This window comes from Dama dama, chromosome 15, assembly GCF_033118175.1.
Source record: "Dama dama isolate Ldn47 chromosome 15, ASM3311817v1, whole genome shotgun sequence".
Classification (NCBI taxonomy): domain Eukaryota; kingdom Metazoa; phylum Chordata; class Mammalia; order Artiodactyla; family Cervidae; genus Dama; species Dama dama.
The window spans coordinates 80,406,310-80,467,257 of record NC_083695.1 but is presented as its reverse complement, the minus strand read 5'-3'; the positions used below and the strand labels follow the sequence as shown (position 1 = coordinate 80,467,257).

The 60,948-nt window shown below is 38.6% G+C and overlaps 1 protein-coding gene across 1 annotated transcript; it reads left to right on the top strand.

The window, feature by feature from the left end:
- The first annotated feature begins 3,100 nt into the window (after window positions 1–3,100).
- Window positions 3,101–43,671, top strand: CCDC186 (coiled-coil domain containing 186). Its single transcript, XM_061162723.1, has 16 exons — window positions 3,101–3,301; window positions 13,553–14,245; window positions 18,233–18,359; window positions 21,063–21,191; window positions 21,959–22,171; window positions 23,363–23,482; window positions 28,091–28,195; window positions 28,679–28,777; window positions 28,942–29,028; window positions 29,884–30,026; window positions 32,736–32,991; window positions 33,620–33,809; window positions 34,949–35,029; window positions 37,263–37,473; window positions 38,982–39,201; window positions 39,895–43,671. The coding sequence occupies exons 2-16, from the start codon at window positions 13,611–13,613 to the stop codon at window positions 39,997–39,999; spliced, it is 2,721 nt and encodes a 906-aa protein (XP_061018706.1). The 5' UTR covers window positions 3,101–3,301; window positions 13,553–13,610; the 3' UTR covers window positions 40,000–43,671.
- Window positions 43,672–60,948: the final 17,277 nt, after the last annotated feature.

The window sequence follows — 60,948 nt, the reverse complement described above, 5'->3', positions numbered from 1 at the left end:
TGCTTCGTTCAGCCCGGCGTTTCTCATGATGTACTCTGCATATAAGTTAAATAAGCAGGGTGACAATGTACAGCCTTGACATACTCCTTTCCTGATTTGGAACCAGTCTGTTGTTCCATGTCCAGTTCTAACTGTTGCTTCTTGACCGGTATACAGATTTTTCAGTAAGGTGGTCTGGTATTCCCATCTCTAGGAATTTTCCACAGTTTGTTGTGATCCACATAGTCAAAGCCTTGGCATAGTCAATAAAGCAGAAACAGATGATTCAATCATATTCAATCATACATACATCAATAGAGACTCAGATCTTCACTTTATGCTCTGGGTTATAATCCAACACTCGTTTATTTCCTTGCTCAAATTGTTCCAACTTTGGCTACTGTCTACTCTTTCAGTTATGTTTTGTTCTTCTTTGACATACCCCCATCAATGTGGGACTGTTTTCATTTTTTGAAGCATGTTCTTTCTTTCTGGTATATTGTATCTTTACATCCATGTATATTTAAGTATGTATCTTTAAAAGATTTTAACTTCTGAAAAACATCACCTAAATTTATCCCATCTTTAAAAATAATTTCATAATATCATAAAGTTAGTATTTAAAATTTCTGAGATAGTCTCGAATGACTTTTAATAGGTATGGTCAAATCAGATCCTATATTTGTATTCAGTGATGTATTTTAAAAAGAGATTTCTCTTTTAATCTTTTCATCTTCTTGCAACTTATATATTGAAGGAATGACAGTTTTCTCACAATTCTGTTGATTACATTCTCTCTGGCAAGAATACCTCCCAGGTATTGTTGTGTTCCTCTGTTGTGTTCCTCTATTGCTTCACTCCGAAGACACTTAATATCTAATCATTTCTCTTTGGGCGATATACACTCTAACGTTTCCAGTCAGCTTTCCATAGGATTCTGGATTCACTGGTGATCATTATCTAGATACATTATTTCATTGGAAGTGAAAGTATTAGTCACTCAGTGTCCCACTCTTTGTGACCCCATGGACCGTAGCCCCCCAGGCTCATCTGCCCATGCAATTTTCCAGGCAAGAACACTAGAATGGGTTGCCATTCCCATCTCCAGGGGATCTTCCTGATCCAGGGATTGAACCCAGGTCTCCTGCATTGCAGGCAGATTCTTTACCCTTTGAGTTACCAAGGAAGTGTTTCCAAAATGATGATAATCTTTTTCTCTGCATTTGTTACCTGAAAGTCCATAAAGAAGAACTTTCTCACATCAACTATTTGAGATTCAGTTTGTAACACAAAAGGCGGATGTTTGATTCTTTTATTAGTTTTCAAAATGTGATGATTTATTGGCATCCTCCAAAGGTGACCAATACCATTAAAAAAAAAATCAACACACTCATTAATTTTTAAACTGGTAGATTTGTGTCATTTGCTATTACCTTTAAATGCTAAAATTGTCTTCTCTCTATGGGGAACACCTTTAAATTGGCTCAAATTTTTTTTGACACAACTCCTTTGATCTTTACTTTCTAGTACAACCAAAATATCCTAAATTTTCTTGTACATTTCTTGCCTTGTAGATTTAGCCCTTGAGTTCCAAGAGGAACCTAGGTTACTTTTAGTGGGAAATTACATTTAGAGATGAGTAGACAATAGGGGTGTCCATTGGGTTGATCATTATTCTAGGCCTTTTCAGTAGACAGGCTTTTTTTCTTTTTAACGGAAATGAAATGTATCATGAGTTCATGCCAATATTTCTAATTTCAAATTTGGTAATTCATACTGATGTTTCTAAATTCAAATATGGGATTGCAGTGTTTTTATACTTAATTTCTTTGATTTTTATATTTGTATTTCCTTTCCCCAATACTGAAAATCTTGGTTCCAAGGATTACATATGTGCTTTATACTAATATAGTTCAGAAATAACACTGTCAATATTACTGCCAATAAACATACTGAAAAAGCTTAAAGTTTCTTTTATATTTTTCCCCTTGGAATAACATCTCAATAGGAATGCTTGGTGAAACACTCCAGTACTCTTGCTGGGAAATCCCATGGACAGAGAAGCCTGCTGGGCTTGGGCCGCAGTCCATGGGATCACAGAGTCGGACGCGACTGAGTGACTAAACAACAGGAATGCTTGGTAAATTTATTGCTTAAAAGTCATTTCTTTACTGTCACACTTTAACTGCATAATGTGTTTTAGCCAGTATCTTCATTTAAGGAGGGAGGTGCCATTTCCTGTTGGAAAGAGGAATAGAGTTACACAGTGTTGAATGTTTTTCAAGTGATACTTTTTGTTTGTTTTGGGGGTTTTGTTCTTTCAGTCATGAGTTGTGCAGTAAGAAGCCTTAAATCAAAGAGCAACACTAAAGTGGGCAGAGTAAGTCTGCAATACCTCCAGACGCGATTAGGCAACTGTATTCAGTACACGTTTCCGCCCCAGTACACTATATATATGTATATATATACAGCTAATTATTGAGCAGCACTGGCGTGCCAAACCCCCTTTGCATGCTGGGGTGATGACACTTCCCGTGCTCAAGGCTCACAGTCGGGTACTGGAGGGGAACGCACCCACAGTTTATTATTAAACAATGGCAGTAGGTGCCAAGCGGTGGGCATGAATGCGGTGTTATGGAAACCCCCACAGCCTCTCCCAGAGATGAACTGTCTGAGGGGCAGGTAGGCAGCTCCTGCTGACTCCGCCCACGTCAGGTGCAAGACTAATGCATCAGAGCTGGGAGGTCACAATTTCAAATTCTCTTTATGTCCCTGAGTAAGATGACTAGGGGCCAAAGGGTGAAAAAGGATCAGCTCCAACGAGCGCGTCCTACAGGAAGCAATAACCTACTTGGGTCGGGGAGGGGTGTGAGAGGTAGAGCCGGACTAGCGAGGTAGGACAGCCGGCTAGCCAGGGTGGCCAAAGGGTGTGGAGCTCCGAAGACGAAGCGCCCGGGCCGGACGCTCGCCGAGCTGGAGACAGCGGAGCGTCGGCCCCGCCCACTGCAGGCAGGTTCCCTAGGCCCAAGGTGCGTTGCGTCACGACGCCTTCGTCTCGTTGATTGGCTCCTCCGGGGAGCCCCGCCCCCTCAGCTGTAGCCGGGCCGGCTTCGGCGTCGCCGCCATCTTTGTTGATGTGTCAGCTCCGCGGCGGCTAGGGGCAGCCGCGGAGGAGGTAGTGTGCTGTTGGCCCTGTTCCCACCGCTGTCCCCACCGCCCCCGCACTTCCAGGTCTGCGGGGCCCCTCTATGAAGAAGTTGATCCTTGAGCGGTAGTTCCAGCCGCTTCTTTAGGGGTGTGGCCTGAGGCTTGGATCAGTGGGGTAAGTACCGTAAAGGGGCGCCTGGGGAGGACCGGGGAGTCGCGGTGGCGGCGCGGCGGGCTTCCCACCTCCTCCGCCGTCCTGCACGTCCAGGGGCGGCTCCCCGGCCTGGCTTCTGGAGAGAGTTAGGTGAGCGATGGAGGAAGGAGTTCCCTCCTCTCTGCCTCCCGGCCGTCAGTCCCGGGCCACCCGGGCAGGAGGCGGCGGAGGGGTCGCCGGGGGCCGCGCCGCCTGAGAGGTCCCTAGAGAGCGGCAGCACTTAGGCCGCCGACAGGGTCTCCCCGTGTGAACAGCAGCTAAGCCCCACTTGCTCTGCCACCGCTCACAGACTCAGTCGCCTCTTTCTTCTTTCCTCTCCAAGTTGACTGTGTTGGTGTTTCATGTTTACTGTAGTTACTTTTTAAACCCTCTTCTAAACACTTCCATTACTGTGATTTTAAGTAATTTTAGAGACGATTCTTTGGGATCGTGGTTATGAGCGAAATCCTTCTTGGTATTTATATTGCCCCCCCGCCCCCCAGGACATCAAGGCATTTGATAAATCTTGGTTGCTAAGGATCAGATTTCAAATTTATGTGTCTGTCAAACCTGTAAAATGGTAAATCCCCTTCCACATGTCCCCTCGTAGCAATCTTGGGAAACAGTGCAGGTATAATTGTTGATCGCCTGTTAACAATGGAAGAACTTTAGCTAATTTTTACATCTTGATTTTGTTTAGAGGAAAGAGGCCTGGATTTGAAACATCTGGATTATCTTCGACTTGATAATCTTGTTACCTCGGAGAATTATGTAGTATGGTAATGCCGGGCAGCCCCAGGCATTTGGCAGTTTTCTCTGTGTGTACCTGTGTAATCTACCTTTCGTGCCTACCTTTTTAAATTTCTTCTAAAATGATAGGTTGGGAGTTTTTCTGAGGACAGTATGTGACAAATCAGTGAAAGTGTTTCAAGAGGTATGCTGGTAGTCGCTCAAAAACAAACAAACACACCAAAAACCTGTAAGTGTTTAGGTATGCTTGTTGTGGGTGTAGCCTTCCGGATTGCTAACTACACCTTCATATTTGCAGAGTGTGGGAAAGATTAAGGTGCGAGAGATGTTGATAGTAAAACCGACCATCTGCTTGTGTATCTTCTCTATTCAGCTACTTTCAAATTCTTTATCCATCATTGCACAAATAGAAAACAGTGATGATTGGCTTTTCCTTTTTCTCTTTTTTCCGTCCTTTTTGGTCCTTTCCTATTATTTTAAATTCAGCGGAAGATACTGAGTGATTCACAAACTTAGCAGTAAAAAAAAATTAAAACCCCTTGTTACATTGTAATAGCCGGGCATGTTGAATCACTAAAGATTCTACCTGGAAATGCCTGGCTTGCACTTATATTGGTTTTATTCTTTTTAAGACCTTTTCTTATTCATAATACCTGCATATAAACTCAGAGGTTCCTTTTAAACAGTGGAGATTCCATAGAGTATCTTTGGTATTTCACAGTCTTGTTTATTGCTAACAGGAAAGGAGTGGTGGAACACAGTAACCGCCTTTAACCTTTTAGTCCCTTCAACCATAAACTAAAGAGTTGTTCTTTGATGCTATTCAGTGACAGAGCTAATGAGGATTGCTTAGTATATTCTCCTTAAAACCATCTATTTACAAATACATACTAACTTCCTAGAAGTCTACTCTTTAGAAGAGATGATAGGTTGATGCAGCCTTTATTTAGAGATTTAGAAAAATCATATTTTCCTTTGAAGAATGACTGATAATCTGTACTAGTTTTTCAAATTCATGTAACAGTTTCACGTTAAAGACTCCTTAACCTGAAGTTATGTTTCTTTCACAAAGTTTAGATTTTTCTTTTACCTCTTAGCTCTAGTTTTAAATAATTAAAGCTGATTCTTGAATTTCTTACAAACATGTCACTGGGCTTACTGTGTTGGGAATATTATGTTCAGTGTCATTTTGGGGCAACTTTGGGAGTTTCAGTTCAGTTCAGTTGCGTCGTGTCCAACTCCTTGCGACCCCATGAACTGCGGCACTCCAGGCTTCCCTGTCCATCACTAACTACCGGAGCTTACTCAAACTCATGTCCATTGAGTCGGTGATGTCTTCCAACCATGTTGCCCTCTGTCGTCCCCTTCTCCCACCTTCAGTCTTTCCCAGCATCAGGGTCTTTGCAAATGAGTAAGTTCTTTGCATCAGGTGGCCAAAGTATTGGAATTTCAGCTTCAGCATCCGTTCTTCCAATGAATATTCAGGACTGATTTCCTTTAGGATGGGAGCATAGATAATTTAAATTTGCAAGTAACCCTGTAATCTTATCATATTATTTCAGAAGCCACCTTTGAACTTTATTTCTCAGCTACTGAGATTTTAAAAATCTATTTGGGCTAAGAAATAAACAAAAGAAAAAGTACTGGCATGAAGGGGCAATAGATAGAAAGTACAAATCAGACCCAGCAAAGTATCAATTGGATTGTGAGTATAGTTGCCTGTCATTAAGAAACATGAACTATTCACTTACTTCAGAGATGATCATGTCATAGCTAATGAATAATTTAATTTTTTTTATAAACTGCACTGTACCAAATTAACCAAGCGCAGGCCAAAGGTGGCTTCAAAATATAAACATTAACCAGAACTTGTTAATATAAGGCAGACTTAAAACTTATCTTTTATTGTTTATGATATTAGCTGGTTCCATTTTGAAAAGGAAACTGTAGGTCAATCCTGCCCTCCTGGTTTTTGGTTTGTTTTTTTTTTTTAGATTTTTGTGGGGAAATTAGCTGAAAATATTTTCCATGTTTTTGTAGACTCCTTAAAGTTTGTTTAGTGAGCTCTATACAAGGAAATTCAAAATGAGATTTCTATGCTAATAACTTTTCTGATTTAAAAGTTACTGTAAGAGATATATAAAATTCCATGGATCTAAAATACCAAACTGATAATATGACATATAACTTGTAATGTGATATACGATGTGGCTACTTACCATCTTTTTCCTGGAGTCTTGATGGACCGTAATTTCTCTTGTTACCGTATCACAGGTTTTGGTACTATTTGTGGGGGTGAGTGTCCTGCTGCATCTATTGCCCTGAGTCTTTCCACCGTCTTTTTCTGTGTGTGTTACAGTATACATACTGTAAAATTCTGAATGCCCTGACCCCTGGGTGTAAAGCTAAACAAACCCCTACGGGGATAATTGACCTTGGCCTCATATGATACACTCTTTAAACTAACGGACAAAGAGCTAGTGATCTGTTTCACATAACGGAAATGCAGTGTATTCAAGTTGAATTTTACCCAAAAGCTCGTTTACAGTGCGACTACTTTACAAATAAATCTTCCTTTTGATAGAACTAGTCTAGAGTTCTTTGAAATAACCAGCTCAGGTTTTAATCTTTTAAGAGTAGAATTTGATTCGCCGTGTATAAACGACAGTTTCAGATATTTTCATTATGTGAAACGAAGTTTTTATGTCTCTTGTATGGGTTCTTTTCTGTTCATTATTCTGTGTTTTAAAACTTTATCCAGGAAAGTATTTATATTTTGTAGTTCATATCTATCAAAAGTCAGACACTTGGGGTTTGTGATCAGTTTATGTTGGACTGTGGATGATGATTTTGATTGCTTCTGATTTTAATTTTTTTATTAGAACATTATTAGAACTGATCAGAAAGAGAAGTTATCATTTTGTTTATTCTGCTTTCAAAGTGTATTTGGGGAATACAAAGACCCTTTGATGTACTTACTCTTTTTTCAAAGGACAGTAAACTATTATATTGAAAAACAGGAGTGCCATCACAAGCTCAACTTGCTTATCTTAATGGACATTACTTGAGAAGCTACACTTGCTATTATTTGAGACTCAAATGGTACAATTTGTAAGTTTAAAATTTGTAGTTTGTTATAGATAACATTTATGCTGAACTGAGTCACATGTTTCTGTTGGAGTTAAACACTTGTATCTTATGTAGCTTCTCATGGAACACTGACCTTCCAGTTAAAATACTGTAAACAAAGAGTAAAAGATTTAACACAGATTTTGTGTGTTAGTTCACTACACCAGAAGGTAAACTCCGGAAGAGATGTCTATTTTATTCACTGCTTTGTTCCCAACACATAGGACAGTGCTGAACATAATATGTATTCAATACATATGTGGTGAATAAATGAATTAATATCTAGTTTAGAAATGTATTTCTGGTTTGGCACTTTTGTATGAGGTTTGTATGTTTGATAGTCTATTACCAGATGTCTGTGGATTTGAATTAGCTTGTATTTGCATTTATTGAATAAGCCTAAGTTCTTTTGTTGTTTGTTTATACTGCTAATTAATTTTTTTTCCCTTATCAGTAAAAAGAGCTTTTAATCATCTTTAGGTGATGAATATAATATACTAAATAAATGTTACAACAATTAATGTAAAGGTATTACATTTCTTTAAGACAAAACTTGATAGATTTTATGCTATCTATAAGAGAAACTTTCAAAACAAAGTGAAACAGGAATTAAAAAAGCAAGTGGAATCCAGCAAATCCTTGGTGTGTATCTAAAAGCTGAAAGCAAGAACTAAGACTTGTGTGCCAGTGTTCACAACAGTGGACACTGGATGGGAACAACCCAAGTGTCCATCAACAGATGAATGAATAAACACCATGTGGTGTATAAATACAAAAGAATATTAGCCCTACTATAAAAAGGAATGAAGTTCTGATATATGCTACAACATGGATGGGGCTTGAATTCATTATGTTAATTGGAAGAAGCCAGACATAGAAGAACAAACACTGTGTGAGTCCATTTACATGCGTTTCCTAGAATAAATTCATAGAGACCGGAGGTAGTTTAGAGGCTGGCCAGGAGATTTGGCTTTTGGTGGTGCCTTTAAGCTGGTTCCTGTGCCTCCATTATTCTTTGAATACTTCCTTACTTTCAAGCATGACAAAGTTCCAGGCTCATTTGTACTTTCCCTTTCTAAACCCCGGACATTTCTCCAAGGCGTCCGTGTTCCTTTCAGGGGAGGCTAGTATTAAGAAGTCAAGCTGTGAGTTCTAGGTGTGCTCATTGCTATAGGAGTATTGCAGCTCCCACTGCCTTCACTGGAAGTAGGGAATCAGCCTGGCCTCTCCACAGTGGGGTCCCGATGGCTCTCGCTTGGTTGAATGTGCTAGAAAAGGGGGGACATACACCAAAGGAGCTTTTTTCTCAACTTCTCTCTATAAATGGAATAATTCTGACAAAAGCTTCCATTTGAGTCCCCCCCCCCCCCCCCTCACCCAGGAGAAGACTAAAACCTCCTAGATCACCGTTGGCTATTGACAACACCACTTACCTATCCTACACCCCTTAAGCTCCATCAGGGGCCTTACACTTGCCTTGCCTAAACTCTTTTCTAGTTGATGTTCACAGAGCTAAGGAACAGCAGGACCCAGGCCTCTTCCCAGAAGGAGTGGGAGGTGGGGCTATACTGCTAATTCCTGGCAAACAAGAAATAGTATTAAAAGTTGTTAAAAACAGAGTTTTTGTTTATAAGGTTCTTACATAGAAATAATTTTGTACAGTTGCTGATTCTATAAGAAATAAAATCTATGGTGGATAATGATTGGCTTTAAGGCAAGTGAAGAGTGTTTCTTGACCAGTTGCCTACAGCTGATGAGCTCCAGTAAGAGCGAAACCACTTCTCACTCTGCTGAAACAGTTTTGAAGTGCGAATTGGTCCTGTAGTACTGTGTCAGAAACAGAAACAACCCTGGTGGGGGAAAAAAGCCCTTGAATTAAGAGGAATTTTGTGACTTGGCTAAATTTAAGTATAGTGTCTTCCCCTAATGAGTAAGAATTGCTAAAAAGTCAGATAACCTGTGCTTTTTCTTACCTTAGCAATAGAGATTGTAATTAGTAATTGTAGTCACTATGTCTGTATATGAGTGTGAAATTGATTTATACAAGCACTTCTTAATTAAAGCAAGCTTATGTACAAATGTATAGTTTTGCATCCTACCCCTTTAATATACTCTTAGGCTACTCCATCGTTGGTAGCTTTAATGATATCTGCTCCTTTACCCCCACCCCCAAGAAAAAGTTTGTACCGCAGCCAGATTGGCCTGCATCAGCATTGCCAGCTGGAGGCCCACAGGGGGACTCAGCTGACTGTTTTTTCCTCTGCTTAGCTGTGGACAGTCTAGCACATGATGGCGGCCCCTCCCTGCATCTTTCTTGTGTAGTTCCTTACTCTTGGTGATGGCTTTTTACATATAGACACACAAATCTTCTTTAATGCTTTTCCTTTTGCCCCCATCAGTATTCATTTGAACATTAAAAAACTGAGTTTGCAGACTAAGTGGTTATCAGATGCCAGTTTATATGGATACTTTTCCCAAAGATCATGGGCATATTTCTGAGAAACAATATAGAAAGTACTTGTCTTTTGACATTGAACTATGTTTGTGTTAGTCGCGTAGTCATGTCCGACTCTTTGTGACCCCATGTATTATAGCCTGCCAGGCTCCTCTGTCCATGGAATTCTCCAAGCAAGAATATTGGAGTGGGTTGCTATTTCCTTCTCCAGGGGATCTTCCTGACCCAGGGATTGAACCCAGGTCTCCTGTATTGCAGGCAGATTCTTGACTGTCTGAGCTACAGCCTTCTTTAATATGCAGAAGGATGATATGTAAAACAGAATCTAAGCTGAGGTATTTATAGTGACAGGTGTGTGTTTGTTCATTTATTACCTAGATGAATAACCAGCAGAATGAGACATTTTTGTTGTTCTGTGCTGTCTTGCACACAGCAAGTCTTCTTACAACCTGGTTTCCACCCTCTAAATGCCTTCAGCACCCCCAGCTCATTATGTAAACTCAGTTCCACCCTCACTGAGAACCATTGAACAGCGTTTGCAAGAATGACTGTAAATGTAGTAGAGAATGTATTTGTTGGATTTGTTTATCTGTTTACTATTACTGTTATATTGCTTGAGATTTAAGAAGTTTGATTCAGTTCAGAGTGAGATTCCTCTTCCTTGTGAGTACAGAGATCATTTAAAAGGCTGTTGAGAAATGTCACAAGGAAGGCTATGACTGTGTACCTGATGAGTATAAATACAGTATGTTTTCATTTACATGAGAGGTTATTTTTTGTGCTTGCCATTAGGGAAAATTCGGAGGAGACATGACCTTAGAGTCTGTCCTTTAAGTATAATTAGGGTCTGGATAGGCTGAAGGGAGGGCCTGCCTTGGTAGCTCAGCAATAAAAAATCTTCCTGCAATGCAGGAGAAGCGATTCAGTCCCTGGGTGGGAAAGATCCCCTGGAGAAGAAAGTAGCAACCGGCTCTAGAACTCTTGCTTGTGGAATCCCATGGACAAAGGAGCTTGGTGGGCTACAGTCCATGGGGTCACAAGAATTGGACACAACTTAGGGACTAAACTACTGCCACTAGACTGAAGGGCAGACCAGTCTAGAAGAGAGCAAAGCCATGAAAATGTTAATGTGCACATTGTTTGGAGGAATCTAAAGTAGTCTGGGCAAGGGCTGGTAAGGTACTATAGTGAAGTACTAGGATTTTAAGATTGTGTTGAGAGAGAAGATTGGAAAAATAGTACAGCTGTAACTCTGAGGTATAAACATGAAATGCTCACATCCCCTCCACTTCCCTCTGAGGTACAGTCCTTTAATAATGTCTTGCTTTGGTGTCAAAACTCTTCTGCCACTTTTGATGACTAGAAAAAAAACTTATTCCAGGAATTAAGACAGGTTTCACTTGCTTACAAAAGCAGGCAACAAAAACATGTTAATCATAAACTCTTTCTTCTCTGTGAAGAAATGTTGAAACTGGTAGTTCCCAGCTGCTTGGATTAAAGAAGAGATGTAATTTGGCTCTAAAATTTGTCCCCTCTCCTTCTGCTTAACTAGCCCTTTCGGAGCTGGGGGAATACCAGCCAGTGGAGGCAGAGTTCGCACTATCTGAAACTTGGAAGGGGGAAGCAGTAGCTCTGCCTTTACTCTGATTGATCTGGTTGTGTTCGATGGTGATCTCTCTGGAGGTGGTGTGTGTGGTATTTTGGGGAGAAGGGGCAGTTTTGTAACTCCCTTGACCCTGTGCCATTGAGGACTCACTTTGTAGTGCAGCTCCTGTTCCTCTGTGGCAGAGCCAACGTGGTGTACACTTAACGCCTTCTCTGGGTGGGATGACGCTTACCTGGTGCTGTCTCAGGTCATCCGCCCTTATACCAGCCTCCTTGCTCCTTGACTTGGAGTTTCAGGAAGGAGAACTGGAGGGAGGATGGAGTGAGACTGAGAAGCCAACAACTCAAATGTTCCAGGTAGGAAGTTATCAGGCCTGGGTTGAGTTGCAGGTAGGGGACAGTGACAGTAGAAATGAGGGTTTAATTGCAGGAAACATGAAATCAGTAAAAGAATATGAGGCTAAAGGAAAGAAAGAGTTATGACTAAGAAAAATGGTAGCAATGACAAATAAAAGATTAGGGGTTCTCAATCTTAGAAGCTGCTGTTGTGATTCTAGATTTAGCCATTTTTTTAATTGACCCATTGGAAATGCCACTATTCATTTGAGATTATTATAGAGTGAAAACAAAGAGATAATTTGTTATCTATAATTCAAGAGCACAGGAATGAAAACAAAGTGGGCATCAACTATGAGTTTGTGGTTTCAGTAATCATATTGGATGAATTCTAGGAGGGAATATAAAGTTGTGGACTGAATCCTGGGGAATGTGAAAGCTGGATAAGAAGATAACCATTGTTTGCATAATGCTTTTCTGTTGACAAAGCATGGCTCGCAGACAAGAGCCATAGAGCTATCAAATGAAAGTTTCTTCTGGTCAATCTATGCTGGAGAGTCACAATGCCTTCATAGACTCATTCTCTTTTAAATAGATTCTTTATCTTCTGTCCATTACATCTGGTCAGCTCTGAGTTCGACTTCAATAGATATCACATAACATTGACTAGTTGTGACTAGTTATGATGTTTGAAAGCACTTTTTAGATTGATTTCCAAATTAAGATTTCAAATTCAGCAGCAACACATTTATAAGTTATATCTTAAAATTAATTATTTTGAGGAAGGTAGTGGCTTCCTTCCAAATGAGGAAGCCACATAACACTAATGTCCGTGTTTGAGAATTATTTTACTTTGTCCTTGATTTGGAATACACCTTACTCATAAGGCTTTTTATTAACTTACTGCATTTATTTATATTGCCTAAACCAAACCTTTATTGCTAGTGTGGACTTTGTCTTAGTTGTAACATACATGCAGCAAGATAATAATGATAATTTGTTTGGTTGTTGGGAAGTATGTTGTACAAGTAGGTAATTTATAGTATTAAGGCTAATGTCTAATTACTTGATGCCAGGATATTTAACAGGCAGTTTCGTCTTCTTTTCCTTTCTTAGAATTCTTCATTAAGATTGTTGGGATGTTCTGTACTTTTCTGTCTCAGGATAAGTTGAAGTTGACTAATTTTCAGAAAATAGCTAGCTTAGTAACCCTCATAAACAGCTTAAAAACTAACTTAAGCTAACATTGTTGAATTAGGTTTGTAAATGTTTCTTTAATGAGCGATGCAGTGCATGTGGGGTCCATTTGAGTTGTGCTGAACATTATGTGTTCTTGATGAGAATGTTTGGAAATCACTATGATACTTCTTGTATCCCAGGGTGAAACATGAATTCCTGTCAGGAATCCTTTACACCTTGACTTCTTTCAGCTCAGCTATATGTGTCTAGGCATGTAGGTAGCTGTGTTTTATTGTCTAGTTTTCCTTTTGCAGTAAATATCATTGTTAATGTACATTGTTTTATTACCTTGATTTGTAATTTCTTGCCTAGTGTTTTCATTGCTGTCTGATTTCTGCAATAGTTTGTTATGAGTTCTTTACATAGTCTTTTTTTCCCCTTGTGGAGCTGAAGGAATTCTATTAATAATTCTTGGGCACTAATCTCATTATTAGTTTCATTCTGTACCCAACATCTTATGAGGTCAAACTGCAGCTGAAGTGAAGTGATAGGATCGAAGGAGAAGAGAGTGAACCTGTGTGCTACCTGACCTGTGGTGACTCATTTGGATCAACTGTTTTATTCTTTTTTTTTTCCCCCTCCAAGGAAGGAATTTTTAAAGAATTATTACTGGTAAAATGTGTAACCTTAGTTTTTCCACATCATGAAATGTATGCAACTATATATGGGGTCTTGGTTTTAAAAAACCTTTTTTAAAATGTGTGTTTTGACTTTCTTAGATGTAAAACGAAGATCAGGAACGGATTTGAAGTACACAGTGAATCGGCGCCAATCAGCATGTCAGAGACAGAGCACATAGCCTCCATTTCCTCTGATCAAGATATTGAGAAAACATCGGAAACAAAGGAAGACTCATGCAACTCCTTTTCTGGTGATGAAAGCAGCAGCTTAGAAATTGAGTCCAAACTGTTGTCATTAAACTTTGATAAAACTTTATGTCAGCCTAATGAACACAGTAATCAAATTGAAACACAGGAAAATTATATTCCAGATCATGGTGGGGGTAAGGATTCCTGTGCTAAAACAGACACAGGCCCAGAAAATTCTGAACAAATAACTAGTTTTCCTGGTGGAGATTTTACACAGCAAGTTTTGAAAACAAGTGAAGCAGAACAAGCAGTGACACAAATATTGGCGGAATTAAGGTCATCTACATTTATAGAAGCAGGTAATCAAAAGACTTATTCAGAAAGTCCTTATGATACAGACTGCACCAAGAAACTTATTTCAAAAATAAAGAATGTTTCAACATCAGAGGATTTGTTGGAAGAAATAGAATCTGAGCTCTTATCTACTGAGTTTGCAAAAGATCACCGAGTACCAAATGGAATGAATAAGGGAGAAAATGCATTAATTATGTTTGAAAAGTGTGTGCAAGATAAGTATTTGCAACAGGAGCACACCATAAAAAAGTAAGTTTTTTATTCTTCCAGGTTATTTTTTTACATGAGGCTTAAAGATTAAATTCTTTAAAGTATCATTTTATTTACTTTTATTTCCACAGTAGAGCCATGCACATAAGTAAAGTTATTGAGCAAATGTCAAGTTTGCCTAGTTAATATGTAACTTTTTTTTTAGGATGTGATATTTTCATTATTTTAGAAATAATAGGTAAATAGTGTTTTTATGAGTGTTATATATAATATACCTATGTTAAATATGTTAGCATATATATAAATATATATATCTATAAAGGCACTGTTTTGAATATGATTCAAAATTTGTTTTACATAGAAGTCTTCTTATGTTAAGTTAAAGAAAATAAATATTAAAGTGTAAGTTCATTAAAGATCTAGAAATGTTTGTAAAGACAGCTCAAATTTTTCAGTTTTAAGAGAATGTAAAGCATTACATTGTCAGAACTAAGATAAATTCAAAAGGAATGAGATGTCATGAAACTAAAAAATTTTTCTTAAAATCCCCACTGTAAATTTATTGGTTTAAAAAATTAAAATTTAGAGAACAGAAGAATTGGTGTATTATCGTTCAGTAAATAAGAATATAGTTAATTTTTGACTTTTCTTCAATTTGTGGAGTTAATTTCTATTTTAATAACTGTATTATCATTCAGTAAATAAGAATATAGTTAATTTTTGACTTCTCTTCAATTTGTGGAGTTAATTTCTATTTTAATTAATTTCTAAATAATAATTTAATAGTTAATTTATATTTCCATTTTAAATTTCATTTTATCTTTTCCTGGTGTTATAGCACCCCGTGTTTTTATTTTATATTTATATGTGTAAGTGGTGCGTATATTTAGATACTCTTATAACCCTTATAAAGGACAATAAAACTTGCTAGCCTTCATTAATATCGACTGATTCTCTTTTTTAAAAAGTGACACTTTAAAAGTTTTTTGGAATGGGAGGGGCATGTGTAGAGAAAGGGGAGGAGGCAATTGGTTTATCCAGTGAATTTTAATACCAGCATCCAGAGCCTTTTTTTTCTATTTTTCATTTTTAAATTGTGATAAAATACACATAACATTTGCCACCTTAACCATTTTTAAATGTGAAGTTTGGTAGTATTAAATATATTCACAGAGTATACAACCAGCACCATAGCTTTTCATTTTACTGATTTGAAGCTCTCTATATCCATCAAACAACTCCCTATTTCCCCCGCCCTAGACCCTGGTGACCACCACTATTGTGCTTTCTGTTTCTAAGAGTTTGACTGCTCTTGATGCTTCACGTAAATGAAATTGTACAGTATTTGCCTTTTTGTGACTGGCTTGTTTCACTTAGCGAATGTCCTCAAGGTTCATCCAAACTGTAGTATGTGATAGAGTTTCTTTCCTTTTTAGGGTTGAATAATATTCCACTGTATGTATGTTGTTTATTGTTTATCTGTTCATCCATCAGTGGACGTTTGGGTTGCTTCTACCTTTTGACTGTCATGAATAATGCTGCTGTGAACCTGAGTGTACAAATATCTGCTGAGACTCCAGATATCTCTTGATACTTTCTTAACACTGCCTGAAAACTAATGGCAGCTACTGCTGCTGATAACTTGACTGGAATGCTGCTGTTATGAAAAAAACTATGATTTTATGCTTGGACCATCCGTTTTTCTGCCATTCTTGCCTTTCTGGGTAACTTCCTTATTTCCTGCTATCTATACTTTAATCTTTTACACTTTCCCTTTGAGATTATTCCTGATACTTCTTTCTACTTTCCTTAGATTTTGAGTCTTGACCACTTTCATGTTTCTCTTGTAAATGATAAGATGTTATAGATTTGATAATAATAGCCAGAAGACTTCGTGTGCCTGGCACTTTCCATGTATTAATGCATGGAATCCTCACAGAACAACCCTATGCGGTATGAACAGTTATTATTCCCATCTTACAGATAAGGTACCTGAAGCACAGAGAAGTTAAGTAACTAACTTGCTCAGGGTCACAAGTTACTAAGTGCCAAGTTAAAATCTGAACCCATTTAGTCTGGCTTAAGTGGATTTTTTTTTAATGTGCTTATCAGAAATGAACAGGTTACATGTTATTAAATTTATCTAAAAACATTGGGAATACAGTAGAAAGTTAACTTCTTTTGTGCTCTATCATGTCAGGACAGGGGCAGCGTGGTAGACTGGGGTAATGAGAAAGTTGGAAGGTCCCCACTGCCACTTGCAGGCTTTGTTTCCTTAATTAAATCAATGTCTCTGAGACAGATTTTTCATCTGTATGAAGGGGACAATACTTACCTGATAGGATTGTTTTGAGGACATTAAAGGGTTAAAATATTATTATTTTAAATCCCAAGTTTTTATTGTGCAGGTAATATTTTAAATTTCAAGTAAAATGCTTTATGATTAAGTTAGCTCTAAAATAATTCGTCTTTTTTTCTTTCACTTTCATTCAATTTCCTGTAAAGAAAACTACCTTTTAGTTGCTTTGGCTTAAATTTTCATGAATGAATCTATTTGCAAATGTCTTTGTTTAATACATCCATTCCCCCCCCCCCCCTTTTTTTCATTCCCCTGTTTTCTAACATCAGTATTATTATCCAATGTCCCAACCAGATTTCTAATTAGGAACAATTACTTGTGTATAGGATGTGCACTTGGCATATAAGAATAATAATTTCAGGGCTTGCTGTTCTTTACTTCTGTCTCCCTAAAATGTTTACTTTATAAACTATAGTCAGGATTCTCATGTTTCTAGTTGTTTCCTGCAACAAATTGAGTGTTCATCTTTATCATATAATCTGAGTTAAATCACTGTGCCAAAAACAAACAAACAAACAAAAAAAATCACTGTGCCATAAAAGGCTTGAAGAAGCTTGTATGCTACACAGTCTTCTGTTCCCAAACATTTTCACAATGTACCTGCTCACTGCATTCCTGTTCTATCAGAGAGGTCTGTCCTGATTACCTGAAGTATAGTCATAGTTCAAGTCATTTTCCCTGTCCTCTTGCCCTTTTTTAGTTTTCTTAATAGAACTTAACCACAACTTGACATTTCATTATATATCTATCTATTGTTTAATTTCTCTCTTAGAATGTGAGCATCACGAGTTCAAAGACAGTTCACTGACGTACCCCCAACATAGACTAGTATAGGTACATAGTAGGTACTCAGTCAGCATTTGTTGAGTAACTGAGGGATCTTCAAAGTAGAAGATGGCAAGGAATTAGACCTGCGTCCAAATCTAATCTTCACCCACTTACTAACTGTGTGTGTTAGTTGCTCAGTCGTGTCCGACTCTTTGCGAGCCTATGGACTGCAGCACGCCAGGCTTCCCTGTCCATCACCGGCTCCTGGAGCTTGCTCAAACTCATGTCCATCAACTTGATGATGCCATCCAACCATCTCATCCTCTGTTGCCCCCTTCTCCTCCTGCCCTCAGTCATTCCTAGCATCAGGGTCTTTTCCGGTGAGTTGGCTCTTCACATCAGGTGGCCAAAGTATTAGAGCTTCAGCATCAGCCCTTCCAATGAATATTCAGGGTTGATTTCCTTTAGGATTGATTGGTTTAACCTCCTTGCTCTCCAAGGGACTGTCAAGAGTCTTCTCCAGCAGCACAGTTTGAAAGCATCAATTTTTTGGTTCTCAGCATTCTTTATGGCCCAACTCTCAGAACCATACATGACTACTGGAAAAACCATAGCTTTGAGTATATGGACCTTTGTCGGCAAAGTGATATCTCTGCTTTTTAATAGGCTGTCTAGGTTTGTCATAGCTTTTCTTCCAAGGAGCAAGTGTCTTAAATTTCTTGGCCGTAGTCACCATCTGCAGTGATTTTGGAGTCCAAGAAAAGTAGAATATATCATTACAAAAGAATTACTTGGAAATATTTGTTTATTAATCATAAGTATCTCCACCTCAGTCTGCAAACAGATTATTTTCCACATTTTTAATTATGTTTTACTTATACTGGCCTTTTTATATTTAGGTTAATTAAAGAAAATAAGAAGCATCAGGAACTCATCTTAGACATTTGTTCAGAAAAAGACAATTTAAGAGAAGAACTTAAAAAAAGAACCGAAACAGAGAAGCAGCATATGAACACAATTAAACAGGTAAAAAGACAAAAATCTTGGAAGTCTGTTCTTAAATACATCCCTGAAAATTTGTATATAAGTTGAAGTTCTATAGATGACATCATACTTTAAATGCAGAAGATTGCTTGGTATGTGAAGCATTCTCTTATGAAATGGGAATCCTAGCCTTATCTTTTTGTTTTATGTAAATTAATATTTTTATATGATATGTGTGGCAGTATTCTACGTATAATAGATATCTGAGAAGGAAAGACAGTTTGTTTGGCAGCCAAATAGATTGTTTGAGAAGAAGCAGTATATCCCTAAACGTTTGTGTCTGGCTTTAGCGGGCTTTACAGCTTATGCGTACATGCGTGCGAAGTTGCTTCAGTCGTGTCCCACTCTGTGTGACTCCACATAGTGTAGCCCACCAGGCTCCGCTGTCCGTGGGATTCTTGAGGCAAGAGTACTGGAGTGGGTTGCCATTTCCTCCTCCAGTGGATCTTCCCGACACAGAGATCGAATCTGCGTCTCTTGTTTCTCCCGCATTGGCAAGCAAATTCTTTGCCACTAGTGCCACCTGGGAAGCCCTTTTAAACTTACAGTTTAATGCAGTTCTGTTCTTAGTATTTTGTAAACTATACTGAAGGCTGACTCTTTTATTTCAGATTTTATCTGGTTAGCTAGTTTCCCCAAGCCTTTCCTTTCCTTTCTTTTTTAAAAATGTACTATGATGCTTGGATCAGCAAGGTGCATATTCTAGACTGGTAGCTTAGCTGCTCTTTATCTTTTTGAGCTGCTTTTTTTTTTTTATTTCCCTAGTAGCTCAGCTGGTAAAGAATTGTCTGCAATGAAGGAGACCCCAGTTCAATTTCTGGGTTAGGAAGATCCGCTGGAGAAGGGATAGGCTACCTACTCCAGTATTCTTGGGCTTCCTTTGTTGCTCAACTGGTAAAGAATCTGTCTGCATTGTGGGAGACCTGGGTTCAATCCCTGGGTTGGAAAGATCCTCTGGAGAAGGGAAAGGCTACAACTCCAGTACTCTGGCCAGGAAATTCCATGGACTGTAGTCCATGGGGTTGCAAAGAGTCAGACATGACTGAGCGACTTTCACTTTCATTTTTCTTCCATGGAAAAGGTTAGAAACATGGTAGCCTTGAAAGTCTTTGTTTTTGCTTCATCTTTCACAGAAAGCTGTATAATGAAAATAAAAGTAAACAGCTGGTAATACTGTAATGAAACATTAAACCAAGTTTCACTTACTTATACTTTGTTATACTTAATGAAATTATACTTTATCAGGAAAGTTTAATCCTAATTTTTGTGTGTGTGTGTGGTCTACCACATGTAGACCAAACTTAGAATTTTAAAGTGAAGGTGCCTTAATTTTAAAGTGTGGGGCTGAATATGAATTTTGGTAGACATATCACTGCTGATGACCGGAAACTTCAGAATAAACAGATGGAGGCTAACCAGAGCTGTTCTTTTCCTGAGATTGTTAGTGGTTGTGCCCTATTAAAGGAGAAAATTTGATTCACCTTTCTTTTGCTAGCCAGTATAGCAGAGTTTTCTTTCCTAATTTTATCTTTGAATCTGTACATCTTAATATGGCTGCCACTGGCCATCGTGATATTGGGCATGTAAAAGGTGGCTAGTCCAAATTAAGAGGTGATGTAAGTGTGAAATATGCCCTTTAAAGACTTAGTACAAAAAGGGGTAAAATGGCTCCGTTTTTTAATGTTGACTACATGTTGAAATGATATTCTATATACATTGGGTTTAATAAAACATTTATTTCACCTGTTTCTTTTTACTTCTTAAAATGTTGCTACCAAAAAATTGGGCTTGTATTGCTGTTGGACAGTGTTGTCATATGGAAAATTAGTACATGTGTACTATATGTAAGCTAACTAGTAGGGTTTTTATAGCAGTTTCATTGATATATAATTCACATACCACATAATTCACTCATTTTAGTATACAGTTTGGTGATTTTTAGTTGTACATTTTGTCACAATTTTAGAAAATTTTATCACGTGAAAAAACTACAAGCCCATTAATAGTCACCCCTCATTTCCCTCCAGCCCCTGTCAGCTGTCTTCCCTCAGCCCTAGGGGACAACTAGTCTACTTTCTGTCTCTCTATGTATTTGCCAGTTCTGAATATTTCAAATAAATGGAATCATGTATGTTTCCTTTTCCTTCATATAAGTAGAATCATGTAATATCTAGCTTCTAAATGTAATTTTTTCAAGATTTCTATCAAGATGTAGCTTTTACAGTATTTAAGATTAGGGTTATGGGTTAGGTTTATAGATTTATGTCTACCATTTTTGAGTATTTTATGTCTACAGTTTCTTTATGTCTTTTCTGCTGTGTTCCTATTTTGTTTCCCTATTCCTCACTTACTGCCTTATATTGCATTAAGTAAATATGTAACATTTAAATTTTTTTCATGATATTTTAACTATTTTTTGAGTTATTTCATTGATAATTACTTTAGAGCTTACCATCTGTCTTCTCAGAGTCTTCTTCAGGTTTTTTTTTTTTTTTTCTTCAGGTTTATACTGACTTAATTCTAATGATATATTGGAACATCATTAATGTTTACTTGTTATGTCTATGGCTGAAGTATATTCTTGAATTCTTTATGCTCATATGTATATAATTTGTATTTATTTGAAATGTTAGTGGTCTGTTTGTTATAGCTATATAAATAATCTGGAAATAATTTTCTTTACAGTTAGAAACAAGAATAGAGGAACTTAATAAAGAAGTTCAGGCTTCCAAAGATAAAGTATTAGCTCAAGACATTGCAGCCAAAAATGCAATTCAGCAATTACACAAAGAGATGGCCCATCGGATGGAACAGGTATTTTTCAGATCATCATTATTATTAACTTTCTGTTGACTTTTTGTTTATTTAACCCTGTTAGATAATTTTAGACATTAGTGTGTATTAGGAATAGGATTTTTAAAATGCTAAAGCATTACATAAATGTATGTTAACTACAAAAAACTTCAACTTTTATTTCTGTGATTCTTTACAATATGCTGACCCTGAGCAGTAAGAATGTTACATGCTTAACGCTTATACTATCAGTTCTCAAACTTTTATACTAATTAAAGAGAAATATAGAGGATAAGACATTAAGAAGAAGATAGCTTTAGTGAACCCAAACATAGTTTCATTAAAATAACTATTAGAATTACGATTATATTTTAAAATAAAAACAGAATGATAAATGGTACACAATAACAATTCAAACTGTAAAACATGTCTTCTTTCAAACCTTTTCTTTATATGAGGACAAAGAAACTTGTTAATATGGTCCCTGATGGTCATTTTCCCAGAGCACAGGTGAGGCTAGGAAAGAGTAGAAAAGTGATCTGAAGGCATAAACGGAATATAGCATCTGTATTAGCTAAAGGAAAAGAAATAGGAAAGGGAAGAAGCAAATGTTAGTGATGTGAATTTGTTCATTGTATCACTTCTTTTTTATGATTTCATGACACAGGTCCCCAAAATGTGCAAAAATCAAAAAGTAAATTGGTGATATTTTAAGAAAATATTATTTATTTTAGTTTATTTTTACTTTAAAAAACATGTTTTATTAACGCTAGATACTTTTTTCAAAGGCCAACAAGAAATGTGAAGAGGCACGCCAGGAAAAAGAAGCAATGGTAATGAAGTATGTTAGAGGTGAGAAGGAATCTTTAGACCTTCGAAAGGAAAAAGAGATACTTGAAAAAAAGCTTAGAGATGCAAATAAAGAATGTGAGAAAAACACTAACAAAATTAAGCAACTTTCTCAGGAGAAAGGACGATTACACCAGCTGTATGAAGCAAAGGTATCACTTTTGATATTGTACCTTGCCTGAAGCTTATTCTCTTTGCTTTTCCTTATTTAATTAAATAATCATAAATTAACATGGTTCAACCACTGTTAAACATAAAGCTGTGTTTGTTAGTTTACCTTCAAAGAAGGTGAATGCTTTAATAACTCCAGTATGTTGTTAGCTAGCTACAAAACGTTTTTCCTGTGAAAATATGAGAAACTGACACATGTTGTTTATTAGATCTTTTTTAAAACTTTCTTTTAAAATCTACATGTTGTAGAAATGACTTTGTGCTTCAAAGGAAGATTTTACTTTTGTAAAAGATGGACATGACACTGAAAGTCACTCAGTCATGTCCAACTCTTTGCGACCCCATGGACTGTACAGTACATGGAATCCTCTAGGCCAGAAGACTAGAGTAGATAGCTGTTCCCTTCTCCAGGGGATCTTCCCATCCCAGGGATTGACCCCAGGTCTCCCTCGTTGCAGGCGGATTCTTTACCAGCTGAGCCACCAGGGGAGCCCAAGAATACTGGAGTGGATAGCCTGTCCCTTCTCCAGGGGATCTTCCCAACCCAGGAGTCGAACTGGGGTCTCCTGCATTGCAGGCAGATTTCTTTAACAGCTGAGCTACCAGGGAAGCCTAGTTTTTGAGCTAGAGGTATAATTTGACCAGAATTTTAATGTAACGCTCATAGAATAGGATTTATATTTTTCTTGCAGAAGAACATGTTTTTAGATGCTATTTAAAGAGATTTAATTACTGAGCTATTCAGAGCCCTTGCTTTTAACTAACAGCCTCATGGCATAGTTTTATGTCCAGCAGATTATCATTTCTTGATAATCAGTGTTATTTTCTACTAAGTTTTAGTTCAGAAATGTTGTGATTGTTCTCAGGAATTCTGGAAAAACCAATTTAATTTATATTTCACCTTATGTCAGCCATTTGGGAAGCACCAGAGGTATGCTTATACTCACAAAACATAATAGTTGGTTAAAGTATAAATGTTAATCATCTTATATCTGTTCATTGGTTTTAGGATTTTACTTTCCTCTTGTGATTTAAACTTTAAATTAGTTTTATCACTTGTAAGCCATAACGTGCTGGCCCCTGGATTGCATTGATTATCTTGAGATATGAAAGACACACAAATGATTGTTGATTGTTTAAGTGAAAAATATGACCCAGTGATATTATTTTAGGAAGGTGAAGCTACTAGACTCATCAGAGAAATAGACAAATTAAAGGAAGATATCAACTCTCACATCATTAAAGTAAAATGGGCACAAAACAAATTAAAAGCAGAAATGGATTCACATAAGGTAAGTACCGTCACACAGTGGGAAAACTATTAGAATCAGTTTTAAGAACAAATAGAGTAATAGTTATTAATCAGGCATAGAGCTTTTTTTAGGGACTCCTGTAGGATAGCTTGAGCCAAAATATTTGGTGATTCAGTTCAGTTCAGTCGCTCAGTTGTGTCCAACTCTTTGAGAGCCCATGAACCGCAGCACGCCAGGCCTCCCTGTCCATCACCAGTTACCGGAGCCTACCTAAACTCATGTCCATTGAGTCAGTGATGCCATCCAACCTTCTCATCCTCTACTGTACCCTGCCCCTTCTGCCCTCAATCTTTCCTAGCATCAGGGTCTTTTCAAATGAGTCAGCTCTTCACATCAGGTGGCCAAAGGATTGGAGTTTCAGCTTCAACATCAGTTCTTCCAATGAACACCCAGGACTCATCTCCTTTAGGATGGACTGGTTGGATCTCCTTGCAGTCCAAGGGACTCTCAAGAGTCTTCTCCACCGCCACAGTTCAAAAGCATCAATTCTTCGGCATTCAGCTTTCCTTATAGTCCAACTTTCGCATCCATACATGATCACTGGAAAAACCATAGCCTTGACTAGACGGACTTTTGTTGACAAAGTAATGTCTCTGCTTTTTATTATGCTGTCTAGGTTGGTCATAACTTTCCTTCCAAGGAGTAAGCATCTTTTAATTTCATGGCTGCAATCACCATCTGCAGTGATTTTGGAGCCCCCCAAAATAAAAGTCTCTCACTGTTTCCACTGTTTCCCCATCTATTTGCCATGAAGTGATGGGACCAGATGCCATGATCTTACTTTTTGAATGTTGAGCTTTAAACCAACTTTTTCACTCTCCTCTTTCACTTTTATCAAGAGGCTCTTTAGTTCTTCCACACTTTATGTCTGCCATAAGGGTGGTGTTATCTGCATGTCTGAAGTTACTGATATTTCTCCCAGCCATCTTGATTCCAGCTTGTGCTTCTTCCAGCCCAGCGTTTCTCATGACGTACCCTGCATATAAGTTAAATAAGCAGGGTGACAATATACAGCCTTGGCATACTCCTTTTCCTATTTGGAATCAATCTGTTGTTCCTTGTCCAGTTCTAACTGTTGCTTCCTGACCTGCATACAGGTTTCTCAAGAGACAGGTCAGGTGGTCTGGTATTCCCATCTCTTTCAGAATTTTCCACAGTTTCTTGTGATCTACACAGTCAAAGGCTTTGGCATAGTCAATAAAGCAGAAATAGATGTTTTTCTGGAACTCTGTTGCCTTTTCGATGATCCAGTGGATGTTAGCAGTTTGATATCTGGTTCCTCTGCCTCTTCTAATTCCAGCTTGAACATCTGGAAGTTCACGGTTCACATATTGCTGAAGCCTGGCTTGAAGAATTTTCAGCATTACTTTACTAGCGTGTGAGATGAGTGCAATTGTGCAGTAGTTTGAGCATTCTTTGGCATTGCCTTTCTTTGGGATTGGAATGAAAAGTGACCTTTTCCAGTCCTGTGGCCATTGCTGAGTTTTCCAAATTTGCTGGCATATTGAGTGCAGCACTTTCACAGTGTCATCTTTCAGGATTTGAAATAGCTCAACTGGAATTCCATCACCTCCACTAGCTTCGTTCATAGTGATGGTTCCTAAGGCTCACTTGACTTCACACTCCAGGATGTCTGGCTCTAGGTGAGTGATCACACCATCATGGTTATCTGGGTCATTAAGATCTTTTTATAGAGCTTCTCCATCTTTGGTTGCAAAGAATATAATTAATCTGTTTTCGATATTGACCATCTGGTGAGGTCGACGTGTAGAGTCTTCTTTTGTGTTATTGGCAGAGGGTGTTTGTAATGGCCAGTGCGTTCTCTTGGCAGAACTCTTATTAGCCTTTGCCCTGCTTCATTCTGTACTCCAAGGCCAAATTTGCCTGTTACTCCAGGTATGTCTTGACTTCCTACTTCTGCATTCCAGTCCCCTATTATGAAAAGGACATCTTTTTTGGGTGTTGGCTCTAAAAGATCTTGTAGGTCTTCAAAGAACCGTTCAACTTCAACTTCTTCAGCGTTACTGGTCAGGGCATAGACTTGGATTACTGTGATGTTGAATCGTTTGCCTTGGAAACAAACAAAAATCATTGTGTCGTTTTTGAGATTGCATCCAAGTACTGCATTTCGGACTCTCTTGTTGACTGTGAAGGCTACTCCATTTCTTCTAAGGGATTCTTGCCCACAGTAGTAAATACAATGGTCATCTGAGTTAAATTCACCCATTCCAGTCCATTTTAGTTCTCTGATTCCTAAAATGTCGATGTTCACTCTTGCCATCTCCTGTTTGACCACTTCCACTTTACCTTGATTCATGGCCCTAACATTCCAGGTTCCTATGCAGTATTGCTCTTTTTAGCATCAGACTTGACTTCTATCACCAATCACATCCACAACTGGGTGGTGTTTTTGCTTTGGCTTCACACCTTCATTCTTTCTGGACTTATTTCTCCACTGATCTCCAGTAACATATTGGGTACCTACCAACCTGGGGAGTTCATCTTTCAGTGTCCTATCTTTTTGCCTTTTCATACTGTTCATGGGGTTCTCACGGCAAGAATACTGACGTGGTTTGCCATTCCGTTCTCCCGTGGACCATGTTTTGTCAGGACTTGCCAGCATGACCCATCCAGCTTGGGTGTCTGTGTTGACAGTGGTCAAAGGTTAGAGAGTGGTGGGTTTCTGAGCTAATTGCTGATCAGCAGATGAGTGTTAGGGAACTGTTGATAACTGCCAGAAGGAGTCGGAGCAGGAATCCTTAGGGTTCACACCGGGCTATAAACCATTTAAAATTGTATTTGACACGTTGGAATGTCTTGGTTGCTATGTTCTGAATGAATGGAGTGAGTACCTCTATGTGTCCAGCTCTGGTATAGTTATTGGTGATATAGGAAGTGTGTGTGTGGGGGGGGTACAGATAAAGTTCCTTTATCTCTCCATCCTCTTGTTGAGCTAATATTCTCATATTTTAAAAAACAGTATATGAAAAAAACCTTCAAATGTTTATATTTTAAAAGTCACTATTTTGATATAAGCCAAATTATTAAAAGACCTGCAACTGAAAGTATGTAACTAGACACTTAATTGGGTAGTAAATTTATCCGCAAACAAAGTGACATATAAGAAGTGGTATCTGAAGTGTAGATGGAATTTATATCAAGAGATGAAGAGAAAAAAAAAAAAAAAGAGATGAAGGGAAAGGCATTCCAAGTGGAGGAACAACAAGATAAGGAGAAAAGGGAGATTTGGTGTTTGGGAAAACCAGCCTAACTAGAACAGAAGATTAATGTTAGGTATTCCTTCATTAATTCAACATTTATTGCATGAACAGTTCATATGTGAATACTGAGCTAGGTGTTACCCAGAAGCTGTCTTCTCAATAGGGAAGCATGTAATAAGCTACAGTATAAAGTACCATTTGTTACAGTGTCAGGATTCCCTGGATTCTTTCTGTGGGAAGGCAAAATAGCAGCTTCTGTCCCTTTCTGAAGGGAACCTACTAGGAGAAGATGATGCCTAAATTTTCATTTGAAATCCATGTGATAGCACAAATTATGGCACTGTATGGGTGATCTGAAGGAGAATGTTGAAGCTGAAGGGTAGGGCTGTACTTGGACAATCAACACAAGAAATCTAGCGAGTTAAGAAGACAGAGAAGGCAAGAAGTGGGGAAAAAAAGAGAAATATACTGCCTTATAGACAGAGGAAGGCTATTAAAAGAAAGAGTCAGGAGTGATCAGAACTGGAATTAGGTACATCAGGAATAAGAAATTAGAAAAGGCAGTTGGATCTGATGAGAAAGTCTTCCATGGAAATCATCAGAATGGCTATTCTAATAGAGTGGTTAGGAAGAGAAACCAAATTGCAGCATGAATCTGTAATAAAAGTTTTGAATGGATACCTTGGCTATAAAACAAAGAATCGTCTTTCATGTGGGTCTCAAAAGAACTGCTTAAACATTTTGCATTTTTGTCTTTTCAGGTCAGTAACTTCTAGTGATTTGCTGAAAACTATCAAATTTAACTTTATTTAATGACTTGATCAATCACCTGTGCAGGCCACATTAGTTTTTTGTCAGAAGCACAAAGTGTGATTACTGGAATTGTTTCTGGCTCTAGTAGCAGTGCTAAGACAAGAACTTTCTCTACTCTGGTCACTGTTGTCACCATTCATAACATCACTGTGCCAGCCTTGTTGCTAGTCTGTAAATTGGAAAAAAAAAAAAAAAAAAAAGTTTTCCTCCAGCATAGGGAAAAATCCAGTTCTCCCCTCCTGTGTGTTTCTTCTGCGTCCCCTTTACTTTTATACAAAACACTTCACTGCTGACTCATCTGGTTACCAGTATGTGGAAGCTTTTCCCCACAACAAGCAGTTGTGTGTGACACCAGCCGAGTGGCCTACAGTTGAACTCATTTTGACACTGTCCATCCAGAGAGAGTTTCAGTCCCACAAAACTTCCCAACCTGCCACTTCAGATGCCAGGCCCGGGCCCAGGCTGTGAGGGGTTTCAGGAGCTCTGTCAGGAACTGGGGGCAGAGACCAATATATATTTTCTATTATCTCACACTGTCTTTTTGTCAATGCAGGAAACCAAAGATAAACTCAAAGAAACAACAACAAAATTAACTCAAGCAAAGGAAGAAGCCGATCAGATTAGGAAAAATTGTCAAGATATGATAAAAACATATCAGGTATGCTAAAGTTTTGAATAGATTTCTTTATAACAAGTTAGAACAAGTTTTACCAAATGTTAATACTCTTTTGTTTCATAAATTTTTGTATCTCTAGTATTTGAAGTGTGGAGTAGATTTTCTAGGGCAACTAAATTAAATGCAGGCTATTTCCTATGTTAAAATATTTGCAGCTTAAATAGAAATCTTATTAGAAAAGTTTTTAGACAAATAAAAACACTATAAAACTTTAGAAGAAAGACGAGTACAAGGAAATGTATAACTTAGGGGAAAAAAAAGCCCACTCTGTATAATATGTATATTAAATATGCTCTTCTATTGGTGCAAAATTGATATATTTAAAATTTTTGAATTCAGTCATCAATTTTAGATGCATGAGCTATGTATTTTATGATTAGTAAACTTAATTGCAAAAGCCATCTTGACATTTCAAAGCATAACACTCTAAAACTTGCCATACTTTTGTCGTTTCTTTTCCCTTAGGAGTCAGAAGAAATTAAATCAAATGAGCTTGATGCCAAGCTTAGAGTCACAAAAGGAGAACTTGAAAAACAAATGCAAGAAAAATCTGACCAGTTAGAAGTGAGTAGCTCTGTATTTGTATACCTTAGATGGTATACTATTGAAGGAGAGAAACAAGTGCTTATTGCCATCTACTTTTAAGGTCTTTTAGAAGGAGCAGGCAATAAATGTTAGATCTGGTTTAGCATATAATGATTTGTGGTTTCTTTTAAACTTTTAAAAAGATGCATCATGCCAAAATAAAGGAACTAGAAGATCTGAAGAGGACATTTAAGGAGGGCATGGATGAGCTAAGGACACTGAGAACAAAGGTAATTCAGTCTTTAGTCGTGACTCTAGAGGACGGGTAAACAACTTTAATTTAGTACTCATTCTGATTTTTAAATGTTGGGGAAAGGATATTTATATAGAAATAATCTAAAATCAAAAAGTAGTGTGTCAATTCCCTAGCAACAAAATTGACTCTTAGAGAAATAAAAATGTCTTACATTTCAGTCCCTTTAAAATGTTTGCCAAACATTCCTGTTTCACAGCACATTTGCTCAATCTGTAACTTATCCTTGGACCTCTGATCTAAAGGCAGTCTTACTAGCAAATTAATTGGGAAAATATGTGGGCTTTAGAACTGTGTCAGAAAATAATAGAAAGACTGTACATTTCTCTTGAATATATTTAATAATCTTGTATACAGGTTTAATTTTTAACAGTCTCCTATATCTTTTCCAGTGTTTAGGGTCCTTATATTACAAGAATAATATCCCTTTTAATATGTGTCAAATATGTTATCATTGTATATCTTTCATTTACTTAGAAATAGGCTTTTAGGTAACCATCTTGAATTTATGATCACTTAATTTTTAAAGTGTCTTTCATGTGCCCTTCTACTTTTTCTTTATGCCAGTACTTTGAGGTAGGTAGGGAAAGTATATCCTCTTCAGATGAGAAAATGGAGGTACAACAGAAAGCTAAAACTGCCATGACTAAATCATGAGAAATCTGAGACTGAAACACAGGAGTGTTAACTTCTTGCTGTGTTTTCTTCATGTTAATTAATACTGCTTCACAGTTCAGCTTAGATTATTAACACATAGCCACTATCTGAAACGGCTAATAAGGAATAAGAAAATATCGTTTTGTAGTTTAACTTGCATATGATTATTTGATAGGTAAAATGTCTAGAAGATGAACGATTGAGGACAGAAGATGAATTATCAAAATATAAAGAGATTATTAATCGCCAAAAAGCTGAAATTCAGAATTTGTTGGACAAAGTAAAAGCTGCAGATCAGATACAGGAGCAGCATCAAAGGTATAAAATGAGCAACTTCTGTTTGTGCTAATCAACAGGCTTTTTGATTCTGTCTAAGTTGCTGTTTTTAAATGCAGTCATTGCAATAAATAAGAATAATCTTATATTTTACTAGGCAAAAAAAAATTTTTTTAATTCCTATCTTCATTTGAACTGTTTCGGGTTATTTTTGAGGTTCCCAACACTGCTTCTAAAAATCAAAGTTTATATTCATACATAAACATTGGCAGTAGTTATTTATAAGACAGAATGGATTGTGGGTTTTTTTGATCCATTCCTTACCTTTCAAATTCTGTTACTTACACACAGTAGTTTTTCTTCTAAAAGGTAGATTTGTATCTCTATTTTTGCATGTGTGTAGCTTGCAGTCAGGAGGTAACATTATTCCTTGGCTTCTTATAACACCAGTTAACTGAGTTCTACTTAGGACTTTACCTGACAAAGCCTAGATTCAGACTGGATCCAAATATCTTCTTTTTTATACACTACCAACACCCAGGCTGCTGAGTGCTGCTGAAGAGATCTTCACTATCATCCAGATTGATGCTGCTATAAATTCATGGTTAGCAACCTCAGCTGGGACTGTTACTGCACCCCGAGTCCTACCATGTGTCCTTAGAATCGTCTCCCCCATCTTCTTAGCATGTATCCCAAACCATACCGCTTTCACAGTGATCTTTCCTCTCTCCTCACGCTTCACTCTTGGCAGAAGAAAGGGGGCTGACGGGTGACAGTTCTCTCCACCTGTTGCTGTCAGTCCTGTGAACTTGCATCTGCACTCATTTTTCTTTTGCTTCTGGTTTTGTGAAGGAAATGTTCCTACTTCTGAATCAAATTGTGGTCTCTACTTCTACTGTGGATCCCATGCTCTTCTGCCTTCTCAGGGTCTTTCTTGATTCCTTCTTTTTCCTTTATCTCTTACCTCCTCCTTTTTACTGACTCCCTCTTTTCTTCTGTCTGCATTTAAATGTTACTACATCTTAAAAACTTCAAAAACCCTATGATCACCCTTGTCCTTTTATTCACAACCACGTCTTTATAGAATCATCTGCAGCCCTCCTCCATTTCTTTGCATCCTTTGCTCTTCTATTTCTCTCCATTTTATTCAAGCTTCCCCGACGTACCATTGCAAACTGCTAATGCATCCTTAAATATAGTAGATACTTCCCAGATTAAGCCATGCTTGAGTTTCCAGTATGCACACACTAAGCCCCTTTCTTGAAGTGCTCCATTCCTTTGCCTTCATTTCATTGTGCTGTCCTGGTGTTCCTTCCCAACTTTCTGGCCAGTCTTTTTTTGTGTGCTCCACAGCCTTCTCTTTCTGTCATAAAGCTGTCTTTTATTCTTATTTTATTATACCCCCGGGTGAGCCTAACTCTTCCTGTCATGTGTTGCAGAACCTTCAAGTTATTATCTTTAACCCTTTTTGCTGAGCTCCAGACATGCAAGTATCAAAGACATCTTAAACTTTTAAACATGTCCAAAACTGGTTCATCTGTCTTGCCTGCAAATACGTTTCTCTGATGTTGCTGAGATGAGTGATGAGTGTGACATCCAAGCGATTTTCCAATCCAGGAACCTAGGGGTTACCCTTGGCTCTTCTATCCTTTCCCTCACACGTCACCAGTCACAACATATTTTTGACGCTAACTCATTAATATCTTTCAAGATATTACTTTTTACACCCCCATTGCTACTACCATCATCTAAGCCATTATCCGCTCTCATCTAGAAAACTGCCACGGCTTCTAAACTGTTTGCTGTTGTTGTTATTGTTTGCCTACTTCCCTTTTAGTCAGTTTACTACAGTGTAGTTAACATCTTTTTTAAAAAGGAAGTCTCAGACCTTTCAGTGATTTCCCATCGCCTCAAGGATTGCCTAGTGAGTTCAGATGCCTTAACATGGCTTGGATGATCGTTAGTAACATTGCTTCTCGTTCTGTGCATTCTCCTTTTTCATGCCGTATTTCAGCAGTAGTTGGTTAACAAGCGTTGATTAACTGTCTCCTAGGTGTGGAGCCCTGTGTAAGTGCTACGATATAGTACAGTCTTTGTCCTCATCAGTATTGAATATCTGTCTGTTAGTATCAACAAGGTGTCATTCTCTCGTTCCCTTCCCAGCGTTGCACATACTGTTTCCTTGGCCTGGACCTTGTTGTCTTCTCCCGCTCACTCCTACTTCTGCTCTTACCCAGGAATCTGCACTCTGTGACCCACAAGGCAATTCCAGCTCACTGCCTCTTTTTGTAGAGAGACTTTTTTTTGGGTACACAGCCACTCTCATTCCTTTATGTATTGTGTGGCTGCTTTCACACTACAGTGGCTTAGTTAAAACAGTTGCAACAAAGGCCATGTGCCCCAGAAACCTATATTGTTTACTCTCTGGGTCTTTTATAGGTAAGGTTTGCTAACCCTTTAAGTATTATTTTAATCACTTACACTCTGTGCTTTCATCATCAAAAATGTTTTTTTCACAGTGCTTGATTAAAAGCTCTTCGAAAGCAGGAGTTAGATCAGTCTTGCTTATAGCTCTTAGTGAGTGAGCTCTTAGTTCCTAGCGTATGTTAGGCGTTCGTGGTGATCCAAATAAGTATTTGGATGAATGAATAAAAGTACCTTTATAAAGCATTTCAGTCAATGAAAATTCTCAAACCCTTAATGTCCTTTAATAGTTAATTTTTTTTCTTAAATATAAACTTTGTTTTTTAGAGGTAAACAAGAAATTGAAAGTTTGAAGGAAGAAGTGGAAAGTCTTAATTCTTTGATTAATGACCTACAAAAAGACATCGAAGGCAGTAGGAAAAGAGAATCTGAGCTACTACTGTTTACAGAAAAGCTCACTAGTAAGAATGCACAGCTTCAATCTGAATCCAATTCTTTGCAATCACAGTTTGATAAACTTTCCTGTAGTGAAAGTCAGTTACAAAGCCAATGTGAACACATGAAACAGACAAATATGAATTTGGTAAGTATTAGTGTACATTCAACTTTTAAGGCAACACAGCAAGAAGCACAAATTAAGTTTCCCTAAAGATGTAAACCTAATGGTAGATGATTAAGCTCTTTTTGGTGGGACGAGCACAGACTTTCTGATAAATTCAAATGCTATGAGAAATGTCAGTTTTTCCTTTCAACTTACGTATTTTTTAATAAAATTTCTCCCTAACATTGTTATGAAGAAATATTTCACGTTTGAAAGTAAGAAAACCAGGATTTTTGTCATTCCTAACTGGAATTACCATGTATTTCTTAAAAGGACTTTAAATTTCTGTATTTTTATAGCTTAAAAATGGTTTAATATTTCCACGTTGTGAGGAGGACTTAAGTTAAGACTTTAGTCCAAAACTATAGAGACCTGTATCGCATGTTGTTTTGCTTGTGTGGGGTGGCAGATGCATTAATATATCACTCCTCCCCTTCTCCCCCAACCCCACTTTATTGCATAAGAAATTTGAGGAACACAATAAACAACCTGGTAAGGAGTGATGATAGAAGAATTTACTACCAAAGACCTTGTATTTTTAAGGTTTTAAACTCTGAGCAATAATTAAAACATATAAAAATCAGTATTTTTATCTTATTTTAATATTTAGGAAAGTAGATTGTTAAAAGAAGAAGAACTGCGAAAAGAGGAAGTCCAGGCTCTGCAAGCTGAACTCACTTGTAGACAAACTGAAGTTAAAGCATTGAGTACCCAGGTTGAAGAATTAAAAGATGAATTAGTGACTCAAAGACGTAAACATGCCTCTAGTGTCAAGGATCTTACCAAACAACTTCAGCAAGGTATAAAATTCTTCTGCACTTAGATCTTGAATGTTGTTTGTTTTTGTTGAAGGATTTATAGAAAAAATATATTTTACATTAGTTTCTCCCACACTGGGTAGAGCTGTAGGTTCTTTTTAATGTTCATAAACCAAATGACTGACCTTGTTATTTCATAAATAGTTTAAAGCATGTTCTATGCTAAAATACATTTATTCACAGAATCACAGAATATAAGAATTGGGAAAGTGCCTTTCTAGGACAGCAATGTCTAGACTTTGTTAATCACATATTACTGTCAATGAAAAGTGTTTAAGTATTTGTTCTCCAATTTGTAAATTGTAAGCATGTATTACTCTATTTTATGCACATTAGAAAAACATGAAAAATCTAAATTTAAGAAGATCAGATTAAATATAAGTAGAGTGCTAGTATTTTCTGCCTACACTTGTCTATGAATTGTTGTGTACAGCATCTAGGGTACCTGCACCCACCTTGATGACCTCTAACTTAGAGACTGTTGAATCCTAACCCTTAATTTTAGGGGAAACCGAGATCCAGAAAAGCTATAAATTTCCCAAACACAACAATTGACAGCTAGAACTAGAACTCAGATTTCTGTCATTTAAAAATTTATGCAGTTATTGGAGTCTGCTGTGTGATTGGGTACGCAGATGAATAAGAGATATTCTGACATCCTGTTCTCTACTACTCCCCACTGTTTTATTTGTATTAAAATAGGGTGACATACAGTAATATGATGAAAGAGACTTAGCATTTACTTAATAGAAATATATTCAGATACTTGGCAGAAGAATTTAGTTTTCATAGATGTAATTGAAGGGAAATTTGGGGTGATTTTCTGGTACTGTGGAACTCTTTTAAATCTTTCAGGACTCCAGAAGTTAGGTTCTGTGTGCCTAAATGATGTCAGTATCAGTTGTCATAATGTTGTTTCCATGTATTTTGTATTTGACCTGTGCATTTCTAGATGTCATTTTATGTCAGTGAACCTACAGACCTCCTGTTGTATGTATTCAAGAAATTTCTTTTGTTGCCTATGCCATTTTGGCCTAAGTGATTTTAGCAGTTAAAGTCAGAGATAGTGGGGACAGATGGTCATGATCGTTGTCACAAGTAATCCATTTCTTTTCCTGCAGCACGAAGAAAGTTAGATCAGGTTGAGAATGGAAGCTGTGATAAAGAAGTCAGCAGCATGGGAAGTCGTTCTAGTTCATCAGGTAAAAAAACTAATGCTTTTATAGTTGTTTTTCAGTGATCGAGAATAAAAAGAAATGGCATTTTTTGTTTTACAAGGTATCGATATGTTTTTCTGTAATTTTGAATTATAAAAAGCAGAGATCATACACAATTACATTGTAAAAAATATTTCCAGTTAAAACATTTTTACACAGGATTTTAAATTTGTCGTGGGGTTCTATACCATCCGTCTTCTTACCTCCTTTTCCTTATCTGCTTTTTCATTCTATGCAACAATTTCTTCTTCCATTTTTCAGTTCAGATTTGTATCCATCTCTATAGAGAGATATGGTATAGCATGTCTTCCATTTTCTTTTAATTTTATATTGCTTTTAACACCTGAGACCTAATGAGATGGGGTCATCATTATATTTCAGATTATATATACATATATATGTATGTATTTCTAAATCTTTTTGCTTTTTCATGGTAAATATGCCTCTTGTTGTGAGTCGCTCAGTCGTGTCCAACTCTTTTTGCAACCCCATGGACTGCAGCCCCTCCAGTCTGTCTATGGGATTCTCAAGGCAAGAATACTGGATTTTCCAAGCAAGAATACTGGAGTGGGTTGCCATTTGTTTTTCCACAATATGCCTCTGGTTTAAAGCAAAAATTAATAGTGTATAAAATTGATTGATAGCATTGTGAAAATGATAATTAGCAAAATATCAGCATATTTATTTTATTTGGAATGCTAGGAACCATGCTGAATGCTTTAAACATATTATCTACTCACAGAATAGTCATGTGAGGTAAGTGTTGTAATTCCCATTTTATAAATGGGGAAACTTAAAATTCAGAGTGGTTCCATCGGTTCAGTTCAGTCACTCAGTTGTGTCCGACTCTTTGCAACCCCATGAACTGCAGGACACCAGGCTTCCCTGTCCATCACCAACTCCCAGAATTTACTCAGACTCATGTCCATTGAGTCGGTGATGCCATGCAGTCATCTCATCCTCTGTCGTCCCCTTCTCCTCCCATCTTCACTCTTTCCCAGCTTCAGGGTCTTTTCCAATGAGTCAGTTCTTTGCATCAGGTGGCCAAAGTATTGGAGTTTCAGCTTCAGCATCAGTCCTTCCAGTGAATATTCAGGACTGATTTCCTTTAGGATGGACTGGTTGACTGCAGCCATGAAATTAAAAGACATTTGCTCCTTGGAAGAAAAGTTAATGACCAGCTTAGACAGCATATTAAAAAGCAGAGACATTACTTTGCCAACAAAGGTCTGTCTAGTCAAAGCTATGGTTTTTCCAGTAGTCATGTATGAATGTGAGATTTAGACTATAAAGGAAGCTGAGCGCCGAAGAATTGATGCTTTTGAACTGTGGTGTTGGAGAAGACTCTTGAGAGTCCCTTGGACTGCAAGGAGAGATCCAGCCAGTCCATCCTAAAGGAAATCAGTCCTGACTTTCACCAAATCCACAGTGACAGAACTCAGACTCTAGAAGCTGCATGCCACGACATTTTCACTGCCTCCCAGGAGTTGCACAGTAGGGAAAAAACATCATCAACTCTTACAATAGTGGAAAAATTGTATAGTAGAAAGAAATGGGTTTGAGATTACACATAGATATTTAGATCCCAGTTCTACCATTTACTAGTGTATATCCTTGGATAAGATAATATTACTTAACTTAAATCTACAAAATTGGATTTGAAAAAAATATGTCTTTGTAGGTTTAAAAAAGATTAGAAATTCTTCTCAACGGATATTGGTAAAATAATAGCTACCATTTACTTATTGCTTACTGTATGCTGCTCTAAGCTCTTCGGACATATTAACTCATTTAAATGAGGATAGCAGTCCACTGGGGAAAATCATATTATGGTTCCCAGTTTTAAATGATGTGACTGTGATACAGAGTCCAAAGTCACAAAGCTACTAGGAGGACTAGCTCCAGAGCTTAACCTACTGGTTATATTCTGTCTTGTGACTTTTTTCTCTTTCTGTGTTGCTCCGTTTAATTTTGGTATCTTGAGTTTCTCATTTCTCTATTGCCACTTCCCATTTCTGTTTTTTAGAAACATACTAGACCCTTTTTTCTATCATCAGTCTATTCAAAAACAAGAACTCAGGTCAGATATGACTTGAGTTCTGTGCCCAACTCTGTTAGATTGAATATTTGAAAATGATAGAAGAAATAATGCCTGAGATTAGAGTTGACTCCAGACTAAGTACAATAAGTTAAATTTTTTTTTTTTTTTTATCTTAAGGGTCCCTCAATGCTCGAAGCAGTGCAGAAGATCGATCTCCGGAAAATACTGGGTCGTCAGTAGCTGTAGATAACTTCCCAGAAGTAGACAAGGCCATGCTGATTGAGAGGATAGTAAGGCTGCAAAAGGCACATGCCCGGAAAAATGAGAAGATAGAATTTATGGAGGATCACATCAAACAGCTGGTGGAAGAAATCAGGAAGAAAACAAAGTGTGTGTCTTTTGCATTCTTGTTTGCTTGTGGCTCTGCTGGGTTTTCATGGCTGTGTGCCAGCTCGCTCTAGTTGTGGCGAGCCGCGGCTGCTCTGGCTGTGGCCCTTTGGCTTCTCATTGTGGGCGCTTCTCTCATTGCAGACCACAGGCTCTAGGGCGCACAGGCCTCAGTATTGTGGCACATGGGCTTAGTTGCCCCTTGGCACGTGAAATCCTCTCAGACCAGGGATTGAACTTAGGTCCTCTACAATTGGCAGGAGGATTCTTAACCACTGAACCACCAGGGAAGTCCCAAAGTGTGTATTATTATGGTACTGGGATCCGTGTTCAAAATACCATTATTCATACAACAAAAAGTTCCTGAGTTCAAAATTAATTGTATCAAGAGCCTTTCTTTTAAAAAATTTTTTTAAAACTATGATCATATAGTTCTCAATCTTTTATTGGTCACTTATTTTTGTTCTAGGTTTTGGGAATACAGAAATGAAAGAAAGCATAGGTTTTTCCTTTTAAGGTGATATAGAGTTCAGTAGGTGTTAATTTTTTTGATACTAGAATAACTTTGAACTTAAAAATAGATTGTGCTCTGCTTAGCTTCTTATTTTCAAGATGGTGGTTCTAAGAGATGATGGGGTTGTGGATTATCGTTCCTGTTGAGCAGATTTAGGGAAAAATTTGCTCATGACTTTTATTTTTAAAAAATTTTTTTAAGTTACCAAAGCCATTCTTCTTTTTTTCCCACACATTTATTTTTATTTGTTTATGTTTGTCTGTGCTGGGTCTGTTGCAGTGTGTGGGATCTAGTTTACCTACCAAGGATTGAACCTGTGCCCCCTACATTGGGAGCATTGAATCTTAGCCACTGGACCACCAGGGACATCCTTGCCCATGACTTTTAAAAGAAAAAGAGGACAACACAAGTTTTAAGTTTAGTGGCAAGAAAATAGAAAATGTTAACTGAAACTGGAACAATAAATTGTTCACATATTTTGATTTACATAAGGAAAAAAATAGAGCCATGTTTATATATCTTAAATCTAAATACCATGTTATAACAAAAATGGGATCATTTGAGAAGCCATCTGAATAAGAAAAATTCCCTTATTTTCTAATACTTGCTAAGTTGCTTCAGTCATGTCCGACTCTGTGACCCTATAGACTGTATGTAGCCTGCCAGACTCCTCTGTCCATAGGATTCTCTAGGCAAGAATACTGGAGTGGGTTGCCATGCCCTTCTCCAGAGGATCTTCCCAACGCAGGGATTGAACCTGAGTCTTTTATGTCTCATTGGCAGGCTGGTTCTTTACCACTAGTGCCACCTGAGGCCCCTATGTTCTAATATAGTTCTTTTTTTTTTGTCCCCTATGTTCTAATATAGTTCTGTTATTAACCTAATATGTAATTATTTTATGCATCATCTTTACACTTAGGATTAGTTCACTCTTAAAAATTGCAGTGTTTGTAAATTCTGCAGGGACGTAACTGTCATAGTGCTTTATTTTACAGAATAATTCAGAGTTACATTTTACGAGAAGAATCAGGCACACTTTCTTCAGAGGCATCTGATTTTAACAAAGTGCATTTAAGTAGGCGTGGTGGCATCATGGCATCTTTGTACACGTCCCATCCAGCCGATAGTGGGTTAACATTGGAACTCTCTTTGGAGATCAACCGGAAACTACAGGCTGTTTTGGAGGATACATTGCTGAAAAATATTACTTTGAAGGTATTTATATTTCTCATTCACTTACCAACCAAGAAACATGGCAGAAATGGTATACCTCTCTTATTCAGTCTAACACATGGATGGACTATTTCTGTAATGAAGGGTAACCATTGTTTCCATAGATGAAATTTTATGTTTTTCTCTTTTTGAAAAATGTAATTTTTAAAATTAACAAGGAAAGAAAGAAATAGCAAAAAAAAAAAAAAAAAAAATTAGTATAACTATTGGATAGACTCCCTAAATGAGAGGTTTACTTTGCCATGGAAAGTCTTTGACATATATTACAATAGTTATAATTGATTACTGAGGCATTAAGATTGAGGTATTTATTTTCTAATGTATTTTCCAGCTATATTTTATTTTTTGCAGCTGTTATCTGACCCAGCTATTCTGTTTGTGCTGTTTGGGCCTTAATGGTTAGTAATGGGTTTAAGAAATAATTTTTTTAATCTGATAATACTTTTATGCACTAAAATTTGCTATAGCTTCAGTGAAAAGATTTAAGTATGACTCTGAAGTACACAGGACTGCTACACTGAAAACATCCATGTGCAAAGTTTATCTCACATGGCAGATATGACTGTTTATCACTCTTTAGTTCAAAATTTAGGGAAAAATAATTCAAATCGAATCTTTTTACTTATTACACTTAGTAGTTCTGTTTTCTTTTCCCCCTTTTTCCAACTGCTAAAGGAAAATCTGCAAACACTTGGAATAGAAATAGAACGTCTGATTAAACACCAGCATGAACTAGAACAGAGGACGAAGAAAACCCAACACAAAGGTCTTCCTCAGTGAACAGACAAAAGCCACACGAGGAGCAGGTGCCGCTGCCCAGGACTGTCGGAAACTTATCCCTGCTTTGTGTGGCAGCTAGTACAAAGTTTGTTTTGCTTCATGTGTATAAAAAAGTACCTTTTTACAACACAAATGCATTGCTGTGTATACTGTAAGAATGTAAGCGCTGAGGAAACTTGTTCTTGTACAGTGACAGCCTGTCATTGAATCTGAACAACAGAATTTAATTTGCTGGTAATCATATGAAGTGCTGAACATTACAACAAGGGCTTTTGAAAACTTCTTCTCCGTATTTCTTCCCTTTAAAATATATAATGTAAAAAAAAAATGATTTCACTTTCCAAAATTATGCATGAAAGAACAGGTGTTAATCATTCAGTAATATGCTATTTCTCCAACATGAATAAAACTAAAGAAATGAGAAAAACTTTTGTTTTGACATTCTGATATAACATTTGCTTGTGTGATAGGGACACCAATGAGTTCTTAAACCCTTTGATCTTCATGGAAGCTAATAGGAAAGCTAGCTCTTGGTACCTAGCAGTGATTGGGCACTGTATGCTTCTATCAGGCTTCCTTATTTGTGCTAGGAACAATTTTTTCAGATTTGAGTTAATTATTAAGTTTTTAAAAATCTCTAGTTACATAAACTATGATTTGAAATAATTTGCTCATTTAGAAAATTCCTATGGACTTAAGTTGTATTTTAAAATGTGAAGTGCATTAGTCATTAGAACCAAGAGATGAATAATGAATTCTTTGAAACAGAAATACTTTAGTTTTACTGACATCAAGTATAAAAATAAATATAAAATACTTATGAAGAACCAGTTCCCAAGAGAATCCAGCATAGGGCACTGTTAACCATTTTATCTGTGTACCATTCTTTACTGTTAGTTTAATTATATGTTATAGTGGTGTGATCTTACAGTCCCTAAATGTGCTGTGTTTCAGTATATTTATTTAAAACACAAAATAATTATATCTCTGTAACCAAAGGAGTTTTAGAGCCAAATTTATGTGTCCAGTTGGATTCTTAAAATATTTATTGAAGATACGCACTCAAGTGTTGCTGGTCACAGTATCGGTATTTCTGTCACTGAATTTTTTTCTCGGCTCTTGTAATTTCTCACTGTGATTTTCTACATTTCGTTATATTCAGATCATTTCTGTAACGATACCTTGGCACATACACAGATGTTGCAGCAAGCTTCATTTTTATTTTGAATTTTTGCATCCTTCTTTTCCTCTCAAGTAAGTATTGAGGTGATGAATGAAAAGCCTTTAAAGAATTGTATGGCTTTACCAGTTGGGCTGGGCTTTTGATGGCAACGTCCCTTTAATGTATTTTAATTTTTTTTTTAATCAACTTACCATTGTGTAAAAAGATCATTTACTAAAGGTTAGATGATTCATTGTAGCATCTTATTTTTTCTATATATTGAGTTAATAGGTTTCATCCAAAAACAAAATCTTTTCACTTCAAAATGGAAATATAAGTTCAGAAACGCTTTATATTTAAAATAACTATAAAAGTTTTGGTCTTACCATAATGTGTCTTGCTCTCCTTTACCAGTAATAATTTATTAAAATAAAGAAATGAGGGTAAGTGCAATCACATCTGAAGTATTTTCCTAGTTGTTTTTGATAATAGTATTGATGCTCCCAAAGACTATTTAGTTAATGTAACTAAATTTTTACAGCTTCTTATGTGATATAGGTTCATACACTACAGCATTTGTTTTTTCCTTCCAAGACACAAAATATGTTAATGGAGACCAAATAGTGGTCAGATCTACAGTATTCTATGTCTGTACACTTTTAAAATATATATGTACATACACGCACACATTTTTGCATACATATATTGCATATGAAAATGAAGCATTCCAATATTGACATTTGTGCCAGCATTCGTTTAAAGACGTTTAATGGTTAAACAGTTTTAGAAGAATGCAATTATAAACCATATATTGACTTACTATTGTTCCCCCCATAAATGTAAGGAACTGTGGAAAATTGGAAAAAATGATTTATTTTCCTTTTGTTCTTTAGTTTCTACTATATCCTTTTGTATATAGATCATGACTGAGCAAAAGTGTGTACAGCAATGTGCATTTATCAGATCTCTCTCTAGACTGACCCAAAGATCCTGATTAAGCATTTAGAGGGCAATATATGGAAAGAAGAATGGGGTGTCCAGAAAAGGAAAATGGTGTGGATAAATGATAAACTTGACTTCTGGGAGAAATTTTGGTTTGTCTGTTTATTATTAATTAAACACATCAAAGGCTGTTTTTGTTAGCACTATTTTGATTTCTTTGAGGAGAAAATTATTTTTGTGTGTATGTATACATACATATGCACTTTACTAGGTTTTAATTTTAAAGTGAATACTTACTGTGACTGCCTTTTTCCCATACCACTTCAGACTTTAGCCTGTTAAGCTCTAAGGATTGAAAATGGTGGATTTGAACAGTAGAATGAGTTTAAACTTTACTTTGTTTGTTTGTTTTTTAAGCTTTCTATCCATACCATTTAAAGCAATTTATCTTGAAATTAAACTTTGCCAGGCTACCAACAAATGTTATTTAAATAAACACATTTATTGAAAACGCCTTTATTGCCAGGCACCATACAGGGTGTCAACATTATACTGTAGACAGACTAGACAGAGCAATTCGTGTCCGCATGGAGCTTATGGTCTAGTGAAAACCGCTGGGAAGCAGTAGGAGCTGCTCTTTGAGTCTCTACAGCCCACAACCAGCCCTTGTCAGTAGAAGGTTAATGCACTTGTGCAAGTAGGTGATCCAGAAGTCTCACTCGCATGAAGCTTTAGGAAACGAATCCTTGCTTAGGTACATTGAGAGCAGATTGTTGTTTTTGTGGTGGTTCTGCACATTTCCTAACTTTTTTCACAGTTTGATGTTTAATTATTGTTTTAAGAAGAAAAAAAAATCCAAAGACCATAAAATGGCACTTAATTTTTGCCATTTTAGTAAATTATTAATGTCCACTTGATGCTCATAAAGATGAATCTAATCATGGTGTCATGTTTGTTTCTAAATTGTTTTGCAGTATATTATTTTCTAAAGATTTTTACATATAATTTCAGACCAGAATTTTCCAGTGGAAGAAAAAAAGCACTAGAAACCATTAATACTGTAAATGTTGTATATGTTCCCCAATGAAAATATTTTTATGTTTATCAATCATGTTATTCCATATGGTTAATTTGCCTTATGAATGCTGGATTCAGTGGTCTGTCTTCCAATAACCTTTTTAAAACAAAAGATTTCTTTTTTGACACTAAGATTGTTCATGTTTAATACCGGTTGGTGGCACTAGAAACCTGAAAATTTTCAAGATTGAACATGAGAAGATAATCAAAAGAGAATCCAAATAGAATTTTTCAGGAAAATAAATGAAAAATATAATTGTATATTAAAGATGTATTTTTCTTCTGAAATGAAATTCTTTTTTAAAATGCATATGGCTGTCCATTTTGACTATGATGAAATTTGTTTATCTTCCAAAGTTCATATATATATATATGTGTGCATTGTACAGATAATCTTTAGTTTGATTACACTGTTCATTTTGTAAATATCTTTCTGTATAAAATGAAGCTTTTCAAGAGAATTTTATGTATATATTGTACTTATTAAATAGGAAATGCCTGTTTACCAAGTTGTGTTTTCCTGGCATCTTTGATTATTTACACACACCACTACTAACAGATTGATTCTCCAGACTTCACAAGACTGATTCAAATTGCTTGAATGTTCTTTTTTAAACCATATTAATAAGAATTTTTGCTTTCTATTTTTGTCTTTGTTCTACTAATTACAAGTCAGTGAACAATAGTAAACAAATTGAATGCCACATTGTATTTTAAATTTTTATCTAAATTATTGATAGCAAAATCTGGCCTTTTGTAAATGGCTGCCTATGTGAAAATTTCTCGTTGAACTTGACAAGGCAGTAATAAATTCAGATTTTCCACAAAACTATGGAACTTACTTGCCCAAATTATCTAGGTTTAATAATAAAGATCTAATAGGTTCAATAAAAAGATACTGAAATGGCATTAGCTTCATGCAGGTTGTATGATGGATATTTCACATACAGTGTGTTGTTTTCCATTTCTCATAACAGGTACACACAGATTATGCCACTTTCCTTAGAGAGTTCAGTATTGGAAGGAATCCCCTGAAATCAGGATCCTTAAAATAAAGGTACAATTAATAGGATTGAGGAAGCTTTGCTGACTTACTTCGTAATCTGTTTTCAGCGGCTTATACATTTTTTTGCAAGAGAAAGGAGTAATAAAGAGTTGAGTTTTTGGAAGAGACTAGCTTATGGTTCTTAACTGGTCAGTGTGACCTGCAGTTATGAAAGACCCTTCCAATGAACTTAAATCCAAGCCTGCTTTTTTTTTTTTTTTTTAATGATTTCTTTTTAAAAAATTTATATTTTGGTTGCACTGGTCCTCATTGCTGCATGCGGGCCTTCTCTAGTTGCAGTGAGCAGGGCCTCCTCTTCACTGCGCTGCGCGGCCTTGTGGTGGCGGCTTCTCGCTGCAGAGCACCGGCTCTGGCAGTTGCGGTATGCTGGCTTAGCTCTGGTGCACCGGCTCTGGTGCTTCTCCGCCTGTGGCATCTTCCCGGACCGGGGATGGAACCTGTGTCCTCTGCACTAGCAGGCAAATCCTTATCCACTGTGCCACCAGGGAAGTCCGTGAGTGTACGACGAGGGCACACTTCTTCAAGAGGACCAGCAACTTGGGAGGATGCCTCTGGCTGACCAGGGCTAATGCTGAGAACAGTGTGACCAGACTGTCAGATGTCCCTGCCCTTGCCGAGATGCACTATTAATTCCTAAATTACAGTTAGGAGACTTGATTCTAATTTTTTAAAAGAAGAACCCACTTAAGTCATACTCTATTTCTGAGGTATTTTCAGCCTTTTAAATTGTTGAACGGACGTGCTGCTAGCCAGTCAGATGGTCTACCCATAATTGCACTTCAGGAAAAAAGGGGGAGAGGTAGGATGTTGTATCTGAAAGAGAAGTCTCTGCCATTTAACCCAGTGCAAAAAGAGTTCATTGAAATTTTAGCATTCACTGAAATAAAGAGTTACCTGTTGATAGTCAACTTCTAGTTACATTTACTTGGAAACTAAATACTGGAATGGCTTTCCATATCATCCATTTCACTGTGTTTTTATTTTTAATAATTAAAGACCCAAGGGCAAGATGTGTTCTCAGCATCCTTACATGTTTCTTGCCCCAAAGCAGTTAAGTCTGCCATGGTATTTCTTAGACAGGTTATTTTTTATGAAGTCTGACCAAACGCCCACTACCCCTGCTGCCGTTGATCTAGTCTGCCTGCCAACTTGACAGAAACACTTTGAGCTCTTCCCACCAGAGCTCCCAATAGATCCCAACTTCCCCCGCCCGCCCCCCCCCACCACTGCCAAAACCCAACTCCCTAGGAGTTCATGCTAAAGAAGGCTGTTGCTTTGGACTCTGAACCAGTTTCTCCCTGAATTTTATGTTTTTGTGTTATTTGGGGCAAGCCTGGAAGGACTGGAGGGAGAACCTGCTTGGGACTGGCAGGTCAAGAAGAGTCTCTTGCTTCCTAATTGGAATCCAGAATCCACTTTCTTATAGAAATGGTTATTTTGAAACAGTGACTAACTCTCATCAAAATTTATGGGCAAGAAGGCTTTGTGTGTTTGTTATTACATTTTTTCTTTACTTTCATGTGGTTAAATGCTTTCTAAGCTCCAAGGCACCAACTTTCAAAAAAAAAAAGTTAAAGCAGTTGCTTGGAAGCTTCAAGGCAGAATGGTGCTCCACACACTCAAGCCACAGATACCTCCTGAGAAATTCGATGACCCAATTTTACAGTCTCACGAAGGTGTCCTAAAGTCTCAGAAGTCAGTCTGAGTCAATTGTTTGCAAAGTCCGTCCTCTAAAGCGCAAATGTTGCTGATGATTTTTAAAGATTGCACTCTACAGGCATAATGTAGTTTCATTTCAGTAACAACTTTAGGATAAAGCGGAAGAGAATTTTTCCTTTTTTCTCTGTCCACACTCCCATCTCCCACACACACAACTTAACACACACCCAAAACAACAACCCGAACACTACCTGCCCAGAGCTGGTTTGGCTGTCTCTTGAGTTTCCAACCTTCATCACTTCCTTCAAATTCTGCTTGGGTAGGCTTTTTTTACAAGTCAGTCAAGTGAGGAAGAGATGAAAGGGAAAAACGAGAAAGTTCAGCAAGATTCCTTGTCACATTCAATTCCTTGTCAAATTACTATTTTGATGGTGGAAGTGCTCTGCACCATACATAGGTTTGCCTGTGCTATGGATGGTATGCCACGGGAGGCAGAACCCATATAATGTGGCTGTTTATAGAGGATGTTCCATAGTGATTCCTGATGTCATTTTGTACATTTTTGTAATTATAAGTTCAACTAGAGACGTACAGCTTAACATACATGTATTATTTTTTAAAAGGAGAGAATTTCCAGAGAGTTGACACACTGAATAGAAAACACTAAACACTAGAAGAAATCACTTTGTCTGACTGTGTGTTGAGGGGGGATGAAGGAGGGGGTGCCAGGTTTAAGGACTGTTCCAGTTTTTTAATGGATGAAAGTGAAAGTCTGTCGTGTCTGACTCTTTGAGACCCCTCGGATGTCCATGGAGTTCTCTAAGCCAGAATACTGGAGTGGGTAGCCTTTCCCTTCTCCAGGGGATCTTCAAACCCAGCGATCAAACTCAGGTCTCCTGCATCGCAGGTGGACTCTTGACCAGCTGTGCCACAAGGGAAGCCCAAGAATGCAGGCGTGGGTAGCCTATCGTTTCTCCAGCAAATCTTCCCGACCCAGGAATCAAACCGAGATCTCCCGCACTGCAGGTGGATTCTTTACCAATGGAGCTATCAGGGAAGCCCTTTTTAAAAGGATGAATTCATGTATTATATAATTTAAAGTTGATTCTATTAAAACTTCCCCTCTAAAAAAAAAAGCCAGTCAATCCTAAGAAAGAATTAGAGTATACTGAAATGTTTTTCTAGATTAATTTCTGCCTTAAATGCTCATTAACAGATCAATAGGTGTCATAGAGTGGTGGGAATGAGAAGCAGAGACCTTATCAGGTTTGGGGGTGGGTAGGGTAGAGGTAAGGACCAAATTCAAGTGAAGGTGAGGTCTGCAAGAGGTGGCTTGAGGGCCCTAAGTCTCACATTCTGATACAGCTGGTTGCATGATCCCTCCCACAATGAAGTTAAAAACCCCTCTGATTGGTTCTGGACACTTGTCAGCATAAGAAAAGTAGTTTCCTATATGAGCATGGTTTGTCCCATGAGGTGCTCTTAAGTGTTCTAGGGGTTTACCCAATGCTGAACTTACATAGCCCAATAGCACTTAGGACCTAGTGTCTCTGGTCAGAAATAAATATGATGTACTATACTGCTTTTGCATTTTAAGAATGTGTGTTTTCCTTTTGAAATGATGAGGAACACAGTTAAAGCACAAATACATCCATGAGTGGGTTGAAGTCATAATTAGACTCTTTTTCTTTGTATTAATATGGTTTAAACAAAAAGACCAATCAACTGTTACAGAAGATGGATGTGCCAGCTCGGGTGATTTAGCAGACTCTTATCTGGAGACTTGGCGCCCCTCTTTTCTTCCTCTTTCTGATTGTCTTTTGACTAAGCTCTTCCTCTAACTGCAATCAGAGAAGTAAAAAATCAGTCATTTTGTTCTCTGTAATCTCAGTAATGGTTTTGCAGAGGACTCAATTAATGGATGATACTATAATTTTTTCAACACTTCGGGTTCCTTAAGCTTCTGAATTACCTATGGGTATATCTTTTCTTGCTGCCCTGTTGGTGACTGTAATGGAGCCTCCCTTTCCAGCCCCATGTTCATCTAAGGCGGCTGGAGAACGCTGAGGGCTGTAAAATGATGTGGACATGGACTTGCATGACCCTGCCCTGCCACTGATTGTGAAACCTTAAACACATAACTTAACCTCTTTGAGCTTCAGTTTTCTCACCTGTAAAATGGGGATGATAAAACGCACTTTGCAGAGCTGTTCTGAGGATTAAATTTGGCACTGAATGCGGAAGAACTGTGTAAACTGTGAAGCTCTGAGATGTGGACAGATAAGCTAAATCTTTAAAAAGAAAGGGGCAATTCCCGTTTTTGCAAATACTATTATTAAAATGTTGAAGGGTGCATATATAAGTGTATTATAAAGATCGTTGATTTAATAGAATAGCCTTTACCACAGAGTGAAAAAGCACTGTTAAATATACAACTGTGTATATGTAAAGGCAAAGTTCTGATTAGATGCATAGACTCAACAGTGGCTTCCCCTGAGGCATGCTACATCTTCTTTTAAAAAGATTTTTTAATGTAAGTGCTTCCCTCAGATTGCCATGTACACACTGCTGTACTATTTATTTATTTGTGCGTGTGCTGGGTCTCCATTGCTGTATGTGGGCTTTCTCTAGTTTCAGAGAGTGGGGGCTACTCTCTAGTTGGAGTGCACGGGTTTCTTATAGAGGTGGCTTCCTTGTTGGGGAGCATGGCTCTAAGCACATGGGCTTCGGTAATTGCAGCACAGGGGCTCATTAGTTGTGACTCCCCAGATCTAGAGCCATGCAGCCTTCAGAAGGCATGTAGAACCTTCCTGGACCAGGGATCGAGCCCATGTCTCCTGCATTGACAGGTGGATTCTTATCCACTGGACATGGACTGCATGTATACCACCAGGGAAGTCCCCGATACTTTCATATTTCACTTTAAATTCTTGTTTCCAAGATATTTTTCATTGAGTGTGTGCTCTTTTGCTATCAGTTCAGTTCAGTTCAGTTGCTCAGTCGTATCCAACTCTTAGCAACCCAATGAATCGCAGCACGCCAGGCCTCCCTGTCTATCACCAATTCCCGGAGTTTACTCAAACTCATGTCCATCGAGTCAGTGATGCCATCAAGCCATCTCATCCTCTGTCATCCCCTTCTCCTTTTGCCCCCAATCCCTCCCAGCATCAGGGTCTTTTCCAGTGAGTCAACTCTTCTCATGAGGTGGCCAAATTACTGGAGTTTCAGCTTCAGCATCAGTCCTTCGAATGAACACCCAGGACTGATCTCCTTTAGGATGGACTGGTTGGATCTCCTTGCAGCCCAAGGGACTCTCAAGAGCCTTCAGCACCACAGTTCAAAAGCATCAGTTCTTTGGCGCTCAGCTTTCTTCACAGTCCAACTCTCACATCCATACATGACTACTGGAAAAACCATAGCTTTGACTAGATGGACCTTTGTTGGCAAAGTAATGTCTCGCTTTTTAATATGCTATCTAGGTTAGTCATAACTTTGCTTCCAAGGAGTAAGTGTTTTTTAATTTCATGGCTGCAATCACCATCTGCAGTGATTTTGGAGCCCCCAAAAATAAAGTCAGCCACTGTTTCCCCATCTATTTGCCATGAAGTGATGGGACCAGATGCCATGATCTTAATTTTCTGAATTTTGAGCTTTAAACCAACTTTTTCACTCTCTTTCACTTTCATAAAGAGGCTTTTTAGTTCCTCTTCACTCTCTGCCATAAGGGTGGTGTCATCTGCATATCTGAGGTTATTGATATTTCTCCCGGCAATTTTGATTCCAGCTTGTGCTTCCTCCAGCCCAGCGTTTCTCATGATGTACTCTGCATATAAGTTAAATAAGCAGGGTGACAATATACAGCCTTGACGTACTCCTTTTCCTATTTGGAATCAGTCTGTTGTTCCTTGTCCAGGTCTAACTATTGCTTCCTGACCTGCATACAGGTTTCTCAAGAGGCAAGTCAGGTAGTCTGGTATTCCGATCTCTTTCAGAATTTTCCACAGTTTCTTGTGATCTACACAGTCAAAGGCTTTGGCATAGTCAATAAAGAAGAAATAGATGTTTTTCTGGAACTCTCTTGCCTTTTCGATGATCCAGTGGATGTTGGCAATTTGATCTCTGGTTCCTCTGCCTTTTCTAAAACCAGCCTGAACATCTGGAAGTTCACGGTTCACGTTTTGTTGTAGCCCGGCTTGGAGAATTTTGAGCATTACTTTACTAGCGTGTGAGATGAGTGCAATTGTGCAGTAGTTTGAGCATTCTTTGGCATTGCCTTTCTTTGGGATTGGAATGAAAAGTGACCTTTTCCACTCCTGTGGCCACTGCTGAGTTTTCCAAATTTGCTGGCATATTGAGTGCAGCACTTTCACAGCATCATCTTTTAGGATTTGAAATAGTTCAACTGGAATTCCATCACCTCCACTAGCTTTGTTCTCAGTGATGCTTCCTAAGGCCCACTTGACTTCACATTCCAGGATGTCTGGCTCTAGGTGAGTGATCACACCATCATGATTATCTGGGTCTTGAAGATCATTTTGTATAGTTCTTCTGTGTATTCTTGCCACCTCTTCTTAATATCTTCTGCTTCTGTTAGGTCCCTACCATTTCTATCATTTATCAAACCCATCTTTGCATGAAATATTCCCTTGGTATCTCGAATTTTCTTGACGAGATCTCTAGTCTTTCCCATTCTGTTGTTTTCCTCTATTTCTTTGCATTGATCGCTGAGTAAGGCTTTCTTATCTCTCCTTGCTATTCTTTGGAACTCTGCATTCAAATGGGAATATCTTTCCTTTTCTCCTTTGCTTTTCGCTTCTCTTCTTTTCACAGCTATTTGTAAGGCCTCCTCAGACAGCCATTTTGCTTTGCATTTGTTTTCTATAGGGATGGTCTTGATCCCTGTCTCCTGTACAATGTCACAAACCTCCATCCATAGTTCATCAGGCACTGTCTATCAGATCTAGTCCCTTAAATCTATTTCTCACTTCCACTTTATAATCATAAGGGATTTGATTTAGGTCATACCCGAATGGTCTAGTGGTTTTTCCTACTTTCTTCAATTTAAGACTGAGTTTGGCAATAAGGAGTTCATGATCTGAGCCATAGTCAGCTCCTGGTCTTGTTTTTGCTGACTGTATAGAGCTTCTCCATCTTTAGCTGCAAAGAATATAATCAATTTTATTTTGGTGTTGACCATCTGGTGATGTCCATGTATAGAGTCTTCTCTTGTGTTGTTGGAAGAGGGTGTTTGCTATGACCAGTGCTTTCTGTTGGCAAAACTCTATTAGCCTTTGCCCTGCTTCATTCCGTACTCCAAGGCCAAATTTTCTTTTGACCAATCTTTTGCTATAGGTGGCTTTTAAAATTGTATTCTAAGAATCATATCACATGCCAGCCACCATAGGAGGAAGGCGGCAGGGGTGGAGATTATATACATACACACGCATACTTATTATCCAGAAAGATCCTATTGTTCAATTTTCTAATTCTCCTGAAGGAGATTGTTCAGCTTTCTCATATAGTTGGAAAGAGGTAAGAGAAGGTGATGTATTGCCCGTGTTCATTTGAAAAGCACTCCCTGAGAAGATCTAGAATTCAAGTCTAGATTCAGACCTCATGCTACCTGGAGACACCTGCAGCCTGATGCCATTTCTGAAGATGGGACAGCAGGTGCAGCGGCTGCAGGATGAGAAGGATGCAGGTGCCTTTGCACTTATTCATTTTCCAGCCAACCCCATCCTCTCATGCACAGCCACTGAGGTGTCCACAGAGAGAGTGTTTAGATGGCTGGACCTTTAAAATTAAGATGTGTTTGACATGGTCACACAGACTCTGTGCTAAGGGCCAGGTTCTACTGTGGACGTCCTGTGGGTGTTTCTCCTTTGCTAGGAAAAAGGAAGAAAAGGGAGAAAAAGCACTACAGGGCTTGGAATTTTACTAATACCAGCCAAAGGAAGGTGTTGGCAACACTTGCCTCCTTTAGTCCTTGGGTCAGGGGGTTTAACCAGGGCAATCGTGTGCTGTTGAGGACAGGAAGGCAGACAGGTGCTGGCAACTAACCACGTGTCCCCCCTGACACAAGGTTGGCACTCATTCTCCAAGTTTAAGAAAGCTCCATCATCAATATTTCATTTAGGTGCTGAAGTGCTTTTCAAAGCAATGTAGATTACTCAAGCATTGCTCCTGACTCAGGGTGTATATGTTTAAACATTTTCCATTTTATTTTTAAATTAATTATTTAGGCTGTGCTGGGTCTTTGTTGCAGAGTGAGGGCTTTTCCTTTTCTCTAGTTGTCAGGCTTAGTAGTTGGGGCTCACAGGCTTGGCTGGGAAGTGGGATCTTAGTTCCTTGACCAGGGATGGAAACTGTGTCTCCTGCAAGGTGAATGCTTAACCACTGGACCACGAAGGAAGTCCCTCAATGTGTGTTTTGATAGAACTCGGGCTGTGTTTGCAGCCCCTAAGATTCAATCCTTAAGCTAAGCCAGATGCACATGTAAAATAAATTCTCCATCCTCTTCTAGATTTTCTGCCTGCCTTTGGATTATTTTGTATGATTCAATTATATCTCCATTATTGGCTTGGGCGTTAATCCTCTTTGTAAAATGTCTTAGTGGTTGCCCTGGGGTTTACAAAATATCTTAAAAAAATGAAATGCTTTACTTATTCGTGAGTCATCACTGTGTAGGGGCCACAAGAATTCTGTGATGGACCCAAATTTATTACACGTGCTGCTGGAGGAAACACCTTTTCTAGATTTTCTTCTGCCCATTTTAGAGTTGGATGATGGGAAGCAAAGACCACAGGGCCATGTGGACCACAGCTCTCAGAGATGGAGGAAAGCTTGAGAGAGCATCTAGGCCCAGGATGAACAGACTCTCAGGTCCCACAGGGTAATAACATTTCAGAAACAAAATTCTGAGCTTGCAAACTTTTATTCTGCTAAGCGGGGATCAAAAAGAATTGCCATTTATCACCATAATTTCATGAAACAGGGAGCATTAACACTTTTTAAAAGAGGCTGAAAGATTTAACTTTTACATTGCATGAGTTTAGTTTTGTGAAAAGCTCTATTTATTTTTCTCCCCTCAGTGGGGTCTGGTCTTTGAAAACCACAGATCCACTCTAGCCGCTCAGTATAAGATGAGGGGAAAGGCCCATGGGAGGAAGTGATCTGCCTGAGGTCACACCTTGCCAGGCTTTTCCTTGCTCTGGAGGCACTGATGACCCTGATGGTGCCTGAATCACAGTTAGTAGCAATAACTTATGGCTCTACATATTCGGTTCCGAGTCCCGAATGAGCTAAGGAAGCTCTGAAGATGGAAAGTATGTGGGTTATTGAATTATTGCCTCTCAGGTCCAAATGTAATATCTGCCCTGTGACCAACAGGAGAATTCCTTTAACCATGCCTCCTTCAAAGTGAGCATGGTGTTAAGCTTCCTTAGCAGAGGGCAATGGAAGCACATTACAAGAGGAAGAAGCTTCTAGAAATTGCTGGAAGGTGCTGAGTATCAGCCTTGTGAGTGAGAGGACATGTAGTGAGCCTGCCCCAGCCATCCCTCTGCAACTCTGCAGCACCTGATGGCCTTTCCATAGCCTTCTCAGCATAGCAGGCAAAGCCCCTGTAGGGCTACACACCGTTACATGTGGTCCAGAGAGTCGCAAACTCCTCTGCTGCACAGTGGGCTGGACCACACCTTCTGCAAAGAGATCTGAACCCTGCCGAGTTTGTGTTTTCTTGGGTTCTCTCCATCAGCCAAAGGTACCATATCGAATTTCCTCATATCTGATAGTAACTCTTTTCTCATAGTTAGTCATTCTTTGTATTTAAATTTTGCTTAACCTACTGCATTGTTTCTCGCTCCTGACTAGACCCAGACTACTGCTGAAAGTGAGAGTGAAGGACGTCAGATGACCTGAAAAGGATTTCCTTCTTTTTTTTTTATTTTTATTTTTTATTTTTTTTAATTTACTTAAGCTTTTTATTTTGTATTGGCATATAGCTGATTAACAATGTTGTGATAATTTCAGGTGAACAACAAAAGGGTTTTTAATGCTGAATAATACTCCATCGAATATAAATGCTACATTTTTAAATCCATTCATCTGTTGACGGATATTTAGGTTACTTCCATATCTCGGCTTTGTGAATAATGCTGCAGTGAACATGGAATGCCAATTTCATTTCCATTGGCTATGGACCTGGAAATGGGATTGCTGGATCCTATGGTAAGTCTACTTTTAATTTTTTAAGGAACCTCCATGCTGTTTTCCATAGTAGCTGCACCAATTTACATGCTCACCAACAGTGTAAAATGGGTCCCTTTCATGCAGTACCTCCTTGCCAACACTTCTCCTTTTCATAAAAGCCCTTCTAACAGGTGTGAGTTGATAGCTCATTGTTGTTTTGATTTGCATTTCCCCGATGATCAGTGAGGTTGAGCACCTTTTCATGTACCCACTGACCATTTGTATGGCTCCTCAAAGCTGTGATGTTCTTTTCTCATGCCTGGCTCCTAAAATTCTAGAGGAGGAACCTAACACCCAATGTGCGTACTCAGTCATTACAGTTCCGTCTGACTCTTTGTGACCCAATGGACCATAACCCTCCAGGCTCCTCTGTCCATGGGATTCTCCAGGCAAGAATACTGGAGTAGGTTGCCATGCCTTCCTCCAGGGGATCTTCCCCACCCTGGAATCTAACCCACATCTCCTGCATTGCAGGCGGATTCTTTACCACTGAGACACCAGGGAAGCCCAACACCCAATGTAGGCTTTAGATAATAGACATTTCATTTGGAAAAATAAGTCTGGAAATCATTATAAATTACTTTTCGGGAAACTGGTGGTATTCAGACCACATGACTGTAGAATTTTTGCTCTCAGCAAGGACACCAGAGTCCTAGTTGCCAGAATCCTCAGCCCTAGCATAGCCCAGCACTGAAAGAATGCAGTTACCACTTAACAAATAAGTGAATGAATTATAAATTATTCAGTGTTCTCTTAACTACTATTTATCTAAGCAGTTGCAAAACCAAATTACACAATGTCAAAGAAAAATTAATACAGGCATATAAACAATATCTCAATAGGTCTCTGTACTGGTCACATTTTCCTTGGATAATTCAGATTAATTTGTGCAGCCCAAGGTACAATTTGCTCTGCAGGTTATTGAGAAAGAGTATGGCATTCTTGGATTGTTATAATTTACAAAAATGGCATGTATTTCTTGCCAATGGGGTAGTATATCTAGGAAAGGTACACACTCTTTGCCAACTTTCTCTAGCAGGATATGCAAGAAGACACTGACTTCAGGAAAGACAAAGCAGTGTCCGACTGTGGACTGCCTTTGGTATCTGGCCACATTTTAGTTGAAAGGAAGCAGAGCTTTGTCACTGCATTTTAATATGTAGTAGAAAACAACATTGTCTTGGGACTGCTTCAAATTATACATATATTTGGCCATGCTGCATGGCTTGTGGGATCTTAGTTTTACAACCAGGAATGGAACCTGGCAGTGAAAGCCTGAGTCCTACCCACTGAATTGCCAGGGAATCCCTCACCTTATATTTTAAAATATATCTTCTACTTATAAATATGTATTTATATTCTAAAAATATTTATTTTCTGTACTGAAAAGTTTCCTTGCCAGACAGACATTTTGCTAAAAATCCAACAATGTATTAAAAATTTTTTGTGTGTTAACTACTTTGGTTGATTGATTTGCCAACAGGCAAGGTAAAAACCGTTGGAGTTCAGCGTTATTGGATGGGAAAGGGTCTCAATATGTAAAATTGTATCATATGTTGTAAAATAAAGATATGGACCAAACAGACCCAAGATTTCAAGGCCAAGTACAGCTGGGTGCCCGTTTCTGACTTACTGACATGTCTTTACTCTCTTTTTCTGTGTTTTGGGTGTGTAGCTTGCAGGATCTTAGTTCCCCACCCAGGGATCAAGCTTAGGTCCCAGCAGTGAAAGCATGGAGTCCTAACCACTGGATTCCCTTATTGACATTTCTTATATTAATTAATATATTATTACTCATCAATTATTACTTAAATATTAAATTAAACTTAAATTTAATAAAAATGTTCTTAAATTTAATTAAAATAATTAATATCATTATTATTAATTAATATAAGATATTAACAAGATTATTAATTAATCTTATAATTGGCATGAATCAAATGCCTGTTGTAATAGACGCAGAGAAGGTAGAAATACACAAGTAGAGATAGACAGAATTACTCATATGGGTGCAATCAGTTACTGCCCTGTACACCATTGTTCAAAAGGCAAATTGAAAAAAAAAACTTTAAACAACCTCGAATGACATGACTGTCAGTTTTTCTGGAGTCTGTTCCCTTTAATATTACTAATTCTGACCCTTCACATTGCTCTATCCTCAGCAGAGTGCCCTTTCTCTAAATGAAAACTAATTTTGAAAGATCTAGGAGCGCCCTGAGGTGACAAGGCCATCTAACAGAGTTAGCGACGCTTGGCCTTAAAACCTCAAGTGGCTTTAAAAATTGAAAAGCCCAAGACTGACTGAATGATTTCATTCATGTCAAAGCACTAAAAGACATCTATGCTTGCCTGAAAGTGTGTAAACAGAAGCATGTTTTTTTCTGCTGTCACATTTTCTTTGAGATTTTAAATTTCAATGTTTATTTTCCTTTTTAGCTTTGTCAAAAGAATGATTTTTAGCGATTGATGAACGTAGGTTCTGAATTCATTTGACTGCATAAGAGGCCTCGGTGTCTGACTTTGGATCTGGGCTCATTTCATTCCTTCACATCATCTACAAGGTCTTCCTTTGAAATGGCTCTGGGAAATCTTCCCTGAGATTTGCTAGTCTGAAATATGCTACAAATCTTTCACAGCCTAGGCCTCTGCTTCAGTGCTAAGAAGTCCTTGATACAATGTGGTATGCATTGCCAATATGGCACCCACCTCCTGGAATCAGGCTGTGGTTTTTTTATGCCACATACTAAGTAGCTTCAGTCATGTCCAACCCTTTGTGATCAAATGGATCATAGCCCTCCAGGCTCCTCTGTCCATGAGATTCTCCAGGCAAGAGTACTGGAGTGGGTTGCCATGCCCTCCTCTAGGGGATCTTCCTGACCCAGGGATCGAACCCAGGTCTCTCATGTCTCCTGCTGAGACCTTATATTTGTGCACAGTGATGAGCTTGGACTATTAATCAAGCAATTTGATTAATTTGAAAAATTCTATGTTTCATATCATCGAAAAGCCCAACAGTGGAGATATGATAGGAACATGAAGGCAGTTTTGCCAAAATAGCAAAAGAATGTACATTTTGGAATCTGACCACATGGGTTGGATCAGTTGATCAAACCTCTATATCATTTTTTAGCAATTTATTTATTTTTAAATTGAAGGATAATTGCTTTACAGAATTTTTTTGTTTTATGTCAAACAACCTCTATACCTTTTCATGCTTCAGTTTCCTCGTAGGTACAATGATGGTGAGGGTAGGTACCTTCTTTACAGTATTACTATGAGATTAAATGAGATGACGAGTCTACACTATGTACTCTGTCACACAGTGTGAGCACTGAATAAATGCTAGCCATTGCATTGGTTAGGAGTTCAGAACACCAGAAGTGGACATGGCTCTTCCAGGCTTAGAACAGTGCAAGGTCATAGGCACCAGGCAAAGACTGCAGGCATGTAGATGGCATGATGTCATTAAAGATTGGCCTGATCCTTATAAAAGAATCCCCAACGCAATACACATGCTAGAGGCTCCTGCTGCCGCCAAGTTGCTTGAGTCTGAAGCGACTTAGCAGCAGCAGCAGGAGCCTCTACCATATGTATTGCTTTGGGGATTCTTTTAAAAGGCTAGTCAAGGAATTATGGTGGACCTCCTGGTCTCTAGTGATGAAGAGAGCAAGGATTGTGTGTGTGTGTGTGTGTGTGTGTGCATGCGTGCGTGCATGCACGTGTGTATGTAGCTTTTGTGCTGTGGATCACATTATTATGATGGAAAAAGCTATCACTTGCTACAAGTTCTCAGGCAAAGGATCCACACGGTAAAGTGGTCATCACCCCACATGGCAACATAGACCCAAAGTCAATTCTCATTGATCACCTCTCTGATAAGCCCCAGGAAGGCTGTTTTGAAAACTGAGTAAAACATAAAGTTAATTCATAAAAGTCTTGCGGATAATCCTCCCTGACGTGGGAATCCCTAGAAAGTTCTGTGGAATTTACATGTAGACTCTGCCACTAGGTGGCAGAGGAACGTTATGAAACCAGCCGATCATCACAGACTAGGAAAAGCACGTGTCTCTTTCCTGGTCACCTGGAGGGAGCCCTGTCTGGAGAAACCTGAGAGACCTTTCCTGTAACTTGGACTTTTAGTCCCTGTGGTTCCACCTAGTCACCTCCCAGAGGAGTCTGTGGCCCTGGATGGCAGGTACTAGCATAACATAGTGTGTGTGTGTTGCCCAGATCCCTAAAAAGAAAATACCAAGAGTTTTCCAACCTTTGAAAAATTGTCGAGTCTCCGAGAGCTGGACATTTGGAAGAAAAGCAACATTCCTGCAGCGCTCTGCAGACACTTGTTAGAGAGAATGAGCCCAATACACTGCCCAGCTGTCTCGCTCCCTTCCTGTGGTCAGATCCACTTCTCAACCTGCCCACTCCCAGGAGGAGCCAACAACACTACCGCTATGAAAACCTTTAACTTCCTAATCTCAGAAATCATTCATTTTGGCTACTGAGCATAGTTTCTAACACTCCAACGTTTGAGAGGCTAATTCAGTTTCAACTTGAATGGTTCATCAATGGGTCTTTTCTTTTTTAAAATTTTCTTTCTCTTCTTTTTCTTCCTTTAAAAATAAGGTTCTCAGTCTGAGCTAGAAAGCACTGTTTTTATTTCTGAGTGCTGGCTCAATTATATTCTATCTGGAGAGAGTTCAGGATGGGGTTGATCAAGCAGCATTGTAAGCAGAGAGGAAATGCCCTCTTGGAGAACGTGCAGCTTTAATGTCACGTCACCACCCCATGAAGAAAAAATCCAGCAGGCTCTGCTTTATGACTCAGAATTTTATTATATTCAACATAGATTGCTAAGAGTAATGAAACTTTCTCCTATCATAACCGTTCAATTAATTGTTCCAATGTCTGGAGAAAAACCAAAGGTAGCTAGCTGAGGACCTTGGCTTAAGAATCAAGTCCTCCTCTTCTATTTCTACATGACAGATGTGACTGGGGATTGGCACAGGGCCAGCTGAGATGGCAGCAGGCCATGTGATAGAGAGACAGGACGGAGACCTCATCGTGTGAAAGGACGCCTCATCCAGGTGACGGGAGCTGGACTGGAGATGGCTCCTGAGAGAGTGTCCTCTGGTGCAGCCCACTCTCCTCTGTCTGTGCCCCACTTGTGCTAAGTGGACTGCTTCTGCCGTGTCCGACCCTGAGACCCCATGGACTGTAGCCCACCAGGCTCCTCTGTCCATGGGATTCTCCAGGCAAGAATACTGCAGTGGGTAGCCATTCCCTTCTCCAGGGGATCTTCCCCACCCAGGGATCAAACCCACGACTCTCACATCCCCTGCATTGGCAGGCGGGTTCTTTAGCACTAGCACCACCTGGGAAGCCCGCCTGTGCCCTAAGCCACCATCAATTAAAGCCCAAGTCCGGGATCTGTTCAGGGCCTCCACCTCCCGCTTGGGCAGTGCTTTCTTGCTGAGGAGCTCCTAGCTTCTGGTGTCTGCTGAGATGTCACCAGAGCATTTTTTCTACCCATTGAGCCCTTCCTCCTAAGAGTGATGGCCGCAGTGGCCATAGGCTCCCTCTGGGGCTGGAGCTTTCCAGCAAAAGGATTTGTTTCTCGGCTTTGGGAAGAAAGTAGGGGAGAAATACAGCTTTCAAATTAAGGGCACATGAAGTTCAGGGGCTTCCAAGTTAAGTCAAGACAATCATTCCCTTCTTTGAAGGAAGCCTACTGCCCTTGCCCACTCGGGCCAAGCCTGGGGCTGGAGATTCCTCCTCTCGCTGTCTATCAAGGGTTATTGGGAGCGCAGCCATCTGTGAATCGAAGGAAGCCCATGGTCAGGGGCGGCTGGAGGTGGAGAGGAAGGCTTTGTAGAGGGGAGACGCCTCGGGTAGCCTCATTTCTAAGCTGGCTCTTCTGTTGGCGGATGTCTGGACAGGGCTTTGAAAGATGCCCTGGGGGTGGGAGCGAGCTGGAAACTGCCCCCTTTAGGGGCTTCCGAACACTTTGCTCACCGCTGCGAGTCCCCGTTCACTCCCCAATCCTCCTCACTTGAGGATTTCCCACTGCTGGAACCATGGCCCAGGCCTTCTTTTCTTTCCAGAGCCCCAGCCCCACCTCCAGCAGTGCCCGCGCGCCCAGCCCTGCCCCCCAATCTGGGGTGTAAGGCCGGTTTCTCCTCCTTTTGCATGGGGTCCCTCGCAGCCCACCGGGAGGCTGATCCCTGCTGCCAGTAACCTTCTCAGTGGTTTTCACTCTAGGAAGGACAACCACACTCATTTCGTCTTTCTCCTTCTAGGTGGTTCCCAGCTTAACATGCAGGGAATTTTTTTTTTCAGGGAGGTATTTTCATTTAATGTAGGATCTTATTTGCTTTAGTAGCGGGTGTGTTTCTTGAGCTTTGGTCATAATACTGAAGTATTCTTAGACATTTCCAAACTGGCTTTAATGGGGAGTGTAAAATACAGTTTTCCTTACTGAAGTCTTGAATAAAGGACTGTTGTGCTGCATCGGGAACCAGCAGTACATCCTCCATGGTGGCTGTTTAGATGGACAATCACCCACCGCCTGAGGGTTCCTGTGCCTCATTTTATGATGCACAGGTTTAGTTTTGCCTTGACTTCAAAGGCCACTGGAAGAGAGGGAGGAGCTGCGTCACTTAGAGCCTACCAGGTCTAGAAATTCACCCATCTCCCAACCCCTGTTGTCATCCTTACGTCACAGTCTGGGTGGGATGCCAACTTCCCCACTCCTCATGAAGATCAGAGATTTTGAGATTGGCCTTTATTGGCATGA

Excerpts from the sequence above, each read along its gene's own strand:
- CCDC186 (XM_061162723.1), top strand. The coding sequence starts at position 13,611 with ATGTCAGAGACAGAGCACATAGCCTCCATTTCCTCTGATCAAGATATT. Across the intron at positions 21,192-21,958 it reads TGGCCCATCGGATGGAACAG|GCCAACAAGAAATGTGAAGA; the intron begins GTATTTTTCAGA and ends CTTTTTTCAAAG. Across the intron at positions 29,029-29,883 it reads TAAGGACACTGAGAACAAAG|GTAAAATGTCTAGAAGATGA; the intron begins GTAATTCAGTCT and ends ATTATTTGATAG.